Raw genomic sequence first — 72,089 nt, forward strand, 5'->3', positions numbered from 1 at the left:
GCTCATCCCTAGGTGGGAGCAACCAGCAGCAACTGTTGTTGACTGGGTCTGAGTCGATGGATTAAATGTTGCTGCCTGGCATAATCATGTGAAGCAGCTCCTTGAATTTTATGATCAGGAGCACTTGTGAATATTATTCGAGTACTCAACAAACAAGATTTTCTGGGGATCTAACTGGTCTTCCTGTTGGTAGTCCCACATCGGTGGGGGAAGTCAACAAGGGTGACTATAAATATGATTACCCTACTCTAACTAATACCAAGGTCTTTTGTGGTAAAACCCTACACCTGACGAATTGGGCAGTTGATAAAGTTGGGGACTTTGTCGGTCTTGTTAGAGTGGCCAGTTGGGGATAGAAACTCAAGCTCGACTTTATGCTTGGAAGGTGAATTCATTATCTCTGGCTGGTCGGGCCACCTACAAAGGCTTGGTAGAAACTCAAGCTCGACTTTACGCTTGGAAGGTGAATTCATTATCTCTGGCTGGTCGGGCCACTTTTGTTCAGTCTGTCACCTCCACTGTCCAGTATATGCTTTGCAAACAATATTACCAATTACGATTACAGATAACCCTGAGTGTCAAAGATTTTCCTAAGACAAGAGAAGTTTAGCAAAAGTTGGAAAGTATAACCAACAGTCAGACCACATTAATTTTCATGATTGGTTTCATTTTAATTTCACCACTAAATCACTCATATTGGGGGGTTTAGAGTAGATGTTAGTATTTTCCGTTGCTTGTTGGTTTATTTGGTATTGGCGAAATACATTTGTTTTCGAGCAGGATTTTGCAATATTTGATGAACCTACCATCACTATTTGTGCATATTTTCATGAATGGTTAGCCCTCTAAATACTCACAAAATTGATAAACGCCTTAAGACTGAATCTTTGCTCCACTGGTAAGCTCTTCATTCAAAATTGATTTAAACTTAATGTTGATGGTTGTAAGAAGTAAAGAATGTTCCTTACATAACTAACCGGCAGCCGTGCCAGAGGCAATACGTGTATGGAATCATATACTGAGTATATCGTCACTTCTATGTTACGATTTGAGGAGAGAAAGGCGGAGTAGGGAAGCCGGCCGGGAGGAACAGCTCCTGATCTTAGCCAGGAGGCAGGGGGTAGCCTGGCAGACCAGATAATTTTTTTTTCCAAATTAATTTTTGTATAGAAAGACAAGGATATGTTGTATCTCATAAACTTATAACTGGGTCCCTTATTGAATGAAAGGGCAGGCTTCTGCTTTGAATAATACCACTTCAGACTTCAGTCCAATTATTGTCTTCCTGTTCTGAAAATTGACAACTCCGTGTGATGAAAAAACATCTCATGTATTATTGTACGGTTGAAAATTGCTGCTTTACACTATACATTTAACGTGATTAGAAATTCCATGAAAATTTACAAACAAAACCACATAGGGATGTGTCATAGGCTGGAAAGGACTAAGGATGTTTGTACATAGGCTGAAAAGGAGTAGGGATGTATGTACGTTCCTTCCCCACAGCAAAAACACATAGCAAAATGATTACAAACACAGCTAACAAATCAATAAACACAAAACCATCATTAGGCAACGCTTATATGATTATATCACATGCACGTCAATTAAATAATTCTCATGTTCAACTAAGGTCGCTAAAAGCCCCCTATTTGGCCTAATTAGATATTGTCTTTGTGGTGATAGAATATTTGTAATATAGCTCATGACCTTAAAAAAATATTCGGATTTAAACTCTTGTGGTGATAGGATATTTAGTAGACAGTCCATTTCTATTGAGCCACAATGAAGGGAGTGCAGAAATGCACAGTTTTGTTTTTGGGATTAACAAAGAAATAACAGAAATTTGGTTTTTGGGCTTAAATCATAACGGACTTCCCCACAAGAATATAAATCCAAAATTTTTTACTACATGGGCTATCTTCCGAATACTATATCATCACGAGGACTATTTATACAAGGAGAAATTAGGTTTACATCCTTCTTTTTGCTACTCTATTGATTAAAATCCTATTCATTTTCAATTTTTGATCAAGGTCCTTGTGTATTAATAACATCATTCTTTGTTTGAATAATAAAATATTTTTATTTTTAAATATATTCCTTTAGTGTTAAAAATGTTACAATTAGTATATTTATATTTATGGCTAAATTTTTTTATCATATATTTTTATTTTTAGTTTGTACCAATTTTTTTTTCATTTTTAATTTGTACCCATATATTAGTTTCTTTTTGTGCCCATATTTTTTTAAAGTTTTATTTGTGTTTGTACCTATGTGTATACCGTCACGTGACATTGTATATTTAATCAATGATAGAAAAATTACATATGGTATATTTATGTTTTATGCCTAAACTTTGTATCATATATTTATATTTTTAGTTTGTACCAACTTTTAATTTGCAACATTTTTTTTTTTAAATTGGTAGTATTTTATTTTTAGTTTTATTTTGTACCCATGTATTAATTTCTTTTAGCGCCTATATTTTTTATAAATTCATTTGTACTCATAATTTTTTAATCTTTTATCTGTACCCTAATTTATTTATAATGTACCCTTTCTTCTTTATTAATGTACCACTTTGTTACATGTGAAATGTACCAATTTTTTTTAACACTATGGATACATTCTTTTGCCATTTATTATTTCTTATTTTTACATAGTTTTTTTTTCCATTTATTCAATCAAAATGTTTGAATTTTTTTAATTGTAACAGTTTCTAATAGTTTTCTAATGAGGGATTTTAAATTTATAGGATTATAAATCTCATAAAATATCAAACAATTAATGTCAAAACTATAAAAATATAAATATTAATTGTAATATAATGAGGTGTACAAAATCAAGGGACTTTGATCAAACTTTCAATACTATTAAGATTTTAGTCAAAGAATATTGAGGATTAGGGACCGCATCCAAAGTATCCCTTTATACAATTAGGTCAATCTTTTTTAAGGTGAATATCACATGCTAAAACGGAGGAGGATTCTCTCCCCTCCTAATCTCTCTCCTATTCTCCCTCTCCTAAAACGCAACCAAAGAGGTTCATGGACTCACCTAGGCCAAGTATTCGCCGGAGAGGAGACTGCACAGTGGTGCAGTCCCGGTGTACGCGATACGATGAGGGTTGAGTGCTCTTCCTTGCTCCAGGATCCGTGGAGCTCACGAGTCCAAATGGTGAAGATGCGGAGTGGTGAATGTCTATGTGTGTGTGTGTGTGTGTGTGTGTTGTTTCTCAGGGGAGAAAAGGTTGAGAGAGTTGTCGAGAGGGAGAGATAAGGGAGAGTGAGGGAGAAGAGAGAACTGAGAGAGAGGGGAAAGGGAGCACGGGAGACGGGGGACAGATATCAAGGGTGGGCCACTTGGGCACACCATTTAAGACCTAAAACCCATTTTTTATAAACTTTTTAGGGGATATATGAAATTAACTTTAATTTGGGGGTAGGGTGTAACAAAGTTTGCCTTCCGAAGTCTCTTGGTGGGTTTGGCTTGAAAAACATAAGAGTTATGAACATCTCTTCTTGCTAAGAACTCTTGGAGATTGATGGAGAGGATAATGGGCTCTGAGCAAAAGTTTTCAGTGGCAAGTACATTGACCATTGGGTCAGTTACTCAGTGATAAAACTGCTTTAGGCTCTTCTTGCACTTGGAAAGGTGTTTTTGAAGGGACTAACTTTTTGTATGAATGGCTACTATGGTGAATTTGGAAATGGTAATATGGTAAAATTTTGGACTGACAAATGGGCTAAATATGGTATTTTGCTTCATCATGGTAGCTGCCCACTCTCTGACAATATGCTTAAGGCTACCGTAGTTGATTATTGTTACAATAATGGTTGGGATATTGGTAAACACTACTTGTTTTACCAAAGGAGGTTGTTCAACAAATTCTTAGCATTCTAGTTGGTTTTGATACTTTCGAGGATAAGTGTAGCTGGAGTGGAACACAAGTGATGTTAATATGTTGGCCATTAATTATAGTGGTTTTCCTAATATGTGATAAATCTCATTTGGAATCTTCATATTCCTTCAAAAGTTTAGAGTTTCTTATGGCTGCTCACTCTTGATAAGCTCCTAACTAATGATCAAAGGCTGAAAGGGTTACGACTGATAACCCTGAGTGTTAAAGATGTACATGTGGTTGTAGATCAACACCTCATGTTGTTAAAGATTGTCATAAGGCAAGAGAAGTTTGGATGAGGTTGAAGATGTATAATTAACTAAATTGATTATCATGATTGTCTTCATTTTAATCTCACCACTAATTCACTTATATCATGAGGTTTAGAGTGGAGGTTAGTTTTTTCGTTGCTTGTTGGTTTATTTGGTATTGGCGAAATAATTTCTTTTTTAGCAAGATTTTGCAATGTTTGATGGGCCTACAGTTGCTATTTATGCATATCTTCGTGAATGGTTGAAGCCTAATACTCACAAGATTGATAAATGTCGTATGATTGAATCTTTGGTCCACTGAGAAGCTCTTTATCCAAATTGATTTAAGTTTAATGTTGATGGTTGTAAGAAGGAAAATAATAATTCTTTACATAACCAACCGACAGCAGACAAGGGATATGTTGATGTTGATGGTTGTAATCTCTCCTCTTTTTCTTTTTCTTTTTCTCCCCTTCTTTTTAAACGCTCATGATTTTATCTTTGTAAAGAGAGAAGAAAAAAGTTGAGAGAGAGAAGAAAAAAATCAGGGAAGGGAGGGGAGAGAAAGAGGGAGGAGAGATAATATCATCTTTATAACTTGGGGTTCAAGATTGTCTCCCCTCCTACTTTCTATCCCTTTCCCTCCCCTCCTACTTTTCAGCCATTGATTTCATGTTAAGTTAGTTTAATGCTCCAGATTTTGCCACCTCACTAACAGCTCCAAAGCATCTTTAAAGCCCAATTTCCTAACTTCTTTTTGTTGTCTTTCCAGTGAGAAAATTTTCATTATGACCAGAACACATGTGATTTACCATGTGTTTTTATATACATGGTGAGAAATTTTATTTTTTAAGTTATTAACTTTCTAACATACATTTCCCACCATTTGTATAGCGCATCTTCCACCTTTCCTAAACTTCACCTCCCGCCAATTCGATTTCTGAGTCAAAATCGCAATAAGTTTGATCTTCTTACCTTTTGCAACTCTATCCTTATGCCATTTTACAATGTTGCATCTTCATTGGGTCTTCCCAGGTCTGTTTATGTAATTTTCTTTGCTTGTTTTTGCGCCTTTTTGCTATTGGATTTGTATTTTCTTTTTTATGACATGTTGGGGTCTTCTTTTTCAGATTGAATGTGTCCCATTATTTGTTCTTCTAGAGTAATTGAGAACAATTTTGAAGTATACTAGTTGATTAAAGCCCACAACCTTCGTAAAGAAACAAAGTTTGAAATGTTGATTCTTTTCTCTACCATACCTTTTTCTATATTGCAGATACGATTGAGAATGATTGATTCTGAAGAAGCAAATATTATCAACAATGATGACTTGAACGAATTCAATTGTACACCGAGGTGTGGTATGGAGTTTGATTCACAAGAAGTAGCCTATAATTTATATAATGCCTACAGACAAGAAGTGGGATTTAGTTTTAGAAAAGAGTGTCGCTACAAGAATAAGAAAACTAATGAAGTCACTTCAAGAATATTTGCTTGTAGTAAGGAGGGTTTTCGGCTCCAAGATAAGCAAGATTACAAGACAAATAAGCCAAGGGCAGAGACACGAACAAGTTGTCATGCTGAAATGGTTATTAAGTTGAATAGATCTAATGGAAGGTTTTTTGTGCATGAATTTGAGGAACAGCACAATCGTGCTCTTTAGAAACCAGAGTGTGCACATATGCTACCATCTTAGCGAAAAATATCAGACTCTCAGGCTGCTGAGTTAGACTTGGCAGAAGAATCTGGTATCCCACTTCGTTCGTCTTATGAGTTGATGGCTAAGCATCTTGCAGGAAGGGAATCTCTTGGTTATACAAAGGTTGATTAGAAGAACTATCTCCTGTCTAAAAGGCAAAGAAAAATGGTGTATGGTGAAGCAGGAAGCTTGTTGAGATATTTTCAAAGTAAGACAGTTGAAAATCCTTCATTTTTTATGCAGTACAATTGGATAATGAAGAGCAAATAACCAATATATTCTAGGCGGATGCTAAAATGGTAAGTGACTATGGTTATTTTGGAGATGTTGTTTCATTTGACACTACCTATAAAACTAATTGAGTAGGCCGTCCGTTTACCGTGTTTGCTGGCTTGAATCATCATCGAGAATGTGCACATATACTTGTGAAACATAATGTGCAGGGGAAAGCATAGAATAAAGAAGTTGAGAAAAAAATGGGCTAAAGCATAAGTAAAGATGGCAGTTTGCAGGAATGACAACTACGGGAATTAGTGAGAGCTTCAATGCTAGGTTAAAAGAGTATTTACAATCTGACTATAATGTGGTACAATTTTTCATGCATTTTGAGAGAGTACTTGATGATCAGAGGTGTAAGGAGTACCAAGCTGAATATAACTTGTGTTATAAGAATGCACAAGTGAAAGTTGCAGCTATGATGGTCAAACAAGCAGGTGATACTAACACGAAAGCAATATTTGAGGATTTTCAAGAACAATACGGGGAAGTTCCAGCTATAATGGATTAATGATGTTCCCCATGAATAATGCCACTGTTGTCCAAGCAAAAGGATTAAAGAAGAGAGAGATTTGTCGGGGAAGAAGACGACTTAAGAGTTGTTTGGGAAAAGCTATAGCCAAAAGGAAGCCTTCATCTAACTCCCATTTATCGAAGGTAAAGTTATTAATTTTCTAAAAATTATAATAGCAGTAAACTAAGTCATATGGTTTACTTTTCTATATTATGACATTCTAAAGGAAACTTGTATGCCAAAGGAGACCGTTGGAGCGGGATGTTATATTGCTTCTCCTCCACCTTTCTTTTGTGCTCCCGTGATGGCTGAACCAAGGGGACCTTTTCCAGTGGTGCATACTTTGAATTCGGTGAGTGGCAATTTTCATAGTCAGAGGGACATGAAATGCTTAATTCCATGCCATGGATGACATATGAAGAACCTCAGTATAGTAACAAATCCCACTCGTTCTACCACGTGTGGTCAAGTCAAGCTTTCAGATATATTTCATATATTTTTATTGCTTTTGTTATGTTCATGGTATAATTTTATTTGTATCCTTAAAAAATTATTGTAGGCTTTGAATTTGAATGTAAGCGGTGACCACTGGAGATGAAGAGAGGAAGCCAACTTATTGTTATTGTCGAAGCTGCTATGCCATACATAGAGATTGCAGAAAGCCCATTCTTGAGTCTGCATTACCAAAGGCTTAATTGAAAATTTTGCTTCTATTGTAAAGTACAAGAGGTTGTAGGCAAAGTTTTTGAGTTAGATAGTTTTGAATCCTGTTGGTTTCTGCAAAACAAAGTTTGTGTGTGTAATTTTGAATCTATTGATTTTGTGCTTATTAATTTTGAATATGCAGAAAAGTTCTGCTTGTAATGGAAGCATGTATTGGCATGAAATCTCATTTTCCAACCAAGGCACTCTACTTTTGTCTTAGCATCAAAACATGATATAAAACAAAGCAATGTAAATGATTATCAGAAACAAAAGCATCTTAAAAGCATATAGGAGGGGGCAGGAAAGGCAGCAGAAAAAGCCTAGAAAATTGGGCTTTAAAGATACTTTGAAGCTGTTGGTGAGATGGCAGAATCTGGAGCATTAAATAAACTTGTCATAAAATCAATGGCTGAAAAAGTAGCACGGGATGGAAAGTATGAGGTGGGACAATCTTGGTCCCTAAGTTATAAGGACGGTATTCTCTCCCCTCCCTTTCTTCCTCTCCTCGATTTTTTTCTTTTCTCTCTACCTTTTTCTTCTCTTTCTTTACAAAGATAAAATCTTGAGCGTTTAAACAGGAGGGAAGAGAAAAAAAAAAGATAGGAGAGCTTACAACCATCAACATCAACGTAAAGATGAGAGAAGAAAAAAAATCTGGGAGGAAGGAAGGGAGGAGAGAGAACACCGTCCTTATAACTTGGTCCTTTGTATCGTTTGGTACGTGGGATGGGACGGAACACAGTGGGATAGAAGACGCACTATCCCACGTTTGGTGTGCCAATTTGCCTCGGACGCGCTATCCCGTGGAACGGGTTTTAGTCAATTTTTTGTGCCACCCTCCCCCGTGGAACGACATGTTCCAGCCCATGAAACACAAAATTATAACTTTTTGGACGACAATACCCCTAATCTTTTTCATTAATTTCACTTTGAAAATTAAATAAAATTAATCAAAATTCTAGAGATCTCTCCATTTCTGCACAATTAGCATAAAATATTCATTAAAAATAAAAAATTGAGTTCTCTTGTTTTTCCGGGAAATCAAGCTTCTTTGATCGCACTTCAAATTTTTGGGGAAACTAAGTGACAAAAACCCAACAAAAAGCAATTTTCTCTGCGTTTGATTTCTATATTCAAAGAAGAAAATAGCAAAACGAAGAAAACCCAGATCAGATAAAGGGTTCTTGAGAAAACCAAAGAGAGGAAATTTTCTGTATTCAAAAAAAAATTTCTGTGTTTAGAAAAAAAATTTGGGAGGAAGGAAGGGAGGAGAGAGAACACCGTCCTTATAACTTGGTCCCTTGTTTCGTTTGGTACGTGGGATGGGACAGAACACAATGGGATAGGAGATGCACTCGTCCCACGTTTGGTGCGCCAATTTTCCTGGGACACGCTATCCCGTGGAATGGATTTTAGTCAATTTTGTATGCCACCCTCCCCCCTGGAACGACTCGTTCTAGCCCATGGAACACAAAATTATAACTTTTTGGAAGACAATACCCCTCATCTTTTTCATTAATTTCACTTCGAAAACTAAATAAAATTAATCAAAATTCTAGAGATCTCTCCATTTATGCACAAGTAGCATAAAATATTCATTAAAAATCAAAATTTACCTCAACAGATCAACTCAAAAACTGAGTTCTCTTGTTTTTCCGGGAAATCAAGCTTTTTTATCGCACTTCAAATTTTCGGGGAAACTAAGTGACAAAAACCCAACAAAAAGCAATTTTCTCTGCATTTGATTTCTATATTCAAAGAAGAAAATAGCAAAACGAAGAAAACCCAGATCAGATAAAAGGTTCTTGAGGAAGAACATAAGGGCACCGAGGAAAGCCAATGAAAGGACGTGGCTGACACAGTCGCTCGAGGGATGGGACGGCGAGGATTAGCCTAAAGATGTGAGGGATGACGTTGAACTTGTAGTAGGTGGCTCAGGTAAGGTCGAACTAGTCGGAGTGGATGGGTACGATTGTCATTTAATCTTTCGTTCCATTTCGGCCTGAGCGTACACCAAATGTAGCATGGAACCTCCGTTCCGTTCCATTTTGTTCCGTCCCGTTCTATCTCGTTTTGTCCCGTCTTCATACCAAACGGTACCTTATTGAATGAAAGGAAAGGCTTCTGCTTGGCTTAATACCACTTCAGTCCAATTGTCTTCTTGTTCTGGAAATTGACAACTCCATGTGATGAAAAAACATCTCATGTTTATTGTACGGATGAAAAGTGTTGCTTTACACTATTACATTTAAAGTGATTAGAAATTCCGTGAAAATTTACAATATCCCATTGCATTGATGAACGGGTGAGATATAGAGAAACAAAATTTTATACTTTCATCTACTACATTGATGCTTAGGCGCACCGAAAATCACCCAAAACCCTAAAATTCTCCTCATGAATTATGTGTCTAATATTTTTCAGAATTGTTATCGGCACTTGCAAACAGTGTTTTATGCATGTCGGTCTGGAAGTTATCTACGAGGGGTCATGATAATTATTTTAAAATGTTAATAACAGTTATCTTTTCTTATTCTCGGTAGGCGGCTACCTCCCTACAATCTCAATATATTTTAAATTCACTCATGTTCAATGAGAAAATGCCATATGACAGGTTTGACACAATTTCCTCACTCCGCCCTAAACTCACCCGTGATGAGAAGACATGACATGTCTTTTGCGAATGACAGGGAGTTGGACAAAACCATCCCATCCTTGTTTCAATAATTGTTATGAATTATCGTATACCGATTAATCTGTAAGTAGATAAGATAGCTACTCATTTTCCAACCTGACTTCTCTGCCTTCTCATTTTTCATACACTTCCATCATTTCCTATTTGTGCGTTTACGGTTAAATCACGTCAACGTTTTATATTACTATTATTTTTATATTATTATCTCTATTAAACAATTAATATAAAATGTTGACATGACTTAACCGTGACAGCACAAAATAAGAGGAGATGAGAATGTATGAAAAATGGAAGGGCAGAGAAGCCGGGTCCCTCATTTTTACCATAAAAGGAAAACATTTCATCACAAGATTGCAGTGCGGACAGAGAGGGTTGTGGTTGTCGTAGATAAACCTAGGTTTCCTCACAAAGCAGGAAATTGAATTAAGAACAAAACAAATAGATTGCGGGTAGGAAAAGACAGATTTTTAGTGTGTCGGGAACACTATTTGGTACATCAAGTGTAATAATACAATTGGTTAGAAACTTGTTAAAAAAAAAAATTTCCAACTATTTATATCATATGGTGTATCAAACCGTGTTCCTAATATCAACGAGATTTGGATGTAATGCATACAAATAAAACCCCTTATTAATGTCACACTATTATGTCTTGATAAGATCTTTATTTATTCCTTGCAACTACCATATGAGAAATGCTAAGGAGACTCTCTATGAACTTTCTGTTTGTCACTTCATGTTTTTGGCACAATATATATAATGTTAGTACCATAATTGACTGTAAACTGTAAGGTGACAGATAGTCTATAAAAGTTCCATTTTAAGAGAGTCTTCTTAGCATTTCTCATACCATATTTTGACACCATAGAAAGTAGCCATTTTTTATTGTAAGTTTTAGTTTTCACACGTATTTATGTTATGCGAGACAACCGCAAATAAATCTTTTTGTATGTACAACTTTTATCAAGTTTAAGAGTTATAATTAAGATATTCCCGGTTGTATATATTTATATGTTTTTAGTCAGTACAGTTGGAGTTCATCATTTATGTGTACGTGATAGATATCCTCGGTTACATGGCAGAATCTCTCATGAATGTCATAGCCAATAAAGTAGGCTCCTATGCATCATTTGTTTCTGTGTGAAGAGAAAACGAATAAATACATGCAACAACCTATTGTTGCTGATAGTATACAGCTTCAGACTCATGAAATTTGTAGCCACTCTACATATCTCGTGTGTAGAGTGGTACATCAAATGTGTCGAACTTGGTACATCAAGTGTCATAATGCAATTAATTAAAAAACAAGATTTCAAATCTTTATTTTCAAGTTTTACACCTAACAGGGACCCAATTATTCTCTTTGGGACTTCTACAGCAACAAAGAAACAACCTCAATCTACTTGCCCACCATCCCATACCTTTTTTTTCTTGTTTGGTTTGGTGGTAGGGAATGAAACTTATCTACGTTCACTTCTTCTGGTTTGCAGTTGACTGGTTTTTCCATTAGTGTAAAAACGAAGCTTCATGGACTGATGCAATGCATGGGGAAAAATATATTTAAGGTTTTAGTGACTTCTCATCTCTTAAAACCTTTGTGACCTTCTCTTTTAATTGAATTGCCTAGTAACTATCCTACTCTTAAATATTTAGTATACCAATGTTTGTAATTTCCCTATATAAAGGGCTCCATATGTATCCTTAAAGTAGTGAAATTAATGAATTAAAGTTAATCTAAGAAGAGAGTGGGTTTTCTCCTCATTAAAATCAAGTGTGAGACTTGGTCGTGTCGAGTGAATCCATGATTAGCAACGTGAGTAAATCCATTGCCCCTGGTTGAGTGCTTCCCAGGTTCTATCCCCGTGGAGACGTGAGTGATTCCGTCCCCCTTGGTTGAGCGATTCCCAGGTTACAACCCCTTGTCTTTTCGAGACCCTCGGTCTTTTCTGCATCAAGTGGCATCAAATAGAGATGACAATTCAAACCGTTAAACCCGATAACTGTGGATAACCGCCTAAATGGAGAGGATTTGGGTATATTATGGATATGGGGAAAAACGTGAACTTTAATCGGTTATGGTTTTGGATATGATTATAAGGGTCCCCAATCCATATGCGTCCCCGAATCCGAACCGAATAATATATAATATTATTTGGTTTATGTATTATAGTTTATGTAATATATATATATATATATATTGTATTTGAGTGAAACTATACCATCATTACCATATTCCTTATTCGCCACATAATGTATTTAGTATAGTATTATTCGCCGCATAATGTATTACAAAATTCATTTATTGTTATGTTTTATTTATTTATTATTAGACGTGGCTATTTAATGAAAAAATTAGTATTCACTAAACCATTGTGCGCCAATTGGATGAATATAATTTTTTTGTTTTTGACGAAGATGGATATAACCGTTAACCGATAGGAAATTCGTTACCCGGTGGGTATGGTTATGGATAATCCCCGATGGTTATTTTGCGATTATGGATATGGTTAATTATCATGTTTATGGGATAGATATAGGATTTCCGTCCCCAAACTGAATCGTTGCCGTCCCTAGCATTAGAGCAGGTTTTCTGTTGTGGAGTTAAAAGGAAAAAAAATCATGTTGTTGATTCTACACTTCTTCAAATTTCAGTTCAGTCACCTAAAAGGTTACCTATAATTGGAAAGGTCTGCGAGTCCACTTTCCAACAGAACAGATCGTGCCTCAATCAAATTTTTTTGCAGCAATTTGCTAGCAAATAGTGAAAGGTGTACGTTTTGTGCAAAATTTGCAAGGCGCGGTTTCTTTTTCAACGAAGAGATATACCAGCATCTTGTTCCAATGAATAATAATCAGGTATATGAAAACCACTCTAGTATGATATTTATGGAGGAAGATCTGTTTTATTCACAAAGAATTGATTGGAATTTGCCTCCACTATATGATGAGTATTCGGAGGATGGTGTTTTGATGATTCCTATCCAAACAGGTGCTAACGTTGAAGTGAATGTTGAAGAACATGCTTTGATAGATATTTGCAGCTTGGAAAGTTCAGAATATGAAGGATTTGGATTTTTTCAAGATGAGAAGATTGATAGTCCAATGTTAAGTTCATCAATAAGCTACGGGCATGTAAATTTGTGGTCACGGCCAAGTGATGAAGGAACTGTTCAAATTTGCTTTTTAATTCTCCAGCACATTTTTAAAGATCACGTTTTGGGGACATTACAACCGATGGCATATCGTTGGGAAGGTCGAAAACCTAAATTCAAATTAAGATTAAAAAGATACAAACTCGAGGACGAGTTTTTTCGAGAAGAGTAGAATGATGCAGTGCATGGGGAACAAATATATTTAAGGCTTTAGTGACTTGTCATCTCTCAAAACCTTTGTGACCTTATCTTTTGATTGAATTGCCTAGTAACTGTCCTACTATTAAATATTTTGTATACCAATGCTTTGTAATTTTCCTATTTAAAGGGCTCCAAATGTATCTTTAAGGTAGTCAATTAGTGAATTAAAATTAATCCAAGAAGAGAAAGAGTTTTCTCCTTCCTTAAAATCAAGTGTGAGACTTAGTCATGTCGAGAAGAAGAAAATGATGCAATGCATGGAGAACAAATACATTTAAGGCTTTCGTGACTTCTCATCTCCCAAAACTTTTGTCACTTTCTCTTTTATGAGTTGCCTAGTAACTATCCTATTATTAAATATTTACTCTACCAATGCTTTGAAATCTCCCTATTTAAAGGGCTCCAAATGTATCTTTAAGGTAGTCAATTAGTGAATTAAAACTAATCCAAGAAGAGAGTGAGTTTTCTTCTTCCTTAAAATCAAGTGTGAGACTTGGTCGTATTGAGTGAATCCACGATTAGCAACGTGAGTGATTCTGTTGCCCCTAGTCGAGTGATTCCTAGGTTCTATACCCATAGAGATGTCAAGCGAATCCGTTGCCGTTGGTTGAGTGATTCCCAGGTTACTACCCCTTGTCTTTTCGAGACCCTTGGTCTTTTCTACGTCAAGTGGCATCAGAGCATGTTTTTTGCTGCAGTTAAAGATCATGGTTATGATTATCAATCCATTTCAAGATCACATCGTTGAAGAGATTAGTTTTGTCGATTGGAAATCTCCACCAATTTATGACAAATATGACGATGAGTATACCGTTGATGTGGCTCATCAAGGAGTTTATATGCTGCTAGGAGATGAAGGCTATTGGGGTTATCCACATAATATGAGTACAATGGCGGAAACATTTTACATGTAGCTTCATAAGGAGGAACTAAGGTGTACTTGCTTTGGAATAACATGGCAGTGGAGTTCAAGGGAATATTTTGTGTGACAGAACAACTTGACTGCTCTGGATTTGCTTTTGCTATTGTGGCTGTTGTGGAAAAAAATTGAAAGGTATCCAAAAGATCAAGGAAAACAAAATTAAAGGAAACTCGAGGACGAGTTTTTAAGAGGAAAATGATGCAGTGCATGGAGAACAAATATATTTAAGGTTTTCGTGGCTTCTCATCTCCCAAAACCTTTGTGACCTTCCTTTTTAATTGAATTGCCTAATAACTATCCTACTCTTAAATATTTAGTATACCAATGCTTTGTAATTTCCCTATTTAAAGGGCTCCATATGTATCCTTAAAGTAGTGAAATTAGTGAATTAAAGTTAATCTAAGAAGAGAGTGAGTTTTTTCCTCCTTAAAATCAAGTGTGAGACTTGGTTGTGTCGGATGAATACACGATGAACGACGTGAGTGAATTCGTTGCCCCTAGTCGAGTGATTCCCAAGTTTTATTCCCGTAGAGACGTGAGTGATTCCGTCCCCTCTGGATGAATGATTCTCAGATTACTACCCTTTATCTTTTCGAGACCCTTGGTCTTTTTTGCATCATGGACCCCAAGTTATAATATTCTAAAATAGTCATTCCAATTTGTCTGTCAATCACAATTAATTTGTTGAGCTCATTTTGTTGTGTACGTGTAAAATAGCCAACCAGTGTCCTTTTTATATCTAAAAAATTGTATAATCCTACAGAGAATATTTATATTAGGCCTCAGCAATTGATATAAAAGGCAACCTGTATAAACACATTCTTAGAGTCAATAATATCAGAGCTTCTTAGAGGGGAAATAGATGGGTTGTAAAACAATGTCTTGGTTTCTTACAGTTATCTTTCTGGTCACTACTCTTACATTTCATACTCCTTCAGAGGCTAGTTATGAGGAGATCCAGCCTTCTGCAGTAGTTGTGGGCACTGTCTACTGTGACACATGTTTCCAAGAGGATTTCTCAAATACCAGCCATTTCATTTCAGGTAAATTCATCTCAAATTTTCAACAAGTTCTTCATCAGTTTTATTTTTCTATTGTAGCCGGTTCAATAATTTCCATACACCCCTTCTCTTCTTCTGTACACACTCATGTTTATATTTTAATCGTTAAATTTGAATAAATCAGAGAAAAATTAAAAGAAGGAAATAAACAAAAGTGTACAAATGGAGAAAATGTAAAATCTAAATTACTGAAAACCTTTATACATGTATTTCCTCCGAGTCAACCGTACAACTACGAAAAATTAATTAACACAAATTAACAGCAAAAAAAATCTCGCTTAAACTAATTCCTTGACGGTAGGATTCTGCTTTCAATCACGATTTCTTTCCAACAGACAACAAATCGTTGGAAGATATGTCATCATAACTTGTCATTTTATTGTCAGTCAACAAAACTTCCTGACATGATATGGATGCATTATCCATCAATAATCTTGTGGGGGTTTTTGTGCAGGGGCTTCTGTTGGTGTGGAATGCAAAGATGGGACTTTAACAAAACAAAGTTTCAACGCACAAGTGAAAACAAACAGCCATGGGCAGTTCAAAGTCCATCTGCCCTTCTCAGTGAGCAAAGATGTCAAGAAAATTGAAGGATGCTCCGTGAAACTAATCCGCAGCAGTGAACCCTACTGTGCTGTGGCCTCATCAGCCACCTCATCTTCCCTACACCTCAAGGCAAGAAAGCAAGGGACCCACATATTCTCTGCTGGTTTCTTCACCTTCAAGCCTCTCAAGCAACCCAGCTTATGCAACCAGAAACCCAACATTCAGAATTCCAAGAAATTAAATTCCCAGAAGTTCTCAGAGATGGCATTCCCATCCTCCTCTCAGGTGGACCCCAAAATGCCTGATCCCTCTCTCAACCAATCTGATCTCCTAGGTCTCCCAGGTCTCCCAGGTCTCCCAGGTCTCCCAGGACTCCCAGGTCTCCCAGGTCTCCCAGGACTCCCAGGACTCCCAGGACTCCCAGGTCTCCCAGGCCTCCCAGGACTTCCAGGCCTGCCCCTTGCTGCTGAAAAAACTTCATCCAAGTCCTCCAACTCCAAAACTTCAAGGAATGGGCAACTAGGTGATAATAAAGAAGTAGCCCATCCAGATTCACCACCAGCAAGTTCAGCACCATGATTCCCAACCTGCCACCTATCCTGGTTTCTGTTGGGTTCCTATCCTATTGGGCGTAACCCGTTTAAGTAGAATAAGCCCATTTAGGTCTTCTGAGTTGTGGTTTCCTGAAGTTCTATGTATTTAGGTCTCTTCCTTCTCTTTCGAGAATTATGTGAAATATTGAATGTTTAAGTTTTATCCTCTTTTCCCATTTTCTCTCTACTTCTCCCTCTTTCTTCTCTAACGAGAATATGCCGTTCATAGACAGCTACAAGTAAGGTAATATAATACGATTCAATTATTAGTTAAATACAATGATTATATCGTTGAAACTTAAAATTTCAAGATAAGAGATTCAAAGATAATATATATATATATATATATATATATATATATATATATATATATAATATTATATATATCAATTATTGTTGAATCTTACCCAAGGATGAAAAAGGGTATGGGTATTCTTTGCAGGGGTGGAAAAACAGAAGTGGGTCGGCCATGCTTTTACTATGTGGGCCCCTTAGAGAAAACCTGCTAAAAATGAACCGTTTCAACAGAAGGAGGCAAATAGCTGTACGGAACGACGACGTCCCTGAATTAGGTCATCTTCTTCGAGTGCGACGAGCCGTATCACATACCTTTCCTGTTTCCATCGAGTTTGATCGACTTCAACTTCTGTTTCGACAGAGTAGCAGGGTAATGATTTTGGGAAAAAAATTTAAGGTTAGGGTTTTGGAGAATAATTTTGTGACTAGGGTTTAGGGTTTTGGTTTGTTTTCACAAAATCATTCTACACTGGTGAAATAAATCACCATAATAATAGCAGTAGGCTATGATTTTAACTTAATCAGTACCCAAATGTAAAATTTTATGCTTATTTCCGCAAATACTATTAACAATTTAACATGGAGTTTTAATTTTTTATGAAATTTTTGTAGTTGATTGGGTTTGTATGATGAATATTAGTGTTTTGAGCCACACTTGTTAGTCCAACTTCAAGCAAATTTGCAATCAGCAAGTCCATTCTCTCTAGCTGCGACCTTCCTTGCAAAGGGAGGCATCTTAACAGAGTCTTCAACCCTTCCCCAAAAGCTATGAATAAAGTCTTTAGCGACGACGGTCCAATTAAGCACTCTAACTTTGGCCTTATTGGTATCGGAACGGGCCTCCCTGGATCAGTGACAGCCGCCGCAGCTTCTACTGCCGTAAAAACTGTTCTTCACGTACCTTGACACTAACCACTTTTATGGTGACTACTGCGCCTTTCTTCCCATTGATGATTTGACTGTCTACCTAAATTCTCATGCTTCCCAACCCTCCGCCACTACTACCACCAATTTCACCTCTACAAGTACAAGCCATGATGATTGCATCGCCTTACCCCTCACCCGCCAGTTGCTGTACGCCGATACAGAGACCGTTACATATGCCCCTTAAGTCCTTGCACAATATAATAGAAGCAAACCTCGGTCAAATAATATAAACTTGAACTCCATTTTGAGCATTGTGAGATAAGGGAATGTGCTAGAAACTATTATGTTAAATTCATTCTTATTAAACCTTTCAAATATGTGATGTTTATTAATAAGCATTTTAGGAATATCTATGACTATGTTTTTAGATTGTTTGTACCATACTTGACCAATCCCGACACTACTAAGCACCGGTCAACGTTATACCGTCAAGGACCTAGAAGAGTTTCCCTCCAACCAGGAGGCCAATCACAGCGCGACACGTGTTGACATCAGAAGCCAATCATAGCGCGACACGTGTCAACATAAGAAGCCAATCACAACACGACACGTGTTAATGTCAGAATGAAACTAGAAACTCTCTTCTATAAATAGAGATCATTCTCTCACAATATTTCCTAATGTCATTTGTACTAAATCATTCACTAGTACTCACTAAAGGAGAGCTTGAACCTATGTACTTGTGTAAACCCTTCACAATTAATGAGAACTCATCTACTCCGTGGACGTAGCCAATCTGGGTGAACCACGTACATCTTGTGTTTGCTTTCCTGTCTCTATCCATTTACATACTTATCCACACTAGTGACTGGAGCAATCTAGCAAAGGCCACAAACTTAACACTTTCTGTTGTACCAAAGTCCTCACCGATTTTGTGCATCAACATTTGGCGCCGTCTGTGGGAACGACACTTATTCTCACTCTCTTCAGCTTTGTTAAGCTGGTTTCCACCATTTGTACACTCTCTTTTGACCAGGCATCCCTCTCCAACATGGGGAGCGACGGAAGCCACAACACACAGAATGACACCCTTCTTGCACCTAGTGTGAAGCAACGAAAGAAGGAAGGAAAGAGGGTTGCTTTTCAAGCTAAAGTCGATGAGCTAGAATCTTAAAACAACAAGATAGCAATGAAGAATGAGGTCCTCCAAGAGCAGTATGAGAAGCTCTTTAAGATGCTCCACGAAACTAGGCGTACTCAAACACGCGAACTCGTTACCCCTGTGGACATCAACCATCATCTGGATACCTCCCAACAAGGAGGGTCACCTTCCTTCGACATGGGTATCCCTGATGAGGAGCGAGCTAATCATCAAAACATTGATCAACATGAGACTTCTTTCAACTCAGATGCTTCGACCCGAAACAGGAGAAGTGGAGGAAGACACCTTTTTGCAGAAAGGTTGGAAGGATCGAAATCCATTTATCATGACTGCCGAGACTTCCTAAAGCAACGTCAAGAGAATCTCCTCCACATAAGCTCGAAGATCAATGACCCAAGGGTTTCTGAAAGACTTGGTCCCCTCCCACGTCCCAGGCCGGCTACCAATTTGGGGAAAGGGCAACAAGTCCTAGAGAAACACGAAGGTATAGGGGGCTCAGAGATGTTTCGACAGACATACCTTGAAAGTCAGTACGGCGAGTCCAAGGAAAAATCACATGCTCTTGATCAAACCTTCATACTTCCAAGAGGAGATGAACATTTACGAAAGAAAGCTCAAGTGGTACATGACTCCACTCAAGACCTTCTTGTCATACAGCTTCTTAAGGAAGTAAACAAGTTGAAGGCCGAACGACAAGCTGAGATACCTGATTGGAACCAACCTAGGCCTGGCCCTCTTACAAGGAGGATCCTCGACACCCCCTCCAAACAAAGACAAAGCAGAAGCTTGGCTTGCAACTCTATACTGGAAAAGAGGACCCGATTGAACACCTTAACCTCTTTGAGTCCACCATGGCATACCGGATGCATACCAACGAAGAGCGATGTCTTCTCTTCCCCTCCACCCTCTCTGGCGGAGCTCTAAACTGGTATTGTCGTCTTCCACCTGAGACGGTAGACTCATTTGAGGAATTGAGGAAACTGTTTGTTTCTCAACACATTTTTCAGACTGATCGCTTACATTTTGCAGATGACTTGTACACTATTCGCCAGAAGCCGGACGAGTCACTACGAGAGTATGCCAATCGCTTTAGCCATGAGTATTCTCGATGCGCTGAGGTAGATGACAAGATCGCCCTCAAGGTCTTCACGGCAAGCCTTCGTGATTGTTTCTTCAAGTACATGATCAATGCCAACACTTGGAAGACTTACTCTGAGGTGATGGCATAGGCTTACAACCATGCATCCGCCGAGGCAAGGACATATCAAGGGAAACCCCCCACAGCCACCCCTTATCAGCAAGTAGGGAGTGGAAGCCAGATCCAACCAAATGAGAAGACCTCGACCTTCCAAACAGCAGCGGTGCCTCCCTCTGCCTTACTTAATATTTTGCCAAGTCAACAGACATATCAATCTCAGGGCAAAAGGAAAGATTTCTATCCTCACCAGTCTCATTTTAGTAAAATGAGTAAGGGACACTACCGCGATAACCAAGGGTATCACCACGATAATCCCCGACCCCAGGCAGTCAACACAGTGGGTCAAGCACGTGTCCGGATAGCCCATACCCCGAGGTATGAGGCATACACACCTTTGAACGCCACATGCGTGGCCATTTACCCCAGCATAGCACACCTGATACCGAAGCCAAAGCCGAGGCACCTGGATTACAAGTCCACGAAGAACACAGGCACATTTTGTTGCTACCACGAGTATAACGGCCATGACGGTGAAAAGTGTATCACCCTTCGAGATCATATTGAAGCTTTGGCATGTGAAGGAAAAATTGATCAATTCCTCATTCACTCTTCAAGGGGTAACCGTAACCAACCCCAGGTGAATGTGATATATTCCATAAGTGGTGACACACCCATATCTAAATCTTCCAACAGGGCCATGAAAAATAGTGAACGAGCTTTAAGGTATGGCCACCAAGTGTTTCACGTGGAAGACATTAGGGGAGGCAAGCATCAAAAGCCTAACTGGGATCTAATATGTTTCTACCTTGAGGAAGAAAGAGGTATCATCTACCCTCACCACGACCCATTGATCGTGGAAGCTCACATAACCAACTTTAAAGTACGACGAATCCTAGTAGACACGGGGGCTTCGGTCAATATCATGTTTGCCGAAGTTTTCAGGGCACTTAATGTAGCTGAACACTTGCTCGATCGCTCGATTTCCCTTCTGATAAGCTTCTCCGGTGATATCGTGCAACCTTTAGGGAGCATACACTTACCTTTCACCATTGGTACATACCTTTACACATCTACCATTACCACTAACTTCCTGGTGGTTGATTGCCCAACGACATACAATGTCATCTTGGGACGCACATGCATCAATGATCTCAAGGCCATGGTATCCATATATATGTTGTTGATAAAATTTCCAACCCACTATGGCAATGGTTACATCAGAGGAGATCAACTTAGTTCACGATCATGTTACAACACTTCGGTCAAGCAACAACACCTGCATGTGCCCAAGGAAACCCTTTCTATACATGACCAAGTCATAAAAACCAGCCCAGACGAAGCCAACTTGGATCTTCACGGTGGCAACAGTCAACCCGATGATCCTCGAGATGACTTTTTTACCCAGCAAGCACAACCCACTGAAGAGTTGGAGAAGGTCTCTATATTAAAAGATTATCCGGATCGCATGGTGAAGATTGGCACCACCTTGTCACTACCCATTCGGTTGGCATTGATCTCTTTTTTGCAAGAGAACACTGAGGTTTTCGCCTGGTCATACGAGGACATGCCAAGCGTCTCTCCCGATATCATTTGTCATCGCTTAAGTATTGACCCCAAAACCAAGCCAGTGAGACAGAAGCGAAGATCCTATGACGTTGAATTTGTAGGAGACAATGAAGGCAGAAGTTGAAAAAGTCAAAGGCATAGGCTTCGTCCGCGAAGTCAATTATCCAATGTGGGTAGCAAATGTTGTCCTTGTTAAGAAGAATCCGACCAAGGAAAGTCTCCTACTCCAAAAGGTCTTGTGGAGAATGTGTGTCGATTACACCGACCTAAACAAAGGATGCCCGAATGATAGCTTTCCTCTTCCTCTCATAAATATACTTATAGACTCTACAACAGGGTGTGAACTCCTGAGCTTCATGGATGCTTACTCAGGATACAACCAAATCCTTATGAACCCTCTGAACCAAGAACACACAACCTTCACTACTGACAGGGGACTATATTCACTAGTACAAAAACATGTTTGCGCGACGAAAACTTACGCGACGCATAAAATTACGTCGCGCAAAGCCGTTTTGCACGACGTAGGTGTACGTACGTCGCGCAAAACGTCTTTGCGCGACGTAATTTTACGCGATGCTGTCCTTCGTCGCGTAAACTTTTGGTGCCAAACCAAAAGAATTTACCGTTTTTTCCCAACTTTGTGCGACGCATGCCCACTTACGTCGCGCAAAGTTGTTTTGCGCGACGTAGGTGGGGATGCGTCGCGCAAAGTCAACAACTTTTTTTCTTTTCATTTGATCAGTTTGGGAGGCAGAAACTGCATACCTAGCTGCAGCAACTACCTCCATTGCCCATCTCTCTCTTCAAAACCGTCTACCAGATCAGGTTTGAAGTTTGAATTGATATCAATTCTTTGTATTTTTTCGATTGCAATCCTTCCCCTTTGCTCTTAAACATGATGTAAACTGAATTAATAATATGTAGATCCTTCATGTGATTCATTTACGAAATTGAAATTGCAAAATCAAAGGAGATAACTATCTTGCTGATTTTCTTTTTCTCTATACACCAGATCTCTTCTTTCTGTAGCGACTTATTTGTTCGTACATAAAAGCAGAGGTGATAAATTAGTTGGGGAAGACAAATAGGCTTATATCCAGGTGAGGAGGACCCTGAGCACAGCTTAAGAAATTACTAGGAATAGCATTGTGAGGCCTAAATGTCAATTGGCCAGGACTCCATACATGCGCAATTTTGGTCTTTAGTAAAAACATCTAAATGATGATGGGTATGTCCTTGATGAAGTACCCGGTTAGCTGTTTTTACGAAGGACAAAATACCGTATATGTATGGATTCAAACGCCACCATCAAATGGATAAGAAATTAGCGTCCAATCCATCGAAGCAATTCATGATGTCTCCAACATGTTGGAAGATTTAATTGGCAATGGGAAGTTAGACCCATTGAGATGACGAAGATGGTTTTCTCACGACGTTAAGAGTAGAAGTGTCATCTTGAGCTCCTAATCAATTGTTATATTCCTACTGTATATGGTTAATTTATGTCTCCACCACTCATGTATCATTCTTTGCATGCGATCCAAAAATAAGGATTCAATGACCAAAAAACATGGTTGTTGCAAATTCATCCAAATTCATGGGAAATAAATTATGCTTATATCTTTCTCATGATGTGTACATATTATTGAATTGATCTATTCATTTGTCAAAAAAGTGAACTAGTCGTGTTTAATTACATCAAATTTGTCAAGCTGATGTTGCCTAGCTGGTATTCGTGTCGCCTACTTGCCAATACGTTGAAAATACACTCACTACTTGCATAGAATTTCATAATTGTAGGTTGTATTTGGCTTGGAGACATTGTGTTTTTACTTTCTTTACCATATTTTGGTTCAGAAAACCAGCAGTTCCGATGACTGGAGGAAAGTCACTCTTCAGCTGGTACTCACATTAGTTACGCGAACAAGAGCTACTGCTTACGTAAGGTTAATGATGGTGCTTGTCTTACTAACAGTTTCACAATAAGTGAATCCGTGATAGGTGACATGGTTTTCTGATAAGTTGCAGTCTTTTGGATATTATGCAAGCTATTGCAGATATGAATGGTGCAGATATTCGTCTTACTCTTCAATCATTCAACAGCCACTGAGCACAGCTTAAGAAATTACTAGGAACAAGAGCACGGCTTAGCGGCCTTCTTTTAGTGTAGATAATATCATTTGTTAGAGAAATTTTTTATATATATATAACAAGGAAGAAAATGAAAGAGGACAAATAATAAGAGAGCAGACACACGATCGCCTACAAACTTCCATGTAAACCCAGCCTGCTTTATTCGTTTTTTCAGACCGATTAAACAAAGCACAGAACTTATTCCTCCTTTTTTAATCCCTTATTAATCCCAAGTCTATGTCTTAAGACATTCTTTATCTTCAACTACTTGCATGTTTGACATATCTTAATAATATTTCGTGTGTAACATTTAGCTCTGAGTACTTATCAAACAGACATTAAGATGCTGCCAATCCTCAGACTGCAGCCTATCATCATTTGAACACTTGTTCAAGTTTACAGTTTTGATCCCCTGTCAACACCTACTCCCTTCTTTGTTTTGATCCAACACCTTATTTCAAATCTGCAAATAGTCACTTGCTAAGAGAATGAGCAATGTAACTGTTGCATTTAGAAGTCGGATTGTGTCAGTCGAGTGTAAGCAGGCAATGAGCCTTTTAGTAACGCCATCTTCTTATGTTCATAGAAGTCAGCAGTCTGCAAGTTTAAGCACCTTGTTTGTACAGTTTTACGTTTGTGTACCTAGTTCCATTCATAAGTCAGATTTTATCAGTTGATTGCAAATGCAATCAGCAAGCAGAATATGTCAATGTATTTAGTAACAAATGTCTCATGCTTAGTAAATGACTTGCGTATTATCTTCGTAAATTGGCTTTCATAACTTGTATAAGATTAGCAGCATCCATAAATTTCTGTAGGGAAAGTTTTGAAATTGGATTTGTGCATGATATGGGAATTTGTGAGGATGTATGTTTGCTCTTGTTGTCTGTGGTCCTCCCCTGCCTTTTTCTTTAGGTTTGGTTAAAGTCTAAGCTACATCTCTTTCTTATTATAAGTCGCATGCAGAGAGAGAAGATGATGACGATGGTCCTGTATGTATATATATATAGCTACCTCTTCTTTATTTTTATGATTATATGATTACTAATTAGTCATTTTACGTTGATCATATTGATTAATCTAGAATGTTAAATCTAGTATATTGTTCTTGCAGACTTGTATTTTGAAGGTGAGCATATGTTGTTTAGGGGGTTCCAAGCTATGGCCACCCCACTTCACTAAGCTGTGGCCTCCCAAGTTCATAAAAACAAAGACGGCTATTACATGTTGCAAAGGATGTGCTCACAAAATCAAGAAGAAATTGCAGAAACTTAACGGTACAAAATCAGTTTTTTACTTCCCTCTTGCAGTTGATCATCAAATTAGGAATATCTGCACAGATAAAACCGGTTAAAAATTCTTAACAAAAATTAAACTAGGAAACGATTTTATTAGAACTTTGTAATTGGTTCTGTTTGTTCTTATGGTATTAGTTTGTTTCTTTTCACTTGTTACTGCCTTTTGTAATCAACTTTTTCACTGTCATTATTTACTCTGATTGGTGATGACAGAGGCATGGCTATTGTATCTCATATAAGAGGAGAACTAATAAGGAGAACTAAGGACTAAATTAAGAGATAGATACGTAAAGTGAAATAAAGGGTGCATAAATCACTTTATATTAAAATGAAGTCTAAGAGACATTTAACTACATTTGAGATGTCACAGTGTACATAAATCACTTTATTTTCTTCGCTAAATTAATTTTTATTAATTTTATCTATTTTATTTAGTTTTAGTAATTATTGTGATTTAGTTTATTTGTATGCACATATTTTTGTACATCACCTACAAAATTGTTTTGTGTTGTACTAAGTTAATACTACTTAACTTCATACCCTTTTCTCAGGAAAAGCTTAGTTTCCCGTTTGAGAATTAGTTGGATTTCGTGCATGGATGTGAAAGCATGACTGCGGTCCAATTAATTATTGAATTGTCCCATTTTTTGGACAGTTTGGGAATGCCCTAGTTATGTGTTGTAGTTTGCGGTCCACAGATTAGCTTTCGATAGTGGAAATTTTGGTAACATTTCCCGATGTTCTTTGAGTACACGGTGGATATTATGTATCTACGACGTGCACTTGAAGAACTGTAAGGAGATGCTGGGAAATTAGCCCACGTCGAAATTTAATCCATTGGAATCGTAAATTACGGCACATAACTGTGCATTCTTGAATGGGATAGGGCCCTGACCAGAGGAATAAGGTGACAAGACAATAGTTTTCATGTCCTAATCTGTCTCATAATTTGCTTCAATTGTACTTAATTCCAATTTTTGAATAAAATGAATGAATGCCAGCAGCGGTGTAGATTTTCAATGGCATCCAATTTCATATAGTTTAATTAGTTATATCTCCATTTACCTATATACCTATTCATTCCAATTTTATATGATCGCTTGATGCAAAACTTTTCTAGATATTATTAGTTGTAGCAGTTGCATCTCTTAAAGATCTATACAACTTATTCTCACTGGTTCACGGTGGATTTTGCAGTTACTTCTCGAGCGTGGGGAAGCACGAAGGGTTATTCCTTGGTAACACATTTATAAGGATTCCGTTGTAGACGTTGTTGTAATTCTTGTACTTTTATTCGGATTGCAGACAAAATGGACAAACAGTGGATACATAATCATAATAGATGTGTTGTTGAGTACTTGGATGGAATACATGCGTTCATTGAATTCGCAACTAGACATAACCTAGGTTCAACTCATATCCGATGTCCATGTAGGAGGTGTAACAACTCAACGTGGGAGACATTCAAGAATGTTTGATTTCATTTAGTAAGAAATGGGATGATGGAGACCTATACTACTTGGTGTCATCATGGAGAACGATTAGACCAAGCTTCGTCTTCATACGTGACACGAGTGGAAACTGTTGAATCAAATGTGGATCCTAATGAACAAGTTATGAATATTCTAAATGACGTTTATTCATACGCCTCGAGCAACACCAATCAGGAAGAGGGAGAAGAGGGAGATGACGGCCGTCCAACCATGGACAGTGAGGCATTCAAAAACTACGAAAAACTATTGAAAAATGCCAAGCAAGAATTATATCCAGGTTGTGAGAACTTTTCAATGCTCACAACAATTGTGGAGTTGATGCATGGCAAGATCAAGTTTCGTTTGTCAAACAAGTGTTTTGATTACTTTTTGGGAGTTATCAAAAGGATGGTTCCAAAGGAGAATTGTTTACCTAAAGATCATAAAAGTGCCCAAAAAGTGTTGAAGGGTCTCGGATTGGGGTATGAAAAAATTCATGCATGTGTAAATAATTGTATATTGTTCTATAAGGAGAACAAAGCATTGGATAAATGCCCTGTCTGCAATGAGCCGAGGTTTAAAATGACATCACAGAATAGAAACACCAAGATTCCACAAAAAGTAATGCGCTATCTTCCATTGAAGCCTAGGTTGCAGCGATTGTACATGTCGATGCATACCGCAACCGACATGAGATGGCATAAAGAAGGATGGGTAAATGACGATGTTATGAGGCATCATGCATATGGAGAGGCATGGAAAGAATTCGATCGGATGTACCCTGATTTTGCAGCTGACCCGCGCAACGTCAGATTGGGACTTGCCACCGATGGATTTAATCTGTTCGGGGTTTTAAACCTAATGCACAACACTTGGCCGGTCATCGTGTTTCCTTATAATTTGCCACCTTGGAAGTGCATGAAAAAAGAATACATGATGTTAATTCTATTAATTAACAAAGATCCAGGAAAGTCCATTGATGTTTATTTGCGGCCGTTGGTTGATGAGCTAAAAGATTTATGGGAAAACGATGTTTGTACATACGATAAATATACTGGGCAGATGTTCACCATGCGAGCGGCAGTGATGTGGACAATAAATGATTTTCCCGCTTATGCAATGGTTTCTAGATAGATGACTAAGGGTTATTTGGCATGTCCAATATGCAAGGAGAACGTAACATCATCTTGGCATGCAAGAAAAGTTTGTTATCTTGGTCATCGTAGATGGCTCCCTTGGGACAACGAGTGGCGTCAGAATGATAAATCCTTCGACAGCACAAAAGAAACTCGGCCAAGACCAAGAGAATAATCCAGAGATGAGATTTTGGATCAGTTAAACCGTTTGGAATTTGGTCATTTCGGCAAAGGGGTCAGTAACCCCAAACCAACTACACATCTGAACTGGACACACAAGAGTATGTTATTTGAGCTTCTGTATTGGTCAAAGTTAAAATTGAGACGCAACCTCGATGTTATGCATATTGAGAAAAATGTGTTTGACACTTTGATCGGGACAATTCTAGACATTGAAAGAAAAACAAAAGACACGATCGAAGCTCGCCTCGATTTGGAACGAATGGGTATTAGGTCATCCTTGTGGATGAAGAATGTCGGTGGTACATTGAAGAAAGGCCATCCCTTTTTTACATTTAAGCCGAATGGGAAAAAAGAGTTTTTCAACTTTATTTCTTCTGTAAAGTTTCCAGATGGGTATGCTTCCAATATCTCGCGTTGTGTGAACGTGAAGGGGTGTAAATTTCAAAACATGAAGAGTCATGAATGTCATGTGATACTCCAACGCCTTCTTCCAGTTGGTATTCGACACTTATTGCCTCTTGATGTGGTGAAACCAATCGTGTTGTTGTCGAGATTTTTTTCGCAGTTGACTGCAAGGTGTTTGTGGAAGTCAGATGTTAAACAATTGCAGGACGACATAGTGAACGTCTTATGCAAGTTCGAACAGATATTTCCCCCAGCTTTCTTTACAAGTATGATTCACGTGATGATTCACTTGCCAGATGAGGCATTGCTTGCCGGACCAGTGAACTGTCGATGGATGTATCCAATAGAAAGGTACTTAATTAAGCGTCTATATATATATATATATATATATATATATATATATATATATATATATATATATATATAACATATTCATGATCAACGAACGCTTTGAATAATTTGTAGCATACCTTTTATTTGTGCATATATCTTGGTGAGTTGAAAACTTGTGTTCGAAACAAGGCAAAGCCCGAAGGATCACTTGTGGATGCATGGGTCACATATGAGTCACTTACTTTTTGTGCAATGTATCTTGAAGATGTTGAGACAGCTTTCAATCGTCCAGAACACAATAATGATGGTGGTGTCAGAAAAGAGAAACTGTCTATTTTTCCCCAAATTGCACGACCATTCGGCGATCCTGTAAAAGACGAATCGTTTACCAAAAAGGACATGGAGGTAGCGCATTGGTTCATACTCAACAATTGTGACGAGGCTTTGCCATACCTTGAAGAGCATGAACAATTGATGAAGCGGGAACATCCTTCACATTTATATGCCAAGAAGCACCGTGACTTGTTTCCTTCGTGGTTTCATGCACATGTAAGTTGTATGTGGTTTGAATTGAGCATATTTTCCAACTTGTTCATGCCCGTCTTTAAATTTGGTTATACTAACAAGTTAATTTTTTGTATATGTTATATTAGATGAACAAATTGAAGGAATTGAATTCACCCTCTTACGATGAAGAATTATATAACTTGGCGAGATGACCGCTTCACGTTGAATTGTTCTCAGGTTGTCATGTCAACGGGATCAAGTTCTTGGGGGAAACACGTGATGACAAGTTGTCTACTTAAAATAGTGGTGTCCATGTCCCAGGTGCGGGTGATAGTGAAGACATTGATTTTTTTGGCAAACTAACTAGTGTAGTACAATTGCTTTACAAAGATAGGTGTCAAGTGATATTGTTTAAGTGTCTTTGGTTTGATACAAACCCACATAACCGAACGAGTGTTAAGCGAGACCATGGTTTACTATCAGTAAACATTATGAGACATTGGTACGATGAAGACCCATACATTTTGGCAACAATGGCAAAACAAATATTCTATCTAGACGACCCTAAAGCTGGCAATGGTTGGAAAGTTGTTCAAAAGATTGATCGAAGAGGGCTATATGATATTCCATAACAAGATCATGATGACAATTACGATAACGTCGCTGACCAACAGTTATCATCTTCGATAGAAATTGGTGAAGAAACACTCCGGGATACTAATATTGTCCAAGAACCGTTTGACGTAGTTGGATTTCCTGAATTCGAAATATCAATTGACCTTGGTGATCTACCTCAATACAATGCATCGGAAGAGGAAAACGAAGATGAAGACAAATGGGAATCCGGAAATGATAGTAGTGAGGATAGCGAGAGTAATTATTGTAGTTCAGATGATGATTAATATAAACTTGTAAAGAAAAATCGTGCTTTTTCGTTTATAACCGTCAAAAAGTTTTGTCCCTTTACATAATCTCTGAATGTTTGTTTTTTGCAATTTTTGGCGTCTGCGATCTCGAAGCATATACAAACAAGTTTGACGGTTGGATAGTTGAAATTAGTTTTGTACAATGCGTTTCCCATCAAGTTCAATGGTATATATATTTACTAAGTTGATTTTAATTTATTTATTTTGTACTTATAACACTTAAGAAATTTAATGATATATATGTAAAAAAAAAATTATTGTGAGTTTTTGTTAGAAAAATATATTATTGTGGGGTTTATGTAAAATAAATTTGAATTTGAAAGAAGTAAAATCACATTTTTAGTAATTTTTATAATATTTAAAAAAAAATAAAATAAAAAAACCTTGCGCAACGTCTTAATGTAGTCGTTGAGCAAAACTACTTTGCGTGACGTCAATTTGTATACCTACGTCGCGTCAGATGTGATAATTTTGGCGCTCTAATAGTGAAAAATAGGCGTTTGTTTTCAATTTTCCAAGTTTGGCAAACTTTTGAACCCCATAGATCTCTCTCTTCCCGTATACCTCTCTCTTCCCACTCGCTCTTTCTTTCCCGCACGTAGACATGCATCTCTCCCTCTCGCTCTTTCTTTCCTGTACGTAGACCTGCATCTCTCCCTCTTTCTCTCTCTTTCCCGTAGACCTCTCTCTCCTCTTCGCAACCTTCAACCCCCAAATCTCAAAGCCGACGCGACGTAGGTTCCCAAAATCAAGGTAAGGGTTTCTCATTTTCGATGGGTTTTTGTTATTTAGGGTTTAGGGTCAAATTGCATGTTGATTTCTGAGTACTTTGTCGAAATCTCCAGATAAAATTGGATGTTGGTTCTGATTTGATAGGGTTTCAGATTTGTGATGGTTTGAGGTTATGTGGGTCTGTTGATTTTGTTCAGTTGATAGGGTTTGAGGTTCTGATTTAGCACAGTGGTGGGTTTTCTCGAAGAACCTTAAAAGCATGAATCCTTACTCTGTCGTCCCTGGTACAAAATTTCAACTTATTTTTGTATATTTCTGAACCAAATATATATATATATATAGCATCTTGATCTTCTTCTTCACAGGGCATGTTCATCGGCTGTGAGGTGGTGGTTATCTGTCAGTCTCCTGGTGAAATTCTCAATCTTTCTCTCTTAATTAAGTGTTAATCATAGCTTTTAAACTGTTTTTCTTTCACTCATCAGTCATCACATCCACACTCAGCTCATCCTTCTCCAAATTAAACTCATTTTCTGGGTTTTTTTTTCTTTCAAAAGGGAAATCTCAGTCACAAGGACATGTAAAGTTCATTACCCGTAAATTTCATTTGGTTTTTGTTACAAATGGAACAGGAATGGCTTACTTGCAATTTAGGACTTGTAATTTGATAATAATAAAAGAAGGACGTCTGTTTATTGAGAGATGCCTAGGACTGGTTTGATGTTTGTCAACGAAAGTAAGCTTTGAATTTCAGTAGGCGGTGCTACCAAGCTTCGAACTTAATTTGACCTACCACCATTTGTTTTACTTCGAATTAAAACATGGAGAGATCCTGCTATAGATTTGTAAATATTATGCTAGCAAAGTCTTTTGAGCATTATGATTTTCTTGTCCTGTAGCAGCATAATAATGCTCATATATGATGCTAACTGTTACATCCCAGACTCAATCGTCAGTTAATTATATTATGAGTGAGTTCGGGAATAACATGAACCTAATAGGTAAATACCTCAGAAATTTTCCTTTTGCTTATTTAATTGGCATTGACTTGCATATAGTATTCATGCATGTTAGATGTATTCTGGAATATCTTGTTCTTTTAAATAGTTGTTGTGAAAAACCTGTATTCTTGTTCTGAAGAATGAGCCCTGCATATGGCTTTTCCAGATTTGTAGGAAGTGTTAACTTTTCACAGGGGATTGAAACTAGAAAACATTTGATGCACATACTTATATATGATATGCCTGATTGCTTAACCCACTGCCTCAAGCTATTACGGTATTACCTTAGATGAGAATTTTACTTGAATAGACTTAAGCAGTGCAGGACCCGACCATTTAAATACTGTACTTTTGAGCAGTTGCATTATAACCCACATATCCCATGTAAAGTTTATTCTAAACCTTTCATGAGGTGGAACAAATTAGTGAAAAAATCTATCATTTTTGCTCACAAAATACACATACTGCCACAGTTTAACTAATTTGATCCTTATATAGTGATTCTCTTTTAGGGTTTGTTCAGATGCAAGAAAGGATTAGTTTAAATATTCTTGTATTGATATTATTGCTCTAATTACTTATATTACTTTGGTTGCTATTTTATTAGTTTCAAATGCAAGAAATGATTAGTTTCTAATGTTATATTTGTATGGTTCATAAAGTGTATAGATGTCGCAGTTGATCACTCGTCGTCGGAGTGTGTCCAATGCAGCTCCTGCATTATCAGCATCTAGTGCTCCAGGTGTGAGTGCTCCAAGCGTGAGTGCTCCATTGATTGGGGAGCCTACACCCCTTACGGAGGCTACTCCTACGACGTCCCAGGTGCCCGTATCATCAACGTCATCAGTGTCAGTTCAACCCCTCAGTGCACGGCGGCCTCCCTAGCGCCGCCGCGAGCCGGAGCCTTCTGATCACACTTCCTTGTCCTCCAGAGTCGAGGATGGGGCCTCCCAACCAGGTAGTTTTTTTTCTAATTCTCACTACGTTGCATTTTTTTTTCATTTCAAAACTATTACTTTTATGATTGTGAAAATGTGTTGCGGGTTGTGAATTACTGTTTTAAGGTACTTTTATGATTAGGGGAGGTTTTGCCGAATTTTTTGTACAAATTTAAGCTTAGGGTTTTTACCATTAAAGTTTTTTTGGGTAGCTAAAAAAAAACACCAAGGGGCCCAATCGAATGTTGAAGGAGCTACAGCTTGTACGTATGTCTGCCTCCTTGATCAAGATTGCGTATGATGAGCGACATTGTGGAGCGGTTACCTCACAGCAGCATAACAGCGTCGTTAATTGCTGTGGTTTTATTATTAGGAATTTTTGTCCTATGCGGTGGGAGAGTTGGGCAAAAATTCCCGATGAGACGAGGACCCTGGTGCGAGATAATTTGGAGGTTAGTAAATTAATTTTTAGCAAAGTCAACATCTTTCTCTGCTTAAACTATTGCAGGGCCATCATCTTGATTAATAAAGTCAAGATCTTTCTCTCAATTTCTGTTTGGTTGCTAAGAAAATGTAGGGGGGAAAGAGAAATCAGGTGCATTTCATTGTTTTGCACCTGATAGCCGAGTGTTGTTGTGGTGAATAATTTGGTCATGTATTTTGCACACTCTTCTTCTATTCATAATTGGGAGCAGGTGTGGTCCTTTAGTTTTGGTTAATTTCAGTGATTTGCGGCACTGTTCTTTGTTGTCTGAATGCTTCATGGGAAGGAAATTGAAAAATAATTCCGTGAACCAATGTTAAAATAATGATTATGTTGGTTAGGTGGAAGGATTACTATCTTATCTGATGCATATTTATGGGTTTTTAGTTTTGGTCTACGTCCTTGCTTAATGATTTATGATAGTGTTTAAGTGAGTATGCATGCCGTCTCTAGTACATTGCTTTGCTTGTGTTGTGCATCAGTTAACCTGATCCATAGTATCCACTGGTTGAGCAACATCGTGATACCTAAACATTATGCCTATACATGCTGTTTTGTTTTAATCATTAAGTGCTTCTTGGGACTGGCTATACTAATCAAATAATCTATCTTTTACCGAGCGAGTCCTATGTATGGTTCTTGACTTTGCCTCAATTTGATAGTGAATTGTTTTTAGTTGTTGTCCTGGTTTTATTTATTAAAGTGAACTACGAAAGCAGCCTTAAATAGTCGAGTTAAATCCTTTGTTGAGAAATTGTGCTAAGGAAAGGAATTTGATAAATAATTTGAGTGTTAACCTTATGGTTTGAACATTAAAGGTTTGACACTTGCGTGAAGCTGAGGTTTGACACTACTTTCCGAACTAGTATGAATGATCCTATATATAAAAATTGTTTATAATTTTGTAAGCTTCCTGTATATTACTGTAACCACTTTCTACACATTTACTTACCTTCTTATGAAGTTTTTCTTCGAATCTGCTAATATTTGTTGGGTCATTTAGAAATGACATGCTTACTACATGCTATTCTTAGTGGGTTGCAGTTGGACAAGAGTCTCATAAACATGTTACACAATTTGATTTCTGTAGTTGCAGCAGCATAATTTTCATTCTGTCAGTTTTACTACTTCTGGATTGTAAGCACAACCAGTTTAAACAGGCATGATGTTGTAAATTACTTTAACGAAGCTCACATCTTAAGGGGTAAATTGGTTTTTGGTTGTAAAAATTAGAGCATGTCCTTAGTAACAGCTATTTGGAAGCCAACATGATTAACTGACTGTTAAAGTGGGATATGAAATGCTTGTATGCAATAGGTTACCTTTATGGAATTGCATTAAATTGTACATGCATGACTTTTTTTTTCTTTTTGGGTAAAGTATATATAATAGTAGTTGGCTTACATCCTAACAAATCATTTAACATGCTACTGGAATAGTTGATCTTGAGTTACAGTCAGTGCAGTTACAACCTCTCTATAAAATGTTGAATTTCCACCTTTGGTCTCTGTACCGGTGGAAAGAGGCTCACATGGGAGATCAAAACCCCACTCTTGAGATCTTTCATAATATAAACATTATATTGTTTGCTTCCTAACAAATTAAGATTCTAGTTATTATTGTAAACCGACAAACTTTATCAGTATCTTATAAACTAGTTGTCAATTATTCTGATACATGGTCATTTTGTTTGTCATTTTGTTTTTCATATTTGTAGGTCGTTTTTGAAATGGAGGACATATCCCCTGAGGTCAGTGCCTACTTAGAGGAGACCTTTGCAAGCCGGTACAAAGATTGGAAGAGCACTCTTCACAAGCATTTTTAGCTATGGGAATCTCCGGAGATTGCTCGCCTACAGGGTTGCCCACTCGAGTATAAGGAGCGGCGAGAGGATTGGGAGTGGCTCTGCACACATTTTACGGATCCAAAATTTGTGGTATGTACATAATACTTTAATAATAATTTATTGTTTTTGTTATTTCATTTAAGCTTTTTTTAATAATTTCTTTCAAATAGTCGCACTAACATGTATATTGTATGTTTAACAGAATAAATCTGTTGTTGGCAAGAAAGCTCGGGACTCAAAGACACTTCTCCACCATTCCAGTTCGAAGCCCTTTTCGTATAGGGTTGAGGCACGACGTGAGGTAAAAGTATATTAATTTTGAAATTTTATACAATCTATTTTTTATTATTGATTAATAAAATTTTCTTAATGTTTTTTTTTTCTTTAGAAGGGTTCTAAGTTCCCACAGATTGACCTGTTCAAGCATGTTTACGTTCATCCCAACAATGAGAATAGTGACCAGCTTTATGTAAGTATATGTAATTGTTATTTTTCTTATTTTTATGAATCGTTCAAATATTATTTATATTTTGTTATTAAACATAGTGGAAAAGAGCACTGCTATTCTCCAAGAAGCAACATCGCAGCTTCCCCCAAAGACCCCGATCGAGGACGTCATTGTACCCAAGGATGCAAATGTTCAGATCGTGACTGAGGTCCTGGATCAGAAGTTCGGTCGTCATCATGGTAAGGTTGTTAGGTGTACGGGGAAGGCGGGGGTTCGTGAAACGGGTGCCTCTTCTTCCAGATTGTCCACAGGAAAGGTCAATTCCTTGAAGGAGGAAGTGACAACCCTAAGAGGTCAGGTTACGGCCCAGGGCGACCACATTAGGGCCCAGGACGAGAGGATGAATATGATTGTTCAGGCCTTAGCGATGTCTGGCCTCCAAATCCCGACGATGCCAACACCTAATGTTGCTCCACCTTCGACTTCCCAGCCACTTTACCCAGATGATACCGAGTAGCATGATGTATTAAACTTAGAAGACTTGTAGTTTTTTAATTTCTTGTTCGGACAAACGTACATTTTCATATATTCTATAATTAATTACTTTTTCTTGGTTTATTAATTATTGTTTAGAATTTAATTATAATATTTATTAAAAATTAAATAAAAAAATATAAATGACAAAAAAAAAAAGGTTTGCGCTACGCAGTGCCTACCTACGTTGCGCAAAGCTACTTTGCGTGACGCAGGACCTACGTCGCGCAAATTTACTTTGAGCGACGCAGTGCCTACGCGACATAGGACCGTCGTCGCGCAAAGTCAAAAATACGTCGCCCAAAAATTAGCTAAACGAACCTTCATCGCGCAAGAACCGTCGCGCGAAGGTAGTGAAGGAAGGGTTTGTGCGACACAGTGCCTACCTACGTCGCGCAAAGCTACTTTGCGTGACGCAGGACCTATGTCGCATAAATTTACTTTGAGCAACGCAGTGCCTACCTACGTCGCGTAAAGCTACTTTGAGCGACGCAGGACCTACATCGCGCAAAGTAGCTTTGCGCGACGTAGGTAGGCACTGCGTCGTACAAACCCTTCCTTCACTGCCTTCGCACGACGGTTCTTGGGCGATGAAGGTTCGTTTAGCTAATTTTTGGGCGACATATTTTTGACTTTGCGCGACGACGGTCCTATGTCGCGCAAAGTCTTTTTTGTACTAGTGATTGCTATAAAGTCATGCCCTTCGGCCTAAAAAATGCAGGAGCGACTTATCGGAGACTGGTCAATTCAATGTTTGCCGAACAGATTGGGAAGAGGATGGAAGTTTATGTTGATGATATGCTAGTCAAGAGCAAACATGCTAACCAACACATCACCAACCTATCTGAAACTTTCACCATTCTGAAGAGGTATCGAATGAGGTTAAACCCCAACAAATGTGCCTTCGACGTAGGCTCTGGCAAATTCTTAGGCTTCATGATAAGCCAACGAGGTATTGAGGCTAATCCCGAGAAGATCAAAGCAATCATCGACATGAAGGAACCGGTAACCTCAAAAGACATCCAAAGCCTTACTGGCAAGGTGGCAGCCTTAACTAGGTTCATCTCTAAGGCCACAGACAGATGTGCTCCTTTCTTCAAAGCATTTAAGGGAAGTAAAAAGTACATTACATGGACTGATGAATGTGCTGAGGTATTCAAGAACCTCAAAGACTACATGAGTAAAGCCCCTCTGCTCTCCAAACCTGAGGTTGGTGACACTCTCATTATCTATCTGTCGGTATCAGCTTCAGTAGTAAGTTCCGTTCTCATTCGAAAAGATGGTAATGTCGAACGGCCTGTCTACTACGCTAGCAAGGCCTTACAAGATGAGGAGACACGATACTCCAACATTGAGAAATTAGCTCTAACATTGGTCGTGTCTGCTCGAAAACTTCGCCCTTACTTCCAAGCACACTCCATCATCGTGCTTACCAATCATCATCTTCGACAAATACTCCAAAGTCCTGACACTTCTGGGCGAATGATCAAATGGGCAATAGCATTGGGTGAGTTTGACATCTCCTACTAACCAAAGCCAGCTGAGAAGGGCCAAGCAGTGGCAGACTTCATCGCCGACTTCACATATCCTATTAACATTGTTTCTACGCCCAAAGAAGTGGTTTCATTACCCTCGGAAGCTCAGAAAACAGAACCAACAGCCCCAGCATGGAGACTATATGTTGATGGCTCATCCAACCAACAGGGTTGTGAAGCAGGACTAGTCCTTACGACCCCTGACAAAGTGGCAATGAAGTATGCTATTCGTTTCAAAGTTAAGGAGTCGAACAATGAGGCCGACTATGAAGCCCTCCTAGCAGGCTTATGTTTGGCCAAACACCTTGGGGTTAAACGAATTGATATCTTCAGTGACTCTCAATTGGTGGTTAACCAAGTCACCAACAACTTTGACGCTAAGGATAGCTCAATGGCAGCATATATGGCACAAACACAATTGTTGCTCAAGCACTTCCAGTACCAGATCACCCAAATTCCTCGAGCGGCAAATAGTCATACAAATGCTTTGGCTCACCTCGCCTCAGCGGTGGAAGACAAGATTGGGAGAAGAATTCAGGTCGAATTGTTGGCAGCACCAAGCACCATGGTTGCGGAAGTGTGCAACTTACAACAGGGGGATAGTTGGATTACCCCGATTTATAGATTCCTTACTCATGGCACCCTTCCAAATGACAAAGTCCAAGCTAAGCAAATTCGATACAAGGCTACCTGTTACTTGATCATTAATGATCAACTTTACAAGTGGGGTTTTAACCTACCATACCTAAGATGCCTTACGCCCGTAGAGGCGAAAACTGTCCTTCGGGAAATACATGAAGGAGTCTGCAGAGATCATGCTAGATCTCGATCCCTAGCACACAAGGCTTTTTGCCAAGGATATTACTGGCCGACACTCTACCAAGATGCCATCAAAATATCCCGCTCATGTGATAAGTGTCAACGCAACGTAATTATTCCTCACTCCCCTCCCGAGCAGCTCACTCCTATGATCAGCCCTTGGCCTTTCGCCCAATGGGGACTTGATTTGATTGGCCCAATGCCTGCAGGGAAGGGCAAAGTTCGCTATGCAATCGTTGCAGTTGACTACTTCACAAAGTGGGCCGAAGTAGAACCCTTAGCAACCATTACTAAGGCAAAAATAGAAGACTTCGTATGAAAGAACATCCTTTGCAGATTCGGCATTCCCGATGCGATAGTCATTGACAACGGGCGACAGTTCAACAACAATAAGTTCAGGATGTTCTGCTCTAAGTTCAACATCAACTTATGTTTTGCCTCCCCAGCTCATCCCCAGTCTAATGGACAAGTTGAAGCTATCAACAAAATAATCAAGCGAACTTTGAAAACCAACTTAGACAAGGCTAAAGGTTGTTGGCCAGAATTTGTACCCCAAGTTTTTTGGTCATACCGCACTTCGTATTAGACATCAACACGAGAAACCCCATTCTCACTTGCCTTTGGTACAGAGGCAGTTGTCCCAGTTGAGCTTGAATAAGCAACATTTCGAGTCCAGAACTACGTGCAAGGCGAAAATGACAAACAACTTACCCTCAACTTAGATCTAGTTGAGGAACACAGAAACCAGGCTCACTTGAGGAATGTCGCCTACAAGCAGCGCATCTCCAACTACTATGACTCAAGGGTCAAACCTCGTTCTTTCAAAGTGGAGGATTGGGTATTAAAGAAAAGATTACTCTGCGACAGAGTCCCGAGTGAAGGAACACTTAGTCCAAACTGGGATTGACAGTTTAAAGTTGTTGGCATCAGTCACCCTGGCTCCTACAAGCTTAGAAGCTCCGATGGCAAGACCATTGGCCATCCATGGAACGCTGATCACTTGAAGTACTATTACAAGTAAACTCACATTGTACAAGTGTTAAGCTTCAACAGTTCATCATCCTATGTAACGAAGACTATTTGGCATGAATTCAATAAAGAGGTGATTTAGATAACTCGGTCCTAATCCTCTTACATTCCTAGCAATGAAACACTCGGGCCCAAAGCTTCAACTCCAAAGCTTCACTTACAAAAGCTTCAACACAAAAGCTTTACCCACAAAAGCTTCATCATTTGAGGACAACTACGAATTCTCAAAAGCTTTACACTATCTTGATCAAGATAGTGTGAAGCAAAATCAATTCATGGTACCCAACAAAAGCTTCAACTCCAAAGCTTCACCTACAAAAACTTCAACATAAAAGCTTCACCCATAAAAGCTTCAACACAAAAGCTTCACCCATAAAAGCTTGACCCACAAAAGCTTGACCCACAAAAGCTTCACCTACAAAAGCTTCACCCACAAAAGTTTGACCCACAAAAGCTTGACCCACAAAAGCTTGACCCATAAAAGCTTGACCCACAAAAGCTTGACCCACAAAAGCTTGACCTACAAAAGCTTCAACACAAAAGCTTCACCTACAAAAGCTTCACACTATCTTGATCAATTCATGGTGCCCAACAAAGCTTTAACCTCAAAGCTTCACCTACAAAGCTTCAACACCAAAGCTTCACCTACAAAGCTTAAAAATATATATATATTTTTTCAGAAATTCAAAAATTCAAAAATTCAAAAAAAAAAATTCAAAAATTCGAAGAAAAAAAATTCGCCTAGGTCTCCTCTTCTTTAGGCCTAACAACTTTCATAACAAATATATATATGAATGAGGAGTTTTGGGCTACCATTTAAAAAGGAAATGCCACATTCGTCAACTCCCTCGACCGGAGACTTGGGGGACACCTACCATATGCTACTGCACCTTGATATTCAGAAGTCTCACGACCACTCAGTGACTTGGATTTTTCAAGTCTCCAACCGAGAAGTTTTCCTCACTCGGGAAATTAAGGAAGTACTACCTCAACATACATGTTTCACTCTCAAAGCTTCAACATACAAGCTTCAACAAAAGAAAAAATTCAAAGAACTTAGTGAAGAAGGCCTTGGTGTATTCAACACAATACGTTGAAATGAAGCAAAGCTTGTTTATTGATATCTTCGATAAGTTACAAATATGTATATATACATGAATCAAAATAAACAAACAAGAGAGAGCCTTCACAAAGGTTGCTCATGAGAAGTCTCAGCAGTCGGCAGAGCCCCAGAAAGAGTAGGCATCAGAAGGTGATCATTCGGAGCCTCAGTACTGGGTAGAACCCTAGAAGGAGGAGGCACCAAAGGTTGATCATTCGGAGCTTCATTACGTGGTACAGCCCCAGAAGACAAAGGCAATAAATGCCTTTGGAACAAACCCACAAACCTCTGATTATCAAGCAAAATCTGACCATCAGATTCCTGCAGCTGGTCAAGCTTCATCTTCATGTTTGTAGTATAGTCATGTGCGAGCCTGTGCAACTGTTTATTCTCATGCTTGAGCCCTCTGATCTCCTGTTTGAGACTTATCACTTCAGCCGCCAATTATTCAACTTGGCGGGTTCAAGCAAATAGGTGTTGGGCCATATTAGACACAGAACCTGCACACTGAACACTGAGAGCCAGAGAATCCTTAACAGTCAACTCATCAGACCGTTTGGAAATTAGTCTGTTATCTTTAAGAGTGAGAAGGTTCTTGGCCACCACCGCAGCGGTTATATCATTCTTCATCACAGAGTCCCCAACGGTAAGAGGACCAGTAAGGGATAAGAAGAATGGGCGCCATATGTTGTCTTGAGAAGGCATGGCTGCCTCTTCACCAAAGTTCAAGTCAAAACGACGGTCGGAAGGGCCATACATTCTCAGAAATGATGAAGGAGAAATGAGGTGCAATAAATCTCTGAAGTAAGGGGAAAATTCATACAAGCAATAACTCTCTGAATGTACTTCTTGCACACAATTGGTGCCCTTATAAAAGAAAGGGTAACAAGGCCGTTGGTTCAAAAATCGAAAAGGCATCACTCTTCGGATTTCAAAGAGACACCACTCTCCACACGCAACATCAGCTCCTCGGGTACCACAGATAACTTTGCCAAAGATCTCTGACAAAGTTTAGACATATAAATTTTGAAGGTCCAGCTACCCTACTATTACTCACAAGGGTAAAGGAACAACACCACTACTTGATAACTGAAGAGTCCCTATGTGTGTCAACCTCCGTGCTCCGTGGCAAGGTAGATTGGCAAAAATGCCCAACCTTTACTCATATTCGAGAAAACACTCCCAATAAGATTACTTTCTAAAAAATTGAAGAGGCACCGCTCTCCGAATCTCAAGAGCCAGACTCCCAACAGGATTGTTTTCTCAAAAATCGAAGAGGCACCGTTCTTCGAATCTCAAGAGCCAGATCCCCGACAGGATTGCTTGTTCGAAAACCGAAGAGGCATCGCTCTCTGAACTTCGAGAGCCAAATTTCCTTGGATAAAGCTTGTCTGCAATCTTCACACGCAACATCAGCTTTCCAGATACCACATACCACTTTTTCAAAGTGCTCTGACAAAGTTAAAACACGTGAAGCTTGCAGCTCCCACTACATTGCTACGACCAAGAAGGGTAAAGGAATAGCATTATTACTTGCTTAAAAATCAAAGAGGCACCGCCATCTGAATCTCTAGAGCCAGACTTCCAACAAGATTACTTTCTCAAAAATTGAAGAGGCACTGCTTTCCGAATCTCAAGAGCCAGACTCTCAATAGGATTGCTTTCTCAAAAATCGAAGAGACACCGTTCTCCGAATCTTAAGAGCCAAACTCCCAACAGGATTACGTGCTTAAAAATCGAAGAGGCATCGCCCCTTCGAATCTCGAGAGCCAGACTTCCAACAGGATTACTTTCTCAAAAATTGAAGAGACACTGCTCTCCGAATCTCGAGAGCCAGACTTCCAACAAGACTGATTTCTCAAAAATCGAAGAGGCACAATTCTCTGAATCTCGAGAGCCAGATCCCCGACAGGATTGCTTGTTCGAAAACCGAAGAGCACCGCTCTCAGAACTTCGAGAGCCAGATTTCCTTGGATAAAGCTTATCTGCAATCTTCACACGCAACATCAGCTTTTCGGATACCATAGACCACTTTTTCAAAGTGCTCTGACAAAGTTAAAACACGTGAAACTTGCAGCTCCCACTACATTGCTATGACCAAGAAATGTAAAGGAATAACACTACTACTTATTGTTAGGGATACTCCTATATATGTCGACCTCCATCCTCCATAGCCAGGCAAACCTGCAAATAAAAAAATGCTCAACTTTTCTTCACATCCGAGAGGGCACTCTCAGCAGAGTCTCTCGAAATACTTAGCTTTTTTTCCTCCCGATAATATCTCTACAAACAAGCCACGCCAGAGCAAGAGTATCTCATATCACCAGGGTTAAAAGAAAGAGTATCCCATATCATGTTTTTTCCCTGTCTTTTCCTTTGGCCTTATTCTTACCTGCAAGACAAGGAGAAAGAGAGCAATCAGTCAGCACTTAGAATCAAGCTTCCAGTCAGGAACTGACTGCCTGGAACCCCTTGCTTGATTACTTACCTGACATTGCTCTCGAGTAGTCATCTTCAACATCTTATGCTTCCAGAGAAGATACCACATCTGCCTGAGGAACAGATAGGGCAAGTGAGAACGATACAAGAAAGCATGCGAAGACAAGCGTAACAGAACACGTGCCGATATATCCACTACTTTGTCAACAGCAAAAGTATCTCATATCATCAGGGTCGAATGTACTCTAGATTTGATGGACTTGTTTTGACCCTCAAATTCTTAAGTTGGCCTTATACTCTTGAAGAAACCAGAAAACCCTCCAGCCCAGTTTAAGAATAAGCATGCGGAAAGTTACTTGTTCAAAAGCAAAAGTATCTCATATCATCTCTTATCCATTTGCTTCTCATTATCCTTAGTGCTATTTACGACATAAGGAGAAAGAAAACAATCAACCGGAAGTCGAAGTCGAACCTCCGATCCAGGTTGCTTACTTGGAAGTCTGATTGCTTACCTTGTCTGTTACCTCCTTCGGCAAATCTCCTAGCCTGGCGACTTAGGGGACTCATACTATAGGGTTTGTATCGCACTTGACCAAGCCCGAAACTACAAGTAAGCTTCAAGTGAAATTGATACATTACCTTGTGCATCTTCATCGGTTAAAGATACCACCCCTGGATGGAGGAAAAGTACTTCCAGAGAAGATGCCACATCTACGTATGAGACAGATAAGGCAAGTGAAAATGATACCACACTTCGGTACTTAGAAGTTTCGTGATTACTCAATGGCTTGGATCTTGCAAGTCCCCAACCGAGGAGCTTCCCTCACTCGGGAACTTAGGGGAGCACTGTTTGTACCATACTTGACCAATCCTGAAACTACTAAGCACTGGTCAACGTTATACCGTCAAGGACCTAGAAGAGTTTCCCTCCAACCAGAAGGCCAATCACAGTGCGACACGTGTTGACATCAGAAGCCAATCATAGCGCAACACGTGTCAACATCAGAAGCCAATCACAACACGACACGTGTCAATGTCAGAATGAAACTAGAAACTCTCTTCTATAAATAGAGATCATTCTCTCACAATATTTCCTAATGTCATTTGTACTAAATCATTCACTAGTACTCACTAAAAGAGAGCTTGAACCTATGTACTTGTGTAAACCCTTCACAATTAATGAGAACTCATCTGCTCCGTGGACGTAGCCAATCTAGGTGAACCACGTACATCTTGTGTTTGCTTCTCTGTCTCTATCCATTTACATACTTATCCACACTAGTGACCAGAGCAATCTAGCAAAGGTCACAAACTTAACACTTTCTGTTGTACCAAAGTCCTCACCGATTTTGTGCATCAAAATAGATTAACATGTAGCAAGAGAAAATTGTCATGGAGAAACGGTTGCCCAAACTTAAGGCTGCAATTTTGAGTGCTCAGAAGTGCTTGGAAGATTGCAACTATGTTAGGGGATTGGTGAGTGACCATCATGTGCAGAGTTAGTCTGCATTTTTTAGTTGTATAGTAGTTGTATAGACAGTCCATTTTTCTACGTTAGCAGTACAAATTCTTTTTGTTTTCATCTTGTTTTTCCTCTCTTTAATTGTCTGAACTGCAATACGTTTCTGCAACTTGATGAATGGTGGGACTGAGAGATGAAACCAGAAATTTTACTAAAAGGGGGCACCTTAAAATTTTTGAGCTCCTTTTTTAGACAAATAAAGCTAGTTCTTTTACAAATGCTAATTTTGTCTTTAATTGTTGACAATATAATGCTCATTTGTACTAATTAATCAAGAGAGCTGTTATTCCCACCCCCAATGTCTTATTTTTTCACCCACCTTTTTATGAATTTTTTAATTACAAATTTGTCAATTTGTAAAATGACTAACAAGGACCTTAGTTACCCACTTTTGCATTACTTTTTTTTTATAAAAAATAAAAAAGAAAAGTTTGGGCGTGATAATTCTCGCACTATGTTTAGACGATTTGTCTCCCTTAAACCCTAACTCATCATTCCCATCTCTTTTCATTCAGAGAAAGCAAAAAGAATGAACTTAGCAAATGATGTTTTTATGGAAGAAGTAGATGATTATGTTTCCGTCGAAGAGGTAAAAGATAATTTTATGTGGGTCATCTTGATTTGTCGACATCATATAATTGAAGTATAGCTCTGTGACTTTTTATCTCTAATTATATATATATATATATATATATATATATATATATATATATATATATATATATATATATATTAAGGGTTATTAGGAATAATAGTGGGTGGGAAAATAACATTTTAATTTTTTACCTTTTTATAGTGGGTGTAAATATAACATGGGTGGGAAAATAAGACAACGGGGTGGATCTAGTAGCTCCCTTAATCAAATACATGCAACTCAACAAGGTTTAGACATTAGTGCGTGAGAAAAATATACAAGACAAAGGGACATTTAAAAACTAAAAGAGGATTCTCACTATTTTAATATGATTAATTGAATAATCCGCAAAGCAAAAAAATTGGGAATGATTAATTGAATAATTTGTAATGAAAAAAAAAAGGATGGGAGGGGGCAAGTGCCCCCAATAGGCCTTACCTCCCTCCGTCCATGGTAGTGGGACTCCCACCCACCATAACCGTTGCCCATCCCTAGGTAGGAGCAACTAGCAGCAACTGTTGTTGACTGGGTCTGAGTCGATGGATTAAATGTTGCTGCATGGTATAATCATGTGAAGCAACTCCTTGAATTTTATGATCAGGAGCACTTGTGAATATTATTTGAGTACTCAGCAAACAATATTTTATGGGGATCTAATTAGTCTTCCTGTTGGCAGTCCCACATCGGTGGGGGAAGTCAACAATGGTGATTTTAAATATGAGTACCCTACTTTAATTAATAATGATGTCTTTTATGGTAAAACCCCACACTTGACAGATTAGGCAGGTGGTAAAGTTGTCGATCTAAAAATTTCAACATGGTATCAAAACCCATGATTAAGGGCATGTGCAAGCCAAAAGCTTGTCACCAGGAAGTGTGGGATTGGAAACAAGCTTGGACTCTTAACATAGAGCCAGTCTCTGAGTTCTTAAGAGGCACTTCTTGAACAGATTGAAACAAGTCTGGACTCCATTGGAGCTAACCCTTAAGTTTCAATTGATGATCCTCTTCTTGAAAAGAGTGAAAACAAGTCTGGACTTCATTGGAGCCAACCTCTAAGTTTCAATTGACGATGTGTGGATCTCTATATGTGAACCACTAAATGGGGTTACAAGTGAGGGGGCATGTTGGTAGTCCCACATTGGTGGGGGAAGTCAACAAGGATGGCTTTAAATATGATTACCCTACTCTAACTAATACCGAGGTCTTTTGTGATAAAACTCCACACCTGACGGATTGGGCAAGTGGTAAAGTTGGGGATAGTATCGGTATCATTTTCTTGAAAAGATTGAAAACAAGTTTGGACTTTATTGGAGCCAACCTCTAAGTTTAAATTGATGATGTGTGGATCTCCACGTGTGAACCACTAAATGGGGTTACACGTGAGGGGGCGTGTTGGCAATCCCACATCAGTGGGGGAAGTCAACAAGGGTGGCTTTAAATATGATTACCCTACTCTAACTAATATTGAGGCCTTTTGTGGTAAAACTCCACACCTGACGAATTGGGCAGGTGGTAAAGTTGAGGACAGTATTGGTGTCGTTAGGGGGCTCCTCGAGCTCGTTGATCTAAAAAATTCCAACACTTCCTGGATCATATTTGCCACTTCTACAAAGCCCTTGTTTCATTCATTCTCGCATCGCTAAAAAAACCTACAAAGGCTTAGTAGAAACTCAAGCTCAAATTTATGCTTGAAAGGTAAATTTATTATCTCTTATTGGTCGGGCCACTTTTGTTCAGTCTGTCACCTCCGTTGTCCAGTATATGCTTTGCAGACAATATTACCAATTACCATTACAGATAACCTTGAGTGTCAAAGATTTTTCTAAGGCAAGAGAAGTTTGGCAAAAGTTGGAAAGTATAAACAATAGTCAGACCACATTGATTTTCATGATTGGCTTCATTTTAATCTCACCACTAATCACTCATATTGGGGGGGGGGGGGGGGGGTTTAGAGTAGATGTTAGTATTTTCCATTGCTTGTTGGTTTATTTGGTATTGGCGAAATAAATTTGTTTTCGAGCAGGATTTTGCAATGTTTGATGAGCTTACAGTCGCTATTTGTGCATATTTTCATGAATGGTTAGCATTCTAATACTCACAAGATTGATAAACGCCGTAAGATTGAATCTTTGCTCCACTGGAAAGCTCTTCATTCAAAATTGATTTAAACTTAATGTTGATAGTTTTAAGAAGGAAAATAATAATCCTTACATAAATAACTGGCAGCCGTGCCAGAGGCAATACGTGTATGGAATCATATACTGAGGATAGGGTATTTGGAAAACAGTCCATTTCTATTGAGCCACAACGAAGGGAGTGCAGAAATTCACAGTTTCGTTTTTGGATTTAACAGAGAGATAATGGAAATTTGGTTTTTGAGCTTAAACCTAACGAACTTCACCAAAAGGGTTTAAAACCGAATTTTTTTTACCACATGGCTATCTTCAGAATACCCTATCATCACGAGGACTATTTATACGTGAACTTTCTTCATTGAACGTGAATATCACATGCTAAAACTTCTCTTCATTGAACTTTCTTAAAAGCAAAAAATACTAATCGACTCAACACCTACTTGTGCAGATATTGGCTAAACCAAACATTAGATGTGAAAAATTAGCACTTTGCCAAATAATATTCCGAGTGAGCAAAAGAGAGAAAAATATAACAATGGCACACAGACAAAATATAAAAGTTGAGGAGCCGGGTGATATAATATTAGACATTGCAATTGTAGGCTCGGACGACTTAAGGAGAAGAAGGTTGCCTGCACCACTATTAGGAACATTACAAATCAACATTTCAGAGGTAACATGCATGGTCTTCTCTTCTGCCATGAAAAATTCATGCCTTCATATAATTAATTAATTAATTAACTAGTTATTAGTGTTAATTATCTAGAGAGCACTCTCTAACATTTCCATCCTCCATCGTTTTCTTCTTCTTCAGAACAAAGTTTCAATCAATTTTTTTTTTTAAAATACCTTTTACTTTAACAATATTAGCGATTAGTTTTAGGTTGCCTTTTAATTAGCTCGTGTGCTTCTGTTGCAGGGCGTGTTCGAGGAAAAAGGGAGCATACTTGAACCAGCAGAGGCTGTGGTAGCATCTATGAAAAAACTTTATGAACTCTTTGTAGCGAAACGACGTAGTTTGACTCGTTTCATTTTTAAATTTTTGTTTCCTCGGGTGCAAAGCAATGTTGTTTGGCTTGGGTTAAAAAAAAATAAAAAAATATAAAAATATAAAAAAATAAAAAAACTAAAACGGAGCAACGCCCTGTTAGCAGTCCAGAAAAGCAATGACTTTAAATAGGAATACTCCACTGTAACTAATACCAATATCTTTTGTGGTAAATACCAATATCTTTTGTGGTAAAACCTGACGGATTGGGCAGATAGTAAAGTTGAGGACAGTATCAGTGTCGTTAAAGTTGCCCCCCCAAAGCCCATCAATCTAAAAAATTTCAGCATGGTATCAGAGCCCACAGTTACGGGCCTATGCAAACCAAAGGCTTGTCACCTGGAAGTGTGGGCTTGGAAACAAGCTTGAACTCAACATAGAGCCAGCCTCTGAGTTCTTAAGAGTCACTTCTTGAAAAAACAAGTTTGGACTCTATTGGAGCCGATCTTTGATTTTCAATTTCTGATGTGTGGATCTTCACGTGTGAACCACTAAATGGGATTACACATGAGGGGGCGTGTTAGCAATCCCACATCAGTGGGGGTAAAGAAAAGCAATAACTTTAAATAGAATTATACCCCACTCTAACTAATACAGAGGCCTTTTGTAATAAAACCTCATACCTCACAAATTAGGCAAGTGCTAAAGTTGAAGATAGTATCGGTGTCGTTAGAGCGCCCCCCTCGGACCTGTCGATATAAAATAATTTCAACACGCCCCACTATAGAAAACCAAAATGCAGCACCAGAGCAAAGGGGTGAAAACCTGGATTTTGGGAACAAACTTCAGCGACTAGAGGTGCGAGCACACCTCTTTGCGTCTTTGTAGCTTCGCCAATGCACGTCTCGATATTATTTATGAGGAGTTCTTGATAATTACTTTAAAGTGTTAATAACAGTCTCTTTCTTATTCTGTTAGGTCCAGTACACCCTACAATCTTAAAATATGCATAAATTCACTCATAGAATGAGAAAATGCCTTGTGTCATTTTCAAGTTTGGAAAAGGATCCTCCCCGGATCCTTTTCCTTGGGATCTTAAGAATCCCTTGATCATGATCATGAATCGTACATTATACGGTCAGTTTTTGTTTAGTACTATTTATATTTAATTTTAAATTTTAAATTTTGAAATGATTTCTAACTACACGATATACGATGAACGGTCACGAGATCCCTAGAATCCCCAGGAAAAGGATCCGGTGAGAACCTTTTCCGTCAAGTTTGACACCATTTGAAAATTGGTGAGACATGAAAAAGTTCTTGATCCTCACTCCCCCCCACAAGGCAAGCTTAAACTCGCCCGTGATAGAATTTGTACCCGCGCGTTGCTGCAGGGTTGAAAATTATATGAAAGATATTGGAAAAGGTTACCACTTCAATGCTTATATACATCGAACTTAATCTTAGATATATCCATAGAAAATTGGATGAGAACGACGACCACACAACGGCCTAGGATCTTGCACAAAGAGAATAAAAGTAAAAAAAAAAAAGTCTAAAGAGAGTGAAAAAAAACATTATATTTCATTGCATTCTATTACTCTAATTATACACTTCACAACGGCCTAAGGAAAGTGGTTTCTTATTGATTAAATGAAGCCTCACTGACTCACACATACAGACTGATCTAAACTATTCAAGAATGTGCATCTTCTAGAGCTCACTTGCCATTGAAGCCTCATAGTCCTAACCGAGTTAAACCAATTAATAAAGCTCATTTCGATAAAACTTGCACACAGAATGAGAAGCCAGTCTCAAGTACAAATGCTTACTTGAGTAATATGAAAAGCCTGCTCAAGACGCTGAATTTGAATCCATTGTTCACCAAAAAATGTTGTTCATCTGCAAGCAAAGACAAAGAAGCCAATTGCAAAATGACACCATACTCATAGTCTCATAGACCGAAGATTGTAGGAAGCATATCAGCATATAGTATACGACCTTTTGAGCATGCGAGGCAACTGTTCCAAGTCGATCCTTAGCATCCCGTGCTTTCGACGATCAAAGTTGAACCTTCTAGACGCCTCCCATAAAATCCATACCTAAAAAGCAATTCCAAAACTTATTTCTCAAAGTCCAACACTGGATTGAAAAATTGCAAAAACAAACTGGAAAATTCGAAAGAATTTATAAGGCGGTGGGATGTTGTACAGGGTTGGTACCTGGAGCTTGAGAAATCAAAGAGCTTGCCAGTTTGGGAAAAGATGATAACAACAGCTTCAGATTCACACAGAATGGACAGCTCTCCAGCATTCTTCAAATCCACTCTTCTCCTCTTTGAGAAGGTCACCTGCCTTGCCGGCAAGTAATCGATCTTCCTGATCTTGATCTTCTCCCTCATCATTTTCTCCAATTCTTCCTACCCCTTTCAGAAACAATAATTCAAGTAAAATAAAATAAACCAACTACTTCGAATTTCCACATATATATAAATGTCCACAAACTCAAAAACTACGTTATATTTTCTGGGTTTCTGATAATTTTAAGGATTATTGACCACAAAACCTAGCATTTCAAATCTAAATAAGTAAAACAAAACCCAGATCAACCCATCAACCACAATCAACTGTCCAATATTTCGTATTTACCAAACTTGATTAACACCCAAAAAAAAAAAGAAGCAAAACTCCCTAATTTTACAAAATACAATCAAATCAATAAAACCCAGATGATTTCATGAAGCAAAAAACAAATTCAATCAGAGGCAGAACCATATAAACCCAGAAAGAAATTCAAACATTCCAAATTTCTGAAGCAACATATGACCATAGAGATTGAGCGGAGAAGACCAAACAAAACTCTAAAATCTTGAAATCACTCACCTTAAATAGATAGGGATTTGAAGGCTGCAAACAAAAGCCCCAAATCCGAAGAACCATGATTTCCTAAAGAAAAAAATAAAACAAAAGTAAACACCATGATGGGGAATCCAAAGCTATAAACAAAATCCCCAAACTTATACCGGGTCACCACGCCCTTGTCTATGGAATCCGACGGAACCCACGCTGGTGAACCCCTTTGATTTTCTTATGCTAAGCAGGAGAAATGGAGGGTGAATCGGTGCTGTAGCTGGTTGCGAGATAGAAACAGAGAAGTCGATGGAAAATAAGGAAAAGAAAAGTGCCGAGGAAAAGAAGAGCAAGGAAGCAGGGGGAACACCCCAGCTCTTTCAGAGCACTTTCAGCTTTGGCTGGAGCTCGGGGGACAAGCCAGCAAATAGGGCCTGAGAGCCCGGCTTATTGACTCCAGCTTGTGGGAGCCCGAGGGACAAGCAGGCCCGAGCACCAGGCCTGTCACGAATTGCCAACTCGTTAGCCCAAAGGCTATTTGACGCAAGGCTAACATCAGCTCCTTTTTTATTTTTTTCTGTCAGACGCGTGCACTGCACCCGTGCTTTGGGCGCGTCACCCGAAATGTTTTCAGCGAATGGGGCATGCGGCGCAGTTTCAAATTATTACCGTTGGGAAACCACGTGGCTTCCCATGGTCCGTTGGATCTCAACAGCAAGAAAATGTGGACCGTCAAATTTGCAACGGTAAAAAAAATAAATAAATCTTATTTAATATCAACCGTTTGATCTGGGATCAACAATTTATATTATTTTCCTTTATAAATAAAAAAAAGAAAAAGTAGTTTTAAAATTCAGAAATGTTACCATTGTGCCATGTGGCACAATCTGGAGTGTTGGAATTCAATTTTTTTTAAATCCAAAGGCAGAGATTAATTAGTTGAATAAAAAAAATTTAAAAATAAATAAAAATCCGAAAAAAAAATTTTGAAATTTTTTAAAAAAATTTGTTTTTACTTTTCTATATATACCTTCTCATTATCATCTACCTTACACCACAAATTTATATTTTCTCAACTATTTTCAACCACATTCTTATCTTTCTCTCAAAGTTTCAGTCCAAATTTTTTTAACAAATGACTACTAATGCAGGTACGAATATGACGCTTCTTGAAGATGTTGCGTTGTGTACTAGCTGAGATGCAGTTGCGAAAAATGTGGAGTCTTATTCATACCAATTATCTTGAGAAAATGGGTGGGAAAAGAACCAAAGAATCAATGACTCGACAGGGCCTGCAAATCTAACCCACAACTTGGATGACTCGACGGGAATGTGAGGCTCTGCCCATTCTTGCTTCGTCATCTTTCCTTCTACACTCTTCATCCTCTTCCCTCTCATTTTGGGCCACCTGGAGATTGAACATTCCTTCTTATTGGTTAAACAATTATTCCTCTTGCTGATCGATTTCCCACATCATCCTTGAAGAAGAAGACATTGTAAAAATGAAGCAGAAACTATGAATAATGATAGAGATCTTGAGAAAATTGGTGTGAGATTTGTGAGGATGGATGGTGGATTATATAGAGGATTCAGAAAGGATTAGGTTGTAGATAATGTCACGTGGCATGCCTTCATTCGTTAAAAATCTAATGGAAATCTATCCTCAAAGATTATGACACGTGGCGCGACGTGATTGGTTAATAATCTTATCGGAAATCCATCACCAATAATTGTATTTTCGGATAATGACACGTGGCGCAACGAGTATGATTAAAAATCTTATCGGAAATCTATCACCAATAATTGTCTTTTCGGATTTTATGACATGTGGCTCAACGAGAACGATTAAAAATCATATCCGAAATTACAAATAAAATTATTTTGTATTATTTTATAACTTTTCGGATAATAACACGTGGCGCAAAGAGAATGATTAAAAATCTTATCGAAAATCCATCACCAATAATTGTCTTTTCAGATTTTATGACACATGGCGCAAGGAGAACGATTAAAGATCTTATCCGAAATTACAAATAAAATTATTTTGTATTATTTTATAACTTTTCGGATAATGACACGTGGCGCAATGAGAACGGTTAAAATTCTTATCCGAAATTACAAATAAAATTATTTTGTATTATTTTATAAATAAATAAAATACTAATATTTTATTGCCTATTGCTAGGGCTATTGAAGTGCAACGGTGGAAATGCAAAAGGCGATTACTGTTCAATGGGTGGATAGCATAGTGTATTGCCTGGGGGGTGTTCCCACGCTGGAACTGCTCTCAGCCTGCTTCCATTTCACTGATGACAAACACGTGTAAAACATGGCGCAACTAAAATCAAATAGACCAAGCAGCGGCAAATCCGCCATTTCACTGTTAGTGAACAATGCTCTCTCTCACATGATGAACGGTATTTTTGTTGCTGAGTTTAGTATATATAAATAAATGTCTTTTGTGAATGGCAGGGAATTGGACAAAACCATCGCTTCTTCTTTTTAAAAGCATCCTTTTTTTAATGGGAATTTTAACAAAAAGCTTTCAGTATTGTTCAATTTAACGAAAAACCACATTTTTACATTAAAAAGTCAATCCTGGTACTATTCACTTTACCCTTTATTTTGTTTTTATTGTTAAAACTCAAAATTTTCAAGCCCTTTTTATTTGTTTTTCCTTTTTTTTTTTTTTTTTTTGTTAAGTAAAAGCATCCCCTTTTTTAACTTCAATGTGCATTCTCACTTCCTTCCTGACTATTTCGAACACAAAACATCAATACAAGTAAACAGTGAGTCAACACTCTTAGTATATTAGTAAAATGAAAAAAACTTCTTTCTTTTATTCAATAATTATTATGAGTTGTGTATATTGATCAACCTGTAAGTAGATACAAACACTAATAATGCAGTTAGTTAGAAAAAAAAAAATCATTTTGTTTTCTTTCAAGTTTCTCAACTAACCGGGACCCAATATTCCCTTTGGCATTCTTACACCAACAAAGAAACAACAACGAAACACACAGGAACACAAAAATTAGGGACCTCTTTTTATCTACTTGCCCACCATCACAAATATTACCTTTTTTTTCTTGTACGGTTTGGTGGTAGGGAATGAAACCTAGCTACATTCACTTCTTCTGATTTGCAGTTGACTGGTTTTTCCATGAGTGTAATGCTGAAGCTCGATGGACCCCAGGCTGTATAATATTCGAAAATAGTCATTCCTTATTTGTCTGTCAATCACAATCAATTTGATGAGTTTTGCGTACATGTAAAGTGTGTATAATCCTACAGAGAATATTTACATTAGTTATAAGGCCTCAGCATTTGATATAACTAAAAGACAACCTGTATCAACTCATTCTTCGAGTCAAGAATATCAGAGCTTTCTTAGAGGGGGAATAGATAGGCTCTAAAACCATGTCTTGGTTTTTTTATAGTTATCATTCTTGTTACTGCTCTTACATTTCATACTCCTTCAGAGGCTAGCCATGAGAAGAACGATCCTTCTGCAGTTGTTGTGGGCACTGTCTACTGTGACACATGTTTCCAAGAGGATTTCTCACATACCTGTTACAATTTGGTAAGGTTAATTCTATGGAAGAAGAGAAGATGAATAGTTTTGGAATGAAACAGGGAGAGAAGAATGAGGTTGTTCTTTTCTCTGCAAAGTTACAGAGGAATAATTGATTTCATTAATTGTCTCTCACTATCTTGCACACAACGTGCAAAGAGAGATATAATGCCTTTTACAAAACTGAGCTGGATCAGTACAAATTGAAATAGATCTCAGCCACACATTCAGCTAATAGCTAAGATCATCACACATGGCACTCATGGCCTTTTATACCTATATACCCTCTCACTTAGTATTTAACATAAGTGCATACACATATTAACATCACAACTTATTTCTAATCAGATTTTGGACTTATACTTCAACACTCCCCTTTAAGTCCAAAGCTGATATAACTCTTAGCTTGTCCCTGAGATAGTTAAACCTGTCCTTTGGTAATGCCTTGGTGAAAATGTCTGCCACTTGTTCTTTGGTAGGACAGTAAACCAAGTCAATTATCCCTTGCTGCAAGGCATCCTTGATGAAGTGATATCTCCTGTCAATGTGTTTTGTCTTTTGGTGAAACACAGGGTTCTTGGATATTGAGATTGCAGATGTGTTATCACACTGCAGAGGGGTTGCATCAACTTGTAACTCTCCAAAATCTTCCAGAACAAATCTGAGCCATATGGCCTGAGCTGTGGCTTCAGAAGCACTGATATACTCGGCTTCTGCAGTAGAAAGAGCAACACAGTGTTGTTTCACAGAGGCCCATGAGAACACTCCACTTCCAAAAGAAAATGCATAGCCTGAGGTGCTTTTGCTGTCTTCAAGAGATCCTCCCCAGTCACTATCGCAAAAACCAATTAAGACTGCCTTCTTGCCTTTCTCATACTTCAAACCATAGTCCAATGTGCCCCTAACATATCTGAGCACTCTCTTAGCTGTTCCATAGTGTTTATTGGTAGGACAATGCATATATCGAGCTAATAAACTAGCTGCATACATTATATCTGGTCTTGTAGCAGTAAGATACAGTAAACTGCCTACAAGCTTTCTGTATTTCTCTTCATCTGCTGCACCACTGCCATCTTCTTTACTCAACTTTTCAGTAGCCACAAGAGGTATAGAGACAGATTTACATTCTTTCAATCCAAACTTATCCAACAGGGAAGAGGCATACTTCTTTTGATGAATGAAGATGCTAGATTCTGTTTGAATTATCCCCATTCCCAGAAAATGATGAAGAAGGCCCAAGTCTGACATCTCATACTTCTCCTTCATATCTTCTTTGAACTCATCCAGCATGTCTTGATTGTTTCCAGTATACACAATATCATCCACATATATGGAGACTATTAGTATATCCTTTTCTCCCCTTGTCTTAGTGTAGAGAGTTGCCTCACTTAAGCTTTTCTCAAACCCACACTTAGTAAAATAACTGTCAATCTCTCCATACCAGGCTCTAGGTGCCTGTTTTAACCCATAAAGAGCCTTATGCAATTTGTAGACCTTGTCCTCCCTGCCATTAACTACAAACCCCTCAGGTTGATCTACATATACTTCTTCCTGCAATTCTCCATTCAGAAAAGCAGATTTAACATCTAGTTGATATAATTTCCAGCTTCTCTGTGCAGCAAGAGCTATCAAGGTTCGGATTGTGTTCAATCTTGCAACCGGGGCAAAAGTCTCATTGTAGTCAATTCCTGGTTTCTGCACATACCCCTTGGCAACTAGTCTTGCCTTGTTCTTTTGGACTGAACCATCTAAGTTCAACTTAGTTTTGAACACCCATTTAACTCCAATCACCTGCTTATCACTTGGTCTGTCAACAAGCTCCCAAGTTCCATTCTTCTCAATCATTTGCAGTTCTTCTTCCATTGCCTTTATCCAAGCCTGATCTTGTGCAGCTTCTTCGAATTTTTCAGGTTCCACAATACAGAGATTGCACTGTGCCATAATATCATTTATGTTTCTCCATTTCACTGGAGTATGATCATAAGACTGAGGGATCTCAACAGATTCTTGAATGCTGCTTTCTTGTTCTTTAGTATGAGAGGAGGTATATGAACTGGAGGCACTGTCTTGAATCTCATCCAACTCATGTGAATTCTGAATGTGGGTCACAGCAACAGAATTCTCTGAATGTTTCTTCCAATTCCAGGTTATAGTTTCATCAAAAACTACATCTCTTGAAAGAATTAACTTCTTAGTGCATGGATCAAACACTCTGTATCCCTTCTCACATGTAGCATATCCAACAAACACACCTTTGACACTCTTAGCATCTAGCTTCTGTCTTATTTCAGATGGTATATGCATATAGCATACTGATCCAAACACCTTTAAATGGCCAACCCCTGGTTTTCTGCCACTGTAAGCCTCAAATGGTGTTAAATTATTGAGTGCCTTTGTAGGTGATCTGTTCAAAATGTACACAGCTGTGTGTACTGCTTCTGCCCACAGAAAGTATGGCATGCTTTTATCATGAAGCATTGCCTTAGCCATTTCTACAACCGATCTATTCTTCCTCTCCACTACTCCATTTTGTTGTGGAGTGTAGGCCATAGATAACTGTCTTTGAATCCCTGCATCTTCACACAGTTTGTTGAATTCACAAGATGTGAATTCTCCCCCTCTGTCACTCCTCAAACATTTTATCTTAAAGTCACATTGTAATTCCACCATGGACTTGAATTTTCTAAAACATATCAATGCATCTGACTTGTATTTCAGAAAATAAACCCACATCATTCTTGTACAGTCATCTACAAGAAGCATGAAATATTTGTTGCCCGCAAGTGAATCATTCTGCATAGGACCACACAAATCCACATGCACCAGTTCTAGAGGTTTACTTGCTCTCCATGCTTGATTCTTTGGAAACCACTCTCTATGTTGTTTCCCAAACTGACAACCTTCACAAACTTCATCCATTTCTTCTAAAACTGGGAGACCATGCACCATTTCTTTGTTTTTAAGCTGCTGAAGACCCCTAACATGCAGATGGCCTAGTCTCTTGTGCCATATCCAAGTAGACTTAGAAATACCTGCCCTCAGTACAACCTGATCATTTGGTATCAGTGTCAAGGGGTAACACCTGTTCTTTTTCATTTCAACTTTGAGTACAAGACAATCCAATGAAGGTCCATCAAAAATACTGCACATCTTTCCCCCAAATAACAGATAGTAACCGTGTTCATCCATTTGCCCCACACTTAACAGATTTTCCTTCAACCCAGGTAGATACATTACATCTTTGACATATTTTCTGCCTTTGCTAGTATCTATCATAAGTGTTCCAAAACCTGCCACATTCATGAGTTCCCCTGTGGGCATTTGAACCTTGCCAACCACATTTGTCTTCATGTCTATTAACAAATTAGAATCCCCTGTCATATGGTTGCTACAACCACTGTCTACATACCATTCTCCATTCACTTTTGATTCAGTGATTGTGCTATTTGCATAAAACAGGTTCCCTGTCACCTCTACCTGATTAGCACTATTTGCCTTTTGCACTAATTTACCTACTGTGCACTCTCTAGCCCAGTGACCAAACTTTTCACAGTTATAGCATTTAGGTTTCCCTTTATACCTACACTCTCCAAAGTGAAACTTAGAACATACCCTGCACTGTGGTTTTGTACCTATCTGCCCCATTGACTGTGCATTATGTGCAGGACTAGCAGGAAATTTCTGCTGAAACTTAGGTTTTGAACCCCATTTCTTGCCCTTATTATTCCAATTTTTCTGGAACTGAGATGAACCAGATTGACCTTCACCCCTATTCTGCTCTTTTGAATTCACTGAGAAAGATGAGAATGCTTTACCAGTAGTATCAACAGTATGCAGATCAAACCGTTGTTCTTGACTCTTCAAGATTGCAACTACTTCCTGCAATTCTACAGTCTCTAGACACTTTGTGTTTTCTATAACCAAACAGATAGAATCATAAGGTTTACTAAGACTAATCAGAACCTTCTGCACAAGTCTCTCATTCGACAGAGATTCACCAAATGTTCTCATTTGATTAATTAGCTCATTCAGCCGTGTAAGATAGCTAGATAAAGACTCATCATCTCTCATCCTAGCATATTCAAACTCTCTCCTAAGATTCTGCAATTTCACAGATCGTACCTGATCACCACCATGATACTCCCCGTATAACAAATCCCATGCCATCTTAGCTGATTCGGCATTGGCGATTCGTGGGAAGATCTGATCCGAGACTGCATTTTGAATGATTCCTAGAGCCTTCGCATCCTTCATGAACACAGCAGCCATTTCTTCATCGACTGCATCGTCCGATGACCCTTCAACTTCCTTCTTCTTCGAGTCAGGGGTTGTAATCCCTTTGTCCACCAGCTTCCATAACCCAAGCGATTTGAATATCGTTACCATCTTAATCCGCCAGAACTCGTAGTTCTCACCGGAGAAGATTGGGGTTCTCACCTCCGAGCTTCCAGATCCAGACATCTTGATCCGTCTGTTGCTTTCTCGCCTCAAATGAAAACTCCGGCGACTTTCACCGAGCTTTGACTTAGCTTAGTGACTTCACAGCTTCACGCCCAGATTCAATTGATCGAAAATCGGCTCTGATACCATGTTACAATTTGGTAAGGTTAATTCTATGGAAGAAGAGAAGATGAATAGTTTTGGAATGAAACAGGGAGAGAAGAATGAGGTTGTTCTTTTCTCTGCAAAGTTACAGAGGAATAATTGATTTCATTAATTGTCTCTCACTATCTTGCACACAACGTGCAAAGAGAGATATAATGCCTTTTACAAAACTGAGCTGGATCAGTACAAATTGAAATAGATCTCAGCCACACATTCAGCTAATAGCTAAGATCATCACACATGGCACTCATGGCCTTTTATACCTATATACCCTCTCACTTAGTATTTAACATAAGTGCATACACATATTAACATCACAACTTATTTCTAATCAGATTTTGGACTTATACTTCAACAATACCAGCCATTTCATTTCAGGTAAATTCATCTCAAATTTTCAACAAGTTCTTCATCAAATTTATTTTTATATTGTAATCCGGCTATAAAACAGACAACCGTTCAATGATTTCCGTACACCTTCTCCTCATAAACAGACGTCCGTTCAATGATTTCCTTACACCTTCTCCTCCATACACTCATGTTTATTTTGTAATTTCTAAATTCAAATGAATCAAAGAAAATCAAAATAACGAAAAAAACAAGTGTACAAAATGAAAAAAAAAAAGAAAGCAAAATCCAAGAAAATGACTAAAAACCTTTATACAAGTATTTCCTATATCTGAGTCAAATATACAACTATGAAAAGTAAATAACAAATCAATTACAAAAAAATCTCGCCTAACTCCTTGGTTGTAAGGCTCTGCATTCAATCACGATTTCTTTCCAGACAACGAGTGGTAAGGATATTATTTCTCTTGAAGAAAAGTTGGAGGATATGTCATTTGTATGTGTTGATATCATTGTCGCCACATATGTATGTCATCAGTAACTTTAAATGACTTATCCCCATACAAAGTATAATAGTTGGTCTAAATGATTTATCCCCATACAAAGTATAATAGTTGGTCTAAATGATTTATCCCCATACAAAGTATAATAGTTGGTCTAAACCCTAATTCCATAAACGACCATACTGTTTAAATGAAATAATTGCTCGGTTCCATTTTACCCCCACATTTTCTGCTTTTGTTTTGTTGCAAGAGTTTAACTTGTTATTTGGAATATATTGTTCACAGAAAGCACATGTTCAGAAATTTTTGGCTACTGAAGATGCACTGAAAAAAGCTGCAGAAGTTAGGGATCTATGTCAAAAACTTATTAAACGCTTGCATGGCAATACTGATGTAATTTCTTCAGGAACATCACAAAATGTGGGCAGTCTTAGGCAACTTGAGGTAAATCTTCCTTGCATATTAAAAGTATTAACTACCAATAGTTTGGGTGGAAATAGCACCATGGGTGACAGGTTTGATTAGTTTCAGTCTTTTGATCCTTTTCATAGTTGTATACTGTATACTAGGTTACTTTTAACCTGCACTGTGTTATCATCTGGTTTTTTACAGTCTTCCATTTTCTTTGTGTAGCTGGAGGTTTGGGCCAAGGAAAGAGAAGTTGCTGGCTTGAGGGCTAGCTTGAATACACTGATGTCTGAAATACAACGCTTAAATAAATTATGTGCGGAAGGGAAAGAAGTTGAAGGTTCTTTGAAAAAGAAGTGGAAGAAGATTGAAGAATTTGATTACCGCAGATCAGAACTTGAAATCATATATACCTCTTTACTAAAAGTTAACATGGTAAGGATCTCAGCTTCAATAGTGCTTATAAATTTACTAGTAACTTCATATACTGGCATTGTATAAGCCATGTCTCGTCATTCCATGAAGTGTCGGCTCTTTTTCTTTAAGTTCCAGGCAAAAGGTCATATATATAATGTTGAATTGTAATCTTGTCTTGGCCCAAGACAATTGATCAGGCCCATACACAAAGAAAGATTCATGCACATGCTAGAGAGTTCTAGCAAATTCAAGTTGGTGGAATGCATGCATAAATATCCAAGGCTTTTTGTAGAAAGATCTAGAATCTTGTAAAATTGTGTGGTTGTTAAGCACTAGCTAGAAAGTTCTAGCAATGTCAAAGTTGGCAAACGTTGCCTATAAATAGGTGAGGTGCTAAGCTATGTGATGTAACAACCAAGAGAGCATGTAGTGAGAAGTGAGAGTGCCAAGTGAGAAGTGAGAAGAAGCAACAAAGCTTCTAAGAGTGTTTGAGTGTTTCCTCTTGTACTAAGTTTGTGAGTGAATAAAAATCTTGTGTAATACTTTTGAGTATTCTTTCTTTCTCTTGCCTATCAATTCCGCTGCATTACATTCTTCTTTGAGAGATAAACATCTCCAAAGTAGTGAAATCTTTTTAAGCCCCAACAATATGCATGCTCTGATGTCTTATTTTGTTCTATTTCATTGTTTGTGTGCCTGCTTAATGGGTGCTTTCAGTTCGAACTTACATTTACTGGATAAAAGGTTTGGAGGGTTCAGACGCTGCCCTAGCATCAATCCTAGAGTCCCTGGAATTCTGTTCGAAACTTCGTGGTTCTGAAGCTAGTGTGTTGGAGGACATGGTAAAGGCAATTAATTTGGTCCATACACCACAGGATCTTGTTGAAAGTGGTCATGTGTTGTTGAACCATGCCTATAGAGCTCAACAAGAATATGAAAGGTAAAACTTCACATGGCCTTATTTTACAGGAAACTAGACTGTGTTATCCTCCAAAACCCGAAAGTTTCAGTAAGCGGAACTCGGTCAAATAATACAAACTTGAATTCCATTTTGAGCATTGTGAGATGAAGGAAAGTGCCAGAAACTGCTTTCTTATTTCATTTAAGATTCACATGGTTTGTTGCTCTGGATGTTCTGAATTTTTTTCATCCAGATTCTAAATATATTACAGTTTGCTCTTTGTTCTAATCTGTTGTCAAAACTCAGGATGCATAGCTCTGGTGTTACGTTAAATTCATTCTAAATATTAAACCATTCAAATATGTGATGGTTATTAATTAGCATTTTAGGATCTCTGACTATTTGTTAGATTAACATGCACTTAATTTGTATCTACTACTCTGCAGGACAACGAGCTATTGTTTAAATGTGGCTGCTGAGCAAGAGAAAATTGTCATGGAGAAATGGTTGCCTGAACTTAAGGCTGCAATTTTGAGTGCTCAGAAGTGCTTGGAAGATTGCAACTATGTTAGGGGATTGGTGAGTGACCACCATACGCAGAGTTAGCCTGCATTTTTTAGTTCTATAGTAGTTGTATAGACAGTCCATTTTTCTACGTTAGCAGTACAAATTCTTTTGTTGTCTTGTTTTTCCCCTCTTTAATTGTCTGAGCTGCAATACGTTTCTGCAGCTTGATGAATGGTGGGAGCAACCCGCAGCAACTGTTGTTGACTGGGTCCTAGTCGATGGATTAAACGTTGCTGCCTGGCATAATCATGTGAAGCAGCTCCTTGCATTTTATGATCAGGAGCACTTGTGAATATTAATCGAGTACTCAGCAAACAAGATTTTCTCGGGATCTCCCTGGTCTTCCTGGATCAAATTTGCCACTTCTACAAAGCCCTGGTCTCATTCATTCTGGCATTACTAAAACCACCTACAAAGGCCTGGTAGAAACGGCTCAAGCTCGACTTCCTGCTTGGAAGGTGATTCTAAAGGGATAACTCATAGCTAACAGTTTTGTATAGCTGTGTTTTACAGTTTTAGATTCAGTTGTAACAGTTTCTGTAACTAATCTATGTGATTAGAGATTTAATTAAGCACAATTAGTCACTAAGCTTTATTAGGAAAGTGTATAAATATTGAGTTGTATTTTCCTTACTCATTAAGAAAGAAATAATACAAGGCTTATTTCTTACATGGTATCACCACCTCTCAACTTCACCGCCTCTCGATCCTTCTTCCTTGCGATTTCTTCTTCGATTGGTGCATCTGCAAATTCCTCTCGATTTTTTTTCGACCTTTGATCTTCGATCATGGCGTCTTCGACTTCGTCTCCTGTGCAGCCTAAAGTTGTTGCCCCAAATCCTGCAATTCCTTCCCCCAATTTTGCAGCGATAAACCCTAATTCCTCAAATTCTCTGATCTCGTCGATTTCTTCCATCACTGTTCAGAATATCAGTTGTATGGTTCCTCCGAAGCTTAAGCGTGACAATTACCTTGTCTGGAAAGCTCTTTTCACTCCAATTTTCCGACGATATAAACTTACCGGAATCATTGATGGATCTGAAGTTTGCCCGCCGCCTTATGTTCTTGATCAATCTAGTCAAAACTCTGGAATTCCAAATCCTGACTTTGAAATTTGGTATGAAAAAGATCATAATATACTGATTTCGCTGAATTCTACTCTCTTTGAGGAGATTATTCCGTTCACCATCGGTGTCACATCGTCTCGAGTACTCTGGCTAAATCTCGAGCATCGATTTGATGGCGTTTCAGCTGCTTATATTCATCAGCTTTGTTCTCGTCTTCACTCTATTCACAAAGGTGATCTTCCTATCTCGGATTATTTACAAAGAATTAAAGGCCTATCTGATTCTCTAATGGCTCCTAGAGCTTCTGTCTCTGATCATGACTTGATTATTGCTACGTTAAATGGCTTACCTAATGAGTATGAGTCGTTTATTGACTCTATCATGGTCAGGATTTCCACCATAACACTGGATGAACTTCATGGTTTGCCGATCAATAAGGAAGTCTTCATGAATCGTAAAAAGAAAGGCATTGCCTCATCTGGTTCTGTGCCTTTTCATGCCTTTGCTGTGCAGTTTCAACCTTCTCTTCTTCCTACACCGTCACAATATTACAATTCTCCTCATGCTCATGTTGCTCAACAGTTTAATCACAATGCTCCACCAAAGTTTCACAACAACAATTGACACGCCCCGATCCCGATGTCCTCGAGACATCGGGATGGTCACGTGCTGGCCAACACCCGAAGGGTGACGAAAGCCATTTGATTTAAGTAAAAGCTGAGAAATATACTAAAACAAGCAATAGGAACTAATAATACAAAACTAAAGTTCAACTGCTAATTAATAAAATTATGGTTATACACATAAGTTCAGAGCATACATCTATTACAGAGTACAAGCAGAATTTAAGATAGAGAAATGCTATATTACAATAGGTGTCGAAGCAGAGGAAATATAGCACTGAATCACTGGTAGGGAAATGCCTCGTAGCTCAAATCGTAATCCTCGTTCATAGGTCCTGAAGGGGGCGCAAAACAAACATAAGTGGACCAATTTGATATATATATATATATATATATATATATATATATATATATAATAAAACAGTTATCAACCTACTAACCCCCAGATTTATGAAAACATACATATAATAAAAACATAGGTTTTCCGAAACCTAGCATGTTGTGTAATGTCTCAAATTCATAACTTATATATATAACAAGCACTAGTGATTTGTCCAATAACCTCCAGGCCCCATGCCGGCTCTCCGTCTTTGAGCAGACAGTCAAAGGAAAATACACTTCAGGCCCCATGCCAGCTCCCCATCTTTGTGCTAAATAGCCAGAGGAAACACACTCCAAGCCCTATACCAACACCAAACCGTTGCTCGGGACGGACCAGAATCTATCCCTACGTCCCGTAGCGGAAATGATCACTAGGTAAGTACAAAACCATTGAATATATCTATTTTGAAAAACAACTTCATAGTATAAAGTCATCCATCATTTATACTATAAAGAGGTATTCTAAACATGTTCTAAATATCATATCGTCATCCATCAGATATTCTATAAGAACATGGGTTATATGAAAAATAGTAGTAATTTAATCTAGCCTCAGTAAGCATGTTATCTCACAAAACATTTCATAAAACATAATCATTAAATCATGCTTTTCATGTATGCATTTCTATTATTAAAACATGATTTCACTCACCGTACACCGATGGTGCAAAGCTGTACCAAAAAGGAATAACGGAATCACCGTTAATAATTGCACATATTCACATAAAGGGGTACCTTTAGTCAAACTCTATTCAAACGATTGAATTTGGAAAAAAAAACATACTTCAAAAACAGGTCCAGGACGTCGAAATTAGCCTAGGAGAGGTCCCGGACGAAACCCAGAAAAGTCAACTTAAAAAGTCAACGTTAACCGTTGACAGGTCAAAGTCAAAGTCAACGCTAACCGTTGACCAAGTCAACAGTCAACTGGGTCAAACGGTCAAAGTCAGACTGGGCTTGGATTGGGTTGGGCCGATTGGGCCCTAAAGGTTTGGGTTTGGATTAAAGGTTAATGGGTTTGGGAAAGGGTTGAAAGCCCAAGCTCTAAATGGCCCAAAGGCCTTAAATATAAAGGTTTCTATACACTCGGGCCTAAGGCCCTGAATAAAATGGCCCCAGGCCTTAATTCTTAAAACTATAATTAAACAAAACCTAAAAAGGTTTTGGGTTGATCTAATGGGCCACAGGCCCTAAAAGAAACGGCCCGAAGGCCTTTAAGGGTTTTAAAGAAATAAAACAAAAACAAAAACAAAATAAAAACAAAAGGAAACAGGCTGGGCTAAAACCAAAACGGGCTTAAGGCCCATGGGTTGGGAAACGACCTGAAAGGCCTTGGGTGCGCCGGGGAAGAACGCCGGAGCTTCTACAGCTCCGGCCGACTGCAAACCTAGTTTTTTAGGGTCCGATCTAGGTATCAAATTGAAGTACAAGACGAGAAGAACAACGTTATACCTTCCTTTTGCCGTAAAACGGTCGGAGGTGACCGAAAACTCCCTCGACACCCACGGCCTCCCCGGAGCTAGGTGTGCCTTCCCCCAACCTGATTCCATTCTAAAACCTCAACAACAACGTAATAAACCTAATTAAAACACATTCACGCAAGATTCTAAGACGAATTAGGAAGAATTCGAGGCTTACCTAACCAGAGGAATAGGAAATCTCGCCGGAGAGTTCCTTGGTTTCATCCTCACAGCACGGGAAAGAGATAGAGAGCTGATGAGGGATTGATGATGGTGATGACTCCTTCTAGCACGAGCGTGCCTTTGCGTGTGAGTGTGTGTGCGATTTCAGTGAAGAAAAGGAAAGAGATGAGGATTCCGAGAGAGAGAGAAGAGAAAGACAGAAAGAAGAAGATGAAGCTCACGGGAGGGGTAGGGGACAGAGAGAGCAATGAGAAAAGTCTTGGGGTGCTGCCATGTGGCAGCTTGGGAATAATCCTGAATGGGTAGTCAAAATAGGACTAAATTGATAAATTCATAATATTTTGGGGATACATACATAATTATATTTTTATAAATGGGGGTGGGTGTAACAACAATCGTGGCCAAGGATCTTTTCAACGCAATAATCGTGGCAATTTTCACAATAACTTCAATAATCCTCGAGGTAACTTTCACAATTTTGGTGGTAATCATGGCAACTATAGAAACAATTTTGGAAATCGTAACAATTTTGGTGGAAATCGCTCTAATTCTGGTGGAAGAACTCCCTGTCAAATATGTCATTCCTTTGATCATGAAGCTATTGACTGTTATGAGAGAATGAATCATGCTTTTGCTAGAAAAATCCCTCTTACAAAACTTGCTGCTATGTGTGCTCACACTAGCTCTCAGCAATCTCATCCTATTTGGTTGATGGACTCGGGTGCTACATCCCATATTACTAATGACATATCTGCAATTCAATCTCCATATCCATACTCTGGCGAAGACAAGGTGTACATTGGTGATGGACAAGGTATGGATATCCATCACATTAGTAATTCTATCATTCCAACACCACATGCTAATTTCAGATTGAGTAATGTCCTTTATGTTCTACTGATGAAATTCAATTTACTCTTTGCCTATCAATTCTTAAAAGATAATCATTGCTCTTTGACTCTTGATTCTGATGGTTCTGAAATCAAGGATCATTCTTCTGGGATGACGATTTTTCGAAGGCCAGTTAAAGCAGGATTTTATCCCTTTCAAGGTCTCTCCAATGTGCCCTTCTCACATTCTGCTATGTTCAGCACTAAAGCATCATTGAAGACCTGGCATAACAGGCTCGGTCATCCTTCTTCTGTTATGTTTAGACAAGTATTAAATAAGCATAATCTTGTTCACAATAGGGACAAGTTTGTATCTTTCTTTTGCACATATTGTGCCATAGGCAAAAATCATAAGCTATCATTTTCTTCCAATACTAGTTCTGTGTCTACTAGTTTAGAGTTGCTACATTGTGAAGTTTGGGGTCCATCTCTAGTTTCTTCTGTCAGTGGTTACAAGTTTTACTTGTTGATTGTGGATGAGTTCACCAAATATACTTGGATGTTTCCTATGAAAACTAAATTTGAGGTTTTCTCTATATTTGTATCTTTCAAAGCTTATGTAAAGAACATGATTGGCAATAAAATAAAAATCTTGCGATCAGATTCAAGGGGTGAGTTCACTAGCTTTGTGTTCAACTTTTTTTTTATAAAATAGTGGTATTTCTCATCAATATAGCTGCCATCAACTCTTGAACAAAATGGATGTGTTGAGAGGAAGCATAGGCACCTTACAGAGACTGCATGGACTCTATTGGTTTCTTCTCAAGTCCCACACAAATTCTGGGTTGAAGCCTTCTCTACTGGCATTTATCTCATCAACAGATTACCAATTTCAAGACTGGACAAATCTCCATGGGAACTCCTCTTCAAGACAACTCCAGATTATTCAAAATTAAAGGTGTTTGGCTACAGCTACTGTCCTTGGCTTAAACCTTATGTTTCCTCAAAACTGGAAGGCAAAAGCAAGCATTATGTCTTTCTTGGTTATAGTCTTCAGCACAAAGGATATCGGTGTTTAGATCTTCAATCTTAGAGAATCTACATTTCAAGGCATGTATTGTTCAATGAGGGGCATTTTCCCTTTCATGATGCTTAGAAGTTTTCTACCTCATCAACACCACAGTCTCCAGTGCATGCTTCTTCCATAAAATTTAATCTTTCATTTCCTATATCTCAGCATGTTTCACCATCTTCCACAGTGCCTGCATCACAGTCAGCAGCATCTCCATCACTTACAACATCTCAGCAACCTCTATCTTCACAAGTACCATCTCAGTTCTCTCTACAAGTATCATCATCATCTCATTCATTACCTTTGCAACCAGATCATTCATCTTTAATTCAGCAATTGATTCCTACCAACTCTCATCTTATGATTTCAAGGTCTAAAGCAGGTATCTTTAAATCAAAAGCTCTATCTGCCACCAAACATCCAATTGATATTGATACTTTTGTGTCTACCATTCATCTACAAGCCTCGAAGCATGCTCATTGGAATCAAGCCATGCTCGAAGAGTTTCAGGCTCTAAAAAACACAGGCACTTGGACCTTAGTACCTCAATCTCCACATCAAAACATTGTAGGCTGTAAATGGGTGTTTCGGATAAAAAGAAAACCTGATAATACATTTGACAGATACAAGGCTCGCCTTGTAGCCAAAGGATTTCACCAACAAAAAGGTATTGACTTCACATACACCTTTAGTCCAGTTGCCAAACCAGTGGCCATTTGAATTCTATTAACTCTTGTTGTTCAAAATGATTGGTTTCTCAATCAGTTGGACATTAGTAATGTATTTCTTCATGGTACACTCAAAGAAGAGGTGTTTATGCAACAGCCTTCTGGTTTTATTGATGCTTCTCAGCCTTTATTTGTTTGCAAGCTCAATAGATCTCTTTATGGTTTAAAGCAAGCCCCTCGTGCCTGGTTTGATAAGCTTGGTCATACATTACTGTCTCTTGGTTTCACTAACTCTTAATCCGATTACTCCTTATTTGTGCATACATATCCTTCCTTTGTGATTGTATTAGTCTACGTTGATGACATCTTAGTCACCAGTCCAAATGCATCCGATTGTCAAGCTTTCATTCACAAGCTCAGTTCTTTGTTTCATGTCAAAAACTTAGGGCCTCTTCACTACTTCCTTGGTCTTGAAGTTCATAGATCATCTGAAGGTATTTTCTTGTCACATGGTAAATATATCATAGATCTTCTTATCAAGATCAAAATGGAAGGATGTAAACCTTGTGCCACTCCTCTTGGCACTCATAAATTGGATCACATTGGAACCTTATTGTCTGATCCAAAGGAGTACAGGTCTATTGTTGGTGATCTTCAATATTTAACATGGACAAGGTCGGATATCTCTTTTGATGTGAACCATGTGTGTCAATTTCTTCATTGTCCTTGAGATACTCACTTTCAGGCAGTTAAACGTATTCCCAGATTTCTCAAAGGCTCAGTTGATCAAGGACTCTAGTTTAAAAAGAGTTCTCTGCAGCTAACAACTTTTTCGGATGCCGATTGGGCTGGATGTGTGTTTGATAAAAGGTCTAAATCTAGATATTGTATTTACTTGGGTTTCAATCTTATAAGTTGGAGTGCAAAAAAGCAGCCAACTGTTACATGATCTTCAACTGAAGCCGAGTATCAATCCTTTACTTTTACTACTGCAGAAATTACCTGGATCTGCAAGATTTTCAAGGACATCACTTTTCCTCTTTCTCATGCTCCTACATTATGGTGTGACAATGTTTCTACCATATCTTGGCTTCAAATCATGTGTTCCATGCATGAATAAAGCATGTCGAAGTTGATTATCATTACATCAAGGAGGTTGTTCTTGCCAACCTAGTCAAAATTCTGTATGTCAACTCTGAGCATCAGATTGTATACATTCACACTAAATCACTGTCCAAGGCAAGGTTCAAGTATCTTCAGTCCAAGTTTTCTCTGGGTTCCCCTCCAATTAGCTTGAGGGGGTGTAAAGGGATAACTCATAGCTAACAGTTTTGTATAGCTGTGTTTTACAGTTATAGTTTCAATTGTAACAGTTTCTGTAACTAATCTCTGTAATTAGAGATTTAATTAAGCACAATTAATCACTAAGCTTTATTAGGAAAGTGTACAAATACTGAGTTGTATTTTCGTTACTCATTAAGAAAGAAATAATACAAGGCTTATTTCTTATAAATCAGTCATATCTTGCTGGTCGAGCTAGTCTTGTTCAGTCTTGTTCAATCTTCCACCTCCACTATCCCAGTATATGATATGCAGACAGGGTTTAGGGTTTAAAGTTTAGGTATGCAGAGAAGGTTGGGCCAAGTTTGCCTTCCGAAGTCTCTTGGTGGGCTTGGCTTGAAAAACATAAGAGTTATGAACAACTCTTCTTGCTAAGAACTCTTGGAGATTGATGGAGGGGATAATGGTCTGTGGGCAAAAGTTTTTAGTGGCAAGTACATTGACCATTGGGTCAATTACTCAAAGATCAAACTGCTTTAGGCTCTTCTTGCACTTGGAAAAGTGTTCTTGAAAGGACTAAACTTTCGTACTACTTTGGCGAATTTGGAAATGGTAACACGGTAAAATTTTAGACTGACAGATGGGCTAAATGTGGTATTTTGCTTCATTATGGTAGCTGCCTGCTCTCGGACAATATGCTTAAGGTTACCGTAGCTGATTATTGTTACAATAATGTTTGGGATATACACTACTTGTTTTACCAAATGAGGTTGTTGAACAAATTCTTAGCATTTTAGTTGGTTTTGATACTTTGGAGGATAAGTGTAGCAGGTGTGGAACACAAGTGATGTTAATATGTTGGCCATTAATTCTAGTGGTTTTCCTAATTTGCGATAGAATCTCATTTGGAATCTTCATATTCATTCGAAAGTTTAGAGTTTCTTATGGCTGCTCACTCTTGATAAGCTCATAACTAATGATCAAAGGCTGGAGGGATTACGACTGATAACCCTGAGTGTTAAAGATGTACATGTGGCTTTAAATCAACGCCTCATGTTTTTAAAGATAGTCATAAGGCAAGCAAAGTTTGGCTGATGTTGAGGATGTATAACCAACTAAATTGATTTTCATGATTTTCTTCATTTTAATCTTACGACTAATTCACTCATATTGGGAGGTTTAGAGTGGAGGTTAGTTTTTTCGTTGGTTGTTGGTTTATTTGGTATTGGCAAAATAATTTTTTTTAGCAAGATTTTGCAATGTTTGATGAGCCTACAGTTGCTATTTGTGCATATCTTGTGAGTATTAGCCTTCAACCATTCACGAAGATTGGTCAATGTCGTATAATTGAATCTTTGCTCCACTGAGAAGCTCTTTATTCAAATTGGTAATGTTGATGGTTGTAAGAAGGAAAATAAGAATTTTTTACCTAACCAACCGACAGTAGACAAAGGATATGTTGATGTTGATGTTGATGTTGATGGTTGTAAGCTCTCTTCTCTTTTTTTTCCTCCCCTCCTGTTTAAACGCTCAAAATTTTATCTTTGTAAGGAGAAAGAAGAAAAAAAAGTAGAGAGGGAAGAGAAATATCTAGGAAAGAAGACTGGAGGGGAGAAAAAAAGGGAGGAGAAAGAATACCATCCTTATAACTTGGTCCCTTATTGAATGAAAGGACAGGCTTCTGCTTGGCTTAATACCAACTTCAGTCCAATTGTCTTCTTGTTTTGGAAATTGACAACTCCAAGTGATGAAAAAACATCACATGTATTATTGTACGGATGAAAAGTGTTGCTTTTTGCACTATTGCATTTAAAGTGATTAGAAATTCCGTGAAAATTTCCAATATCTCGTTGCATTGATGAACGGACGAGATATAAAAAAAAACAAAATTTTATACCTTCATCTACTACGTTGATGTATTATATCCAAAACCCTAAAATTCTCCTCATGAATGATGAGTCTAATATTTTTCAGAGTTGTTATCAGCACTTGCAAACAGTGTTTTATGCATGTCGGTCTCGAAGTTATCAATGAGGGGTCATGATAATTATTTTAAATTGTTAATAACATTATCTTTTCTTATTCTCGGTAGGCGGCTACATCCCTACAATCTCAAAATATGTTTAAATTCACTCATGTACAATGAGAAAATGCCATA

The 72,089-nt window shown here is 38.3% G+C and overlaps 3 protein-coding genes and 2 long non-coding RNA genes across 7 annotated transcripts in view; 4 read left to right on the top strand and 1 right to left on the bottom strand.

Moving 5' to 3' along the window:
- LOC139187980 (uncharacterized) overlaps positions 1–158 on the top strand; it is a 450-nt gene extending 292 nt beyond the window's left edge. Inside the window, exon 3 of the long non-coding RNA XR_011571028.1 lies at positions 13–158. This is a non-coding gene — a long non-coding RNA (uncharacterized lncRNA). The remainder of the gene's footprint in view (positions 1–12) is intronic.
- A 14,692-nt stretch (positions 159–14,850) lies between these two features.
- On the top strand, positions 14,851–16,682 carry LOC139188032 (uncharacterized). The gene is made up of 2 exons (XM_070804977.1): positions 14,851–15,362; positions 15,835–16,682. Exons 1-2 carry the CDS (start codon positions 15,182–15,184, stop codon positions 16,503–16,505), a joined length of 852 nt encoding a protein of 283 aa, XP_070661078.1. The 5' UTR covers positions 14,851–15,181; the 3' UTR covers positions 16,506–16,682.
- A 13,862-nt stretch (positions 16,683–30,544) lies between these two features.
- LOC103413229 (uncharacterized) lies at positions 30,545–36,072 on the top strand. 2 transcript variants are annotated; one of them, XM_070805470.1, is made up of 8 exons: positions 30,545–30,758; positions 31,080–31,148; positions 32,401–32,696; positions 32,889–33,128; positions 34,878–35,096; positions 35,209–35,307; positions 35,395–35,475; positions 35,553–36,072. In XM_070805470.1, exons 3-5 carry the CDS (start codon positions 32,679–32,681, stop codon positions 34,983–34,985), a joined length of 366 nt encoding a protein of 121 aa, XP_070661571.1. In that variant the 5' UTR covers positions 30,545–30,758; positions 31,080–31,148; positions 32,401–32,678; the 3' UTR covers positions 34,986–35,096; positions 35,209–35,307; positions 35,395–35,475; positions 35,553–36,072. The 2 variants fall into 2 exon arrangements, with proteins under 2 accessions (XP_070661571.1, XP_070661572.1); XM_070805471.1 differs by having other exon boundaries at positions 31,103–31,148.
- A 13,687-nt stretch (positions 36,073–49,759) lies between these two features.
- LOC103442450 (uncharacterized) lies at positions 49,760–51,426 on the bottom strand. Of its 2 annotated transcripts, XR_003775954.2 has the most exons (6): positions 51,217–51,426; positions 51,077–51,139; positions 50,417–50,619; positions 50,196–50,296; positions 50,027–50,096; positions 49,760–49,940 (listed from the first exon to the last, which is right to left on the bottom strand). It is a non-coding gene; the product is annotated as an uncharacterized lncRNA (long non-coding RNA). The 2 variants fall into 2 exon arrangements; XR_003775953.2 differs by lacking the exon at positions 49,760–49,940 and having other exon boundaries at positions 49,959–50,096; positions 51,217–51,417.
- Positions 51,427–60,358: 8,932 nt separating this feature from the next.
- LOC108171386 (AUGMIN subunit 5-like) lies at positions 60,359–63,036 on the top strand. Its single transcript, XM_017327428.3, has 5 exons — positions 60,359–60,517; positions 60,707–60,916; positions 61,616–61,838; positions 62,246–62,378; positions 62,530–63,036. Exons 3-5 carry the CDS (start codon positions 61,738–61,740, stop codon positions 62,656–62,658), a joined length of 363 nt encoding a protein of 120 aa, XP_017182917.1. The 5' UTR covers positions 60,359–60,517; positions 60,707–60,916; positions 61,616–61,737; the 3' UTR covers positions 62,659–63,036.
- The last annotated feature ends 9,053 nt before the right edge of the window (positions 63,037–72,089 follow it).

This window comes from Malus domestica, chromosome 09 (assembly GCF_042453785.1).
Source record: "Malus domestica chromosome 09, GDT2T_hap1".
NCBI classification, from domain to species: Eukaryota; Viridiplantae; Streptophyta; class Magnoliopsida; order Rosales; family Rosaceae; genus Malus; species Malus domestica.

Bases quoted from the DNA above. Each gene is read 5' to 3' on its own strand.
- LOC108171386 (XM_017327428.3), top strand. From the start codon at position 61,738: ATGGTAAAGGCAATTAATTTGGTCCATACACCACAGGATCTTGTTGAA. The intron at 61,839-62,245 runs GTAAAACTTCAC...ACTACTCTGCAG, and splicing joins GCTCAACAAGAATATGAAAG to GACAACGAGCTATTGTTTAA. The intron at 62,379-62,529 runs GTGAGTGACCAC...ACGTTTCTGCAG, and splicing joins GCAACTATGTTAGGGGATTG to CTTGATGAATGGTGGGAGCA.
- LOC139188032 (XM_070804977.1), top strand. From the start codon at position 15,182: ATGGGTTGTAAAACAATGTCTTGGTTTCTTACAGTTATCTTTCTGGTC. The intron at 15,363-15,834 runs GTAAATTCATCT...GTTTTTGTGCAG, and splicing joins TACCAGCCATTTCATTTCAG to GGGCTTCTGTTGGTGTGGAA.
- LOC103413229 (XM_070805470.1), top strand. The intron at 33,129-34,877 runs GTTAGTAAATTA...TCATATTTGTAG, and splicing joins TGGTGCGAGATAATTTGGAG to GTCGTTTTTGAAATGGAGGA.